Source organism: Ambystoma mexicanum, chromosome 4p (genome assembly GCF_040938575.1).
Source record: "Ambystoma mexicanum isolate Mex_15411 chromosome 4p, UKY_AmexF1_1, whole genome shotgun sequence".
In the NCBI taxonomy this organism is placed as follows: Eukaryota; Metazoa; Chordata; class Amphibia; order Caudata; family Ambystomatidae; genus Ambystoma; species Ambystoma mexicanum.
This window is the reverse complement of record NC_090927.1, coordinates 2,086,101-2,158,189: the sequence shown is the minus strand read 5'-3', so window position 1 is coordinate 2,158,189 and position 72,089 is coordinate 2,086,101.

Here is a 72,089-nt window from a genome sequence, read left to right as displayed (position 1 = left end):
TGGGATTCTATACTGTAACATTCTGTTAGATGGGATGGGTACCTTACATGAATGGTATTCTATACTGTAACATTCTGTTAGATGGGATGGGTACCTTACATGAATGGAATTCTATACTGTGACATTCAGTTAGATGGGATGGGTACCTTACATGAATGGGATTCTATACTGTAACATTCAGTTAGATAGGGTGGGTAACTTACATGAATGGGATTCTATACTGTGACATTCTGTTAGATGGGATGGGTACCTTACATGAATGGAATTCTATACTGTGACATTCTGTTAGTTGGAATGGGTACCTTACATGAATGGGATACTATACTGTGACATTCTGTTAGTTGGGATGGGTACCTTACATGAATGGGATTCTATACTGTAACATTCTGTTAGATGGGATGGGTACCTTACATGAATGGAATTCTATACTGTGACTTTCTGTTAGATGGGATGGGTCCCTTACATGAATGGAATTCTATACTGTGACTTTCTGTTAGATGGGATGGGTACCTTACATGAATGGGATTCTATACTGTGACATTCTGTTAGTTGGGATGGGTACCTTACATGAATGGGATTCTATACTGTGACATTCTGTTAGTTGGGATGGGTACCTTACATGAATGGGATTCTATACTGTAACATTCTGTTAGATGGGATGGGTACCTTACATGAATGGAATTCTATACTGTGACATTCTGTTAGATGGGATGGGTACCTTACATGAATGGAATTCTATACTGTGACATTCTGTTAGATGGGATGGGTACATTACATGAATGGAATTCTATACTGTGACATTCTGTTAGATGGGATGGGTACCTTACATGAATGGAATTCTATACTGTGACATTCTGTTAGATGGGATGGGTACATTACATGAATGGAATTCTATACTGTGGCATTCTGTTAGATGGGATGGGTACATTACATGCATGGGATTCTACACTGTGACATTCAGTTAGATGGGATGGGTACCTTACATGAATGGAATTCTATACTGTGACATTCTGTTAGATGGGATGGGTACCTTACATGAATGGGATTATATACTGTGACATTCTGTTAGATGGGATGGGTCCCTTACATGAATGGGATTCTATACAGTGACATCTGTTAGATGGGATGGGTACCTTACATGAATGGGATTCTATACTGTGACATTCTGTTAGATGGGATGGGTACCTTACATGAATGGAATTCTATACTGTGACATTCAGTTAGATGGGATGGGTCCTTTACATGAATGGGATTCTATACTGTGACATTCTGTTAGATGGGATGGGTCCCTTACATGAATGGGATTCTATACAGTAACATTGTTAGATGGGATGGGTACCTTACATGAATGGGATTCTATACTGTGACATTCTGTTAGATGGGATGGGTCACTTACATGAATGGGATTCTATACAGTAACATTCTGTTAGATGGGATGGGTACCTTACATGAATGGTATTCTATACTGTGACAGTCAGTTAGATGGGATGGGTACCTTACATGAATGGGATTCTATACTGTGACATTCTGTTAGATGGGATGGGTACCTTACATGAATGGGATTCTATACTGTGACATTCTGTTAGTTGGGATGGGTACCTTACATGAATGGGATTCTATACTGTGACATTCTGTTAGTTGGGATGGGTACCTTAAATTTATGGGATTCTATACTGTGACATTCTGTTAGTTGGGATGGGTAACTTACATGAATGGGATTCTATACTGTAACATTCTGTTAGATGGGGTGGGTAACTTACATGAATGGGATTCTATACTGTGACATTCTGTTAGATGGGATGGGTACCTTACATGAATGGAATTCTATACTGTGACATTCTGTTAGTTGGAATGGGTACCTTACATGAATGGGATACTATACTGTGACATTCTGTTAGTTGGGATGGGTACCTTACATGAATGGGATTCTATACTGTAACATTCTGTTAGATGGGATGGGTACCTTACATGAATGGAATTCTATACTGTGACTTTCTGTTAGATGGGATGGGTCCCTTACATGAATGGAATTCTATACTGTGACTTTCTGTTAGATGGGATGGGTACCTTACATGAATGGGATTCTATACTGTGACATTCTGTTAGTTGGGATGGGTACCTTACATGAATGGGATTCTATACTGTGACATTCTGTTAGTTGGGATGGGTACCTTACATGAATGGGATTCTATACTGTAACATTCTGTTAGATGGGATGGGTACCTTACATGAATGGAATTCTATACTGTGACATTCTGTTAGATGGGATGGGTACCTTACATGAATGGAATTCTATACTGTGACATTCTGTTAGATGGGATGGGTACATTACATGAATGGAATTCTATACTGTGACATTCTGTTAGATGGGATGGGTACCTTACATGAATGGAATTCTATACTGTGACATTCTGTTAGATGGGATGGGTACATTACATGAATGGAATTCTATACTGTGGCATTCTGTTAGATGGGATAGGTACATTACATGCATGGGATTCTACACTGTGACATTCAGTTAGATGGGATGGGTACCTTACATGAATGGAATTCTATACTGTGACATTCTGTTAGATGGGATGGGTACCTTACATGAATGGTATTCTATACTGTAACATTCTGTTAGATGGGAAGGGTACCTTACATGAATGGGATTCTATACTGTGACATTCTGTTAGATGGGATGGGTACCTTACATGAATGGGATTCTATACTGAGACATTCTGTTAGTTGGGATGGGTACCTTACATGAATGGGATTCTATACTATAACATTCTGTTAGATGGGACGGGTACCTTAAATGAATGGAATTCTATACTGTGACTTTCTGTTAGATGGGATGGGTACCTTACATGAATGGGATAATGGGATTCTATCCTGTAATATTCTGTTAGATGGGATGGGTATTTTACATGAATGGGATTCTATAGTGTGACATTCTGTTAGATGGGATGGGTACCTTATATGAATGGAATTCTATACTGTGACTTTCTGTTAGATGGGATGGGTACCTTACATGAATGGAATTATATACTGTGACATTCAGTTAGATGGGATGGGTACCTTACATGAATGGGATTCTATACTGTAACATTCTGTTAGATGGGATGGGTACCTTACATGAATGGAATTCTATACTGTGACATTCAGTTAGATGGGATGCGTACCTTACATGAATGGAATTCTATACTGTTACTTTCTGTTAGATGGGATGGGTACCTTACATGAATGGGATTCTATACTGTAACATTCTGTTAGATGGGATGGGTACCTTACATGAATGGGATTCTATACTGTAACATTCTGTTAGATGGGATGGGTACCTTACATGAATGGGATTCTATACTGTGACATTCTGTTAGATGGGATGGGTACCTTACATGAATGGAATTCTATACTGTGACATTCAGTTAGATGGGATGGGTACCTTACATGAATGGAATTATATACTGTTACTTTCTGTTAGATGGGATAGGTACCTTACATGAATGGGATTCTTTACTGTAACATTCTGTTAGATGGGATGGGTACCTTACATGAATGGGATTCTATACTGTGACATTCTGTTAGATGGGATGGGTACCTTACATGAATGGGATTTTATACTGTGACTTTCAGTTAGATGGTATGGGTACCTTACATGAATGGGATTCTATAGTGTAACATTCTGTTAGATGGGATGGGTACCTTACATGAATGGAAGTCTATACTGTGACATTCTGTTAGAAGGGATGGGTACCTTACATGAATGGAAGTCTATACTGTGACATTCAGTTAGATGGGATGGGTACCTTACATGAATGGAATTCTATACTGTGACTTTGTTAGATGGGATGGGTACCTTACATGAATGGGATTCTATACTGTAACATTCTGTTAGATGGGATGGGTACCTTACATGAATGGGATTCTATACTGTGACATTCTGTTAGATGGGATGGGTACCTTACATGAATGGAAGTCTATACTGTGACATTCTGTTAGAAGGGATGGGTACCTTACATGAATGGAAGTCTATACTGTGACATTCAGTTAGATGGGATGGGTACCTTACATGAATGGAATTCTATACTGTGACTTTGTTAGATGGGATGGGTACCTTACATGAATGGGATTCTATACTGTAACATTCTGTTAGATGGGATGGGTACCTTACATGAATGGTATTCTATACTGTAACATTCTGTTAGATGGGATGGGTACCTTACATGAATGGAATTCTATACTGTGACATTCAGTTAGATGGGATGGGTACCTTACATGAATGGGATTCTATACTGTAACATTCAGTTAGATGGGATGGGTACCTTACATGAATAGAATTCTATACTGTGACTTTCTGTTAGATGGGATGGGTACATTACATGAATGGAATTCTATACTGTGACTTTCTGTTAGATGGGATGGGTACCTTACATGAATGGGATTCTATACTGTAACATTCTGTTAGATGGGATGGGTACCTTACATAAATGGAATTCTATACTGTGACATTCAGTTAGATGGGATGGGTACCTTACATGAAGGAATTCTATACTGTGACATTCAGTTAGATGGGATGGGTACCTTACATGAATAGAATTCTATACTGTGACTTTCTGTTAGATGGGATGGGTACCTTACACGAATGGGATTCTATACTGTAACATTCTGTTAGATGGGATGGGTACCTTACACAAATGGAATTCTATACTGTGACATTCAGTTAGATGGGATGGGTACCTTACATGAATATAATTCTATACTGTGACTTTCTGTTAGATGGGATGGATACCTTACATGAATGGAATTCTATACTGTAACATTTTGTTAGATGGGATGGGTACCTTACATGAATGGGATTCTATACTGTAACATTCTGTTAAATGGGATGGGTACCTTACATGAATGAAATTCTATACTCTGACATTCAGTTAGATGGGATGGGTACCTTACATGAATGGGATTCTATACTGTAACATTCTGTTAGATGGGATGGGTACCTTACATGAAGGAATTCTATACTGTGACATTCAGTTAGATGGGATGGGTACCTTACATGAATGGAATTCTATACTGTGACTTTCTGTTAGATGGGATGGGTACCTTACATGAATGGGATAATGGGATTCTATACTGTAACATTCCGTTAGATGGGATGGGTACCTTACATGAATGGGATTCTATACTGTAACATTCTGTTAGATGGGATGGGTACCTTACACAAATGGAATTCTATACTGTGACATTCTGTTAGAAGGGATGGGTACCTTACATGAATGGAAGTCTATACTGTGACATTCAGTTAGATGGGATGGGTACCTTACATGAATGGAATTCTATACTGTGACTTTGTTAGATGGGATGGGTACCTTACATGAATGGGATTCTATACTGTAACATTCTGTTAGATGGGATGGGTACCTTACATGAATGGTATTCTATACTGTAACATTCTGTTAGATGGGATGGGTACCTTACATGAATGGAATTCTATACTGTGACATTCAGTTAGATGGGATGGGTACCTTACATGAATGGGATTCTATACTGTAACATTCAGTTAGATGGGATGGGTACCTTACATGAATAGAATTCTATACTGTGACTTTCTGTTAGATGGGATGGGTACATTACATGAATGGAATTCTATACTGTGACTTTCTGTTAGATGGGATGGGTACCTTACATGAATGGGATTCTATACTGTAACATTCTGTTAGATGGGATGGGTACCTTACATAAATGGAATTCTATACTGTGACATTCAGTTAGATGGGATGGGTACCTTACATGAAGGAATTCTATACTGTGACATTCAGTTAGATGGGATGGGTACCTTACATGAATAGAATTCTATACTGTGACTTTCTGTTAGATGGGATGGGTACCTTACATGAATGGGATTCTATACTGTAACATTCTGTTAGATGGGATGGGTACCTTACACGAATGGAATTCTATACTGTGACATTCAGTTAGATGGGATGGGTACCTTACATGAATATAATTCTATACTGTGACTTTCTGTTAGATGGGATGGGTACCTTACATGAATGGAATTCTATACTGTAACATTTTGTTAGATGGGATGGGTACCTTACATGAATGGGAATCTATACTGTAACATTCTGTTAGATGGGATGGGTACCTTACATGAATGAAATTCTATACTCTGACATTCAGTTAGATGGGATGGGTACCTTACATGAATGGGATTCTATACTGTAACATTCTGTTAGATGGGATGGGTACCTTACATGAACGAATTCTATACTGTGACATTCAGTTAGATGGGATGGGTACCTTACATGAATGGAATTCTATACTGTGACTTTCTGTTAGATGGGATGGGTACCTTACATGAATGGGATAATTGGATTCTATACTGTAACATTCCGTTAGATGGGATGGGTACCTTACATGAATGGGATTCTATACTGTAACATTCTGTTAGATGGGATGGGTACCTTACACGAATGGAATTCTATACTGTGACATTCAGTTAGATGGGATGGGTACCTTGCATGAACATAATTCTATACTGTGACTTTCTGTTAGATGGGATGGGTACCTTACATGAATGGAAGTCTATACTGTAACATTTTGTTAGATGGGATGGGTACCTTACATGAATGGGATTCTATACTGTAACATTCTGTTAGATGGGATGGGTACCTTACATGAATGAAATTCTATACTGTGACATTCAGTTAGATGGAATGGGTACCTTACATGAATGGGATTCTATACTGTAACATTCTGTTAGATGGGATGGGTACCTTACATGAAGGAATTCTATACTGTGACATTCAGTTAGATGGGATGGGTACCTTACATGAATGGAATTCTATACTGTGACTTTCTGTTAGATGGGATGGGTACCTTACATGAATGGGATAATGGGATTCTATACTGTAACATTCCGTTAGATGGGATGGGTACCTTACATGAATGGGATTCTATACTGTAACATTCTGTCAGATGGGATGGGTACCTTACACGAATGGAATTCTATACTGTAACATTCAGTTAGATGGGATGGGTACCTTACATGAATGGGATTCTATACTGTAACATTCTGTTAGATGGGATGGGTACCTTACATGAAGGAATTCTATACTGTGACATTCAGTTAGATGGGATGGGTACCTTACATGAATGGAATTCTATACTGTGACTTTCTGTTAGATGGGATGGGTACCTTACATGAATGGGATAATGGGATTCTATACTGTAACATTCCTTTAGATGGGATGGGTACCTTACATGAATGGGATTCTATACTGTAACATTCTGTTAGATGGGATGGGTACCTTACACGAATGGAATTCTATACTGTGACATTCTGTTAGAAGGGATGGGTACCTTACATGAATGGAAGTCTATACTGTGACATTCAGTTAGATGGGATGGGTACCTTACATGAATGGAATTCTATACTGTGACTTTGTTAGATGGGATGGGTACCTTACATGAATGGGATTCTATACTGTAACATTCTGTTAGATGGGATGGGTACCTTACATGAATGGTATTCTATACTGTAACATTCTGTTAGATGGGATGGGTACCTTACATGAATGGAATTCTATACTGTGACATTCAGTTAGATGGGATGGGTACCTTACATGAATGGGATTCTATACTGTAACATTCAGTTAGATGGGGTGGGTAACTTACATGAATGGGATTCTATACTGTGACATTCTGTTAGATGGGATGGGTACCTTACATGAATGGAATTCTATACTGTGACATTCTGTTAGTTGGAATGGGTACCTTACATGAATGGGATACTATACTGTGACATTCTGTTAGTTGGGATGGGTACCTTACATGAATGGGATTCTATACTGTAACATTCTGTTAGATGGGATGGGTACCTTACATGAATGGAATTCTATACTGTGACTTTCTGTTAGATGGGATGGGTCCCTTACATGAATGGAATTCTATACTGTGACTTTCTGTTAGATGGGATGGGTACCTTACATGAATGGGATTCTATACTGTGACATTCTGTTAGTTGGGATGGGTACCTTACATGAATGGGATTCTATACTGTGACATTCTGTTAGTTGGGATGGGTACCTTACATGAATGGGATTCTATACTGTAACATTCTGTTAGATGGGATGGGTACCTTACATGAATGGAATTCTATACTGTGACATTCTGTTAGATGGGATGGGTACCTTACATGAATGGAATTCTATACTGTGACATTCTGTTAGATGGGATGGGTACATTACATGAATGGAATTCTATACTGTGACATTCTGTTAGATGGGATGGGTACCTTACATGAATGGAATTCTATACTGTGACATTCTGTTAGATGGGATGGGTACATTACATGAATGGAATTCTATACTGTGGCATTCTGTTAGATGGGATGGGTACATTACATGCATGGGATTCTACACTGTGACATTCAGTTAGATGGGATGGGTACCTTACATGAATGGAATTCTATACTGTGACATTCTGTTAGATGGGATGGGTACCTTACATGAATGGGATTATATACTGTGACATTCTGTTAGATGGGATGGGTCCCTTACATGAATGGGATTCTATACAGTGACATCTGTTAGATGGGATGGGTACCTTACATGAATGGGATTCTATACTGTGACATTCTGTTAGATGGGATGGGTACCTTACATGAATGGAATTCTATACTGTGACATTCAGTTAGATGGGATGGGTCCTTTACATGAGTGGGATTCTATACTGTGACATTCTGTTAGATGGGATGGGTCCCTTACATGAATGGGATTCTATACAGTAACATTGTTAGATGGGATGGGTACCTTACATGAATGGGATTCTATACTGTGACATTCTGTTAGATGGGATGGGTCACTTACATGAATGGGATTCTATACATAAACATTCTGTTAGATGGGATGGGTACCTTACATGAATGGGATTCTATACTGTGACAGTCAGTTAGATGGGATGGGTACCTTACATGAATGGGATTCTATACTGTGACATTCTGTTAGATGGGATGGGTACCTTACATGAATGGGATTCTATACTGTGACATTCTGTTAGTTGGGATGGGTACCTTACATGAATGGGATTCTATACTGTGACATTCTGTTAGTTGGGATGGGTACCTTAAATTTATGGGATTCTATACTGTGACATTCTGTTAGTTGGGGTGGGTAACTTACATGAATGGGATTCTATACTGTAACATTCTGTTAGATGGGGTGGGTAACTTACATGAATGGGATTCTATACTGTGACATTCTGTTAGATGGGATGGGTACCTTACATGAATGGAATTCTATACTGTGACATTCTGTTAGTTGGAATGGGTACCTTACATGAATGGGATACTATACTGTGACATTCTGTTAGTTGGGATGGGTACCTTACATGAATGGGATTCTATACTGTAACATTCTGTTAGATGGGATGGGTACCTTACATGAATGGAATTCTATACTGTGACTTTCTGTTAGATGGGATGGGTCCCTTACATGAATGGAATTCTATACTGTGACTTTCTGTTAGATGGGATGGGTACCTTACATGAATGGGATTCTATACTGTGACATTCTGTTAGTTGGGATGGGTACCTTACATGAATGGGATTCTATACTGTGACATTCTGTTAGTTGGGATGGGTACCTTACATGAATGGGATTCTATACTGTAACATTCTGTTAGATGGGATGGGTACCTTACATGAATGGAATTCTATACTGTGACATTCTGTTAGATGGGATGGGTACCTTACATGAATGGAATTCTATACTGTGACATTCTGTTAGATGGGATAGGTACATTACATGAATGGAATTCTATACTGTGACATTCTGTTAGATGGGATGGGTACCTTACATGAATGGAATTCTATACTGTGACATTCTGTTAGATGGGATGGGTACATTACATGAATGGAATTCTATACTGTGGCATTCTGTTAGATGGGATAGGTACATTACATGCATGGGATTCTACACTGTGACATTCAGTTAGATGGGATGGGTACCTTACATGAATGGAATTCTATACTGTGACATTCTGTTAGATGGGATGGGTACCTTACATGAATGGTATTCTATACTGTAACATTCTGTTAGATGGGAAGGGTACCTTACATGAATGGGATTCTATACTGTGACATTCTGTTAGATGGGATGGGTACCTTACATGAATGGGATTCTATACTGAGACATTCTGTTAGTTGGGATGGGTACCTTACATGAATGGGATTCTATACTATAACATTCTGTTAGATGGGACGGGTACCTTACATGAATGGGATTCTATACTGTGACATTCTGTTAGTTGGGACGGGTACCTTACATGAATGGGATTCTATACTGTAACATTCTGTTAGATGGGACGGGTACCTTACATGAATGGGATTCTATACTATAACATTCTGTTAGATGGGATGGGTCACTTACATGAATGGGATTCTATACAGTAACATTCTGTTAGATGGGATGGGTACCTTACATGAATGGAATTCTATAGTGTGACTTTCTGTTAAATGGGATGGGTACCTTACATGAATGGGATTCTATACTGTGATATTCTGTTAGTTGGGATGGGTATCTTACATGAATGGGATTCTATACTGTAACATTCTGTTAGATGGGATGGGTACCTTACATGAATGGGATTCTATACTGTGGCATTCTGTTAGATGGGATGGGTACTTTACATGAATTGAATGCTATACTGTGACATTCTGTTAGATGGGATGGGTACATTACATGAATGGAATTCTATACTGTGACATTCTGTTAGATGGGATGGGTTCCATATGGTAAATCTCTGTGAGCTTATTGCATGGAGTGTATGGGGTACTGTGCCTAATAGGGAGACAGTATGGATCCTTTACATGAAATGTAATAAATACAATGCCATACCAGGAATGTGACACGGATCACTTACAGGGAGTGTATGAGATACTGTGCCATGCTTTGGGATGGGCTAGGTCCTTATATGGAGTGTACGAGACACTGTGATATTCTGAGACATGGCATGGATTCTTTTCATGGAGTGTACGAGACACTGTGACCTTCAGCTCAATGGCATTGATTCCTTACAAGGAACGTATGAATGTGCAGGAGTGTACTGAACATTCCATGAGATGGAATGTATCCCTTCCATGGAATGTGTAAGAATGTAGGTGATATTCTGTGAGATTACATGATCCCTTAGCTGGAATGTATGAGATACTGAGTGATGCTGACGTATCCTAGACTCTGTACCATTTCGTGAGATTGGCCCTCTTGCATGGAGAGTATTAGATACTGTGGGGTGGAACATATGCCTTACATGGGGGGTATGGAATGCTGCACTGTTTTCTGAGATGGGATGGGTCTCTTATGTGGAGTTTATGAGAAACTGCTATAAGTCTGTGTCTGACATTCTGTGTCTGACATGTGCCATTTTCTGTGATGGCATGGGGCCCTCACATGGAATGTGTGAAGTACTCTGCAATTCAATGAGACCGGAAGGAGGCCTTATGAGACATGAGATACTGTAGCATTCTGTGAGATGGGATAGGTCCCTTACATGAATGGTATTATATACTGTGACATTCCGTGAGATGGGATAAGACCCTTACATAAATGGTATTGTATACTGTGACATTATGTTAAATCGGATGGGTGAATTACATTGAATAGATGAGGTACGGACCGGTAACATTCTGTTAGATGGGATGGGTCCCTTACATGAATGGGATTCTATACAGTGACATTCTGTTAGATGGGATGGGTACCTTACATGAATGGGATTCTATACTGTGACATTCTGTTAGATGGGATGGGTACCTTACATGAATGGAATTCTATACTGTGACATTCAGTTAGATGGGATGGGTACTTTACATGAATGGGATTCTATACTGTGACATTCTGTTAGATGGGATGGGTCCCTTACATGAATGGGATTCTATACAGTAACATTCTGTTAGATGGGATGGGTCCCTTACATGAATGGGATTCTATACTGTGACATTCTGTTAGATGGGATGGGTCCCTTACATGAATGGGATTCTATACAGTAACATTCTGTTTGATGGGATGGGTACCTTACATGAATGGGATTCTATACTGTGACATTCTGTTAGATGGGATGGGTCCCTTACATGAATGGGATTCTATACAGTAACATTCTGTTAGATGGGATGGGTACCTTACATGAATGGGATTCTATATTGGGACATTCAGTTAGATGGGATGGGTACCTTACATGAATGGGATTCTATACTGTAACGTTCTGTTAGATGGGATGGGTACCTTACATGAATGGGATTCTATACTGTGACATTCAGTTAGATGGGATGGGTACTTTACATGAAGGGAATTCTACACTGTGACATTCTGTTAGATGGGATGGGTCCCTTACATGAATGGGATTCTATACAGTAACATTCTGTTAGATGGTATGGGTCCCTTACATGAATGGGATTCTATACTGTGACATTCTGTTAGATGGGATGGGTCCCTTACATGAATGGGATTCTATACAGTAACATTCTGTTTGATGGGATGGGTACCTTACATGAATGGGATTCTATACTGTGACATTCTGTTAGATGGGATGGGTCCCTTACATGAATGGGATTCTATACAGTAACATTCTGTTAGATGGGATTGGTACGTTACATGAATGGGATTCTATATTGGGACATTCAGTTAGATGGGATGGGTACCTTACATGAATGGGATTCTATACTGTAACGTTCTGTTAGATGGGATGGGTACCTTACATGAATGGGATTCTATACTGTAACATTCTGTTATATGGGATTGGTACCTTACATGAAGGGAATTCTATACTGTGAAATTCAGTTAGATGGGATGGCTTCCTTACATGAATGGAATTCTATACTGTGACATTCGGTTAGATGGGATGGGTACCTTACATGAATGGAATTCTATACTGTGACATTCAGTTAGATGGGATGGGTACCTTACATGAATGGAATTCTATACTGTGACATTCAGTTAGATGGGATGGGTACCTTACATGAATGGGATTCTATACTGTAACATTCTGTTAGATGGGATGGGTACCTTACATGAATGGCATTCTATACTGTGACTTTCTGTTAGATGGGATGGGTCCCTTATATGAATGGAATTCTATACTGTGACTTTCTGTTAGATGGGATGGGTATCTTACATGAATGGGATTCTATACTGTGACATTCTGTTAGTTGGAATGGGTACCTTACATGAATGGGATTCTATGCTGTGACATTCTGTTAGTTGGGATGGGTACCTTACATGAATGGGATTCTATACTGTAACATTCTGTTAGATGGGATGGGTACCTTACATGAATGGAATTCTATACTGTGACATTCTGTTAGATGGGATGGGTACCTTACATGAATGGAATTCTATACTGTGACATTCTGTTCGATGGGATGGGTACATTACATGAATGGAATTCTATACTGTGACATTCTGTTAGATGGGATGGGTACCTTACATGAATGGAATTCTATACTGTGACATTCTGTTAGATGGGATGGGTACATTATATGAATGGAATTCTATACTGTGACATTCTGTTAGATGGGATGGGTACCTTACATGCATGGAATTCTATACTGTGACATTCTGTTAGATGGGATGGGTACATTACATGAATGGAATTCTATACTGTGACATTCTGTCAGATGGGATGGGTACATTACATGCATGAGATTCTACACTGTGACATTCAGTTAGATGGGATGGGTACCTTACATGAATGGGATTCTATACTGTAACGTTCTGTTAGATGGGATGGGTACCTTACATGAATGGGATTCTATACTGTAACATTCTGTTATATGGGATTGGTACCTTACATGAAGGGAATTCTATACTGTGAAATTCAGTTAGATGGGATGGGTTCCTTACATGAATGGAATTCTATACTGTGACATTCGGTTAGATGGGATGGGTACCTTACATGAATGGAATTCTATACTGTGACATTCAGTTAGATGGGATGGGTACCTTACATGAATGGAATTCTATACTGTGACATTCAGTTAGATGGGATGGGTACCTTACATGAATGGAATTCTATACTGTGACTTTCTGTTAGATGGGATGGGTACCTTACATGAATGGGATAATGGGATTCTATCCTGTAACATTCTGTTAGATGGGATGGGTATCTTACATGAATGGGATTCTATAGTGTGACATTCTGTTAGATGGGATGGGTACCTTATATGAATGGAATTCTATACTGTGACTTTCTGTTAGATGGGATGGGTACCTTACATGAATGGGATAATGGGATTCTATACTGTAACATTCCGTTAGATGGGATGGGTACCTTACATGAATGGGATTCTATACTGTAACATTCTGTTAGATGGGATGGGTACCTTACACAAATGGAATTCTATACTGTGACATTCTGTTAGAAGGGATGGGTACCTTACATGAATGGAAGTCTATACTGTGACATTCAGTTAGATGGGATGGGTACCTTACATGAATGGAATTCTATACTGTGACTTTGTTAGATGGGATGGGTACCTTACATGAATGGGATTCTATACTGTAACATTCTGTTAGATGGGATGGGTACCTTACATGAATGGTATTCTATACTGTAACATTCTGTTAGATGGGATGGGTACCTTACATGAATGGAATTATATACTGTGACATTCAGTTAGATGGGATGGGTACCTTACATGAATGGGATTCTATACTGTAACATTCAGTTAGATGGGATGGGTACCTTACATGAATAGAATTCTATACTGTGACTTTCTGTTAGATGGGATGGGTACATTACATGAATGGAATTCTATACTGTGACTTTCTGTTAGATGGGATGGGTACCTTACATGAATGGGATTCTATACTGTAACATTCTGGTAGATGGGATGGGTACCTTACATAAATGGAATTCTATACTGTGACATTCAGTTAGATGGGATGGGTACCTTACATGAAGGAATTCTATACTGTGACATTCAGTTAGATGGGATGGGTACCTTACAGGAATAGAATTCTATACTGTGACTTTCTGTTAGATGGGATGGGTACCTTACACGAATGGGATTATATAATGTGACATTCTGTTAGATGGGATGGGTACCTTACACGAATGGAATTCTATACTGTGACATTCAGTTAGATGGGATGGGTACCTTACATGAATATAATTCTATACTGTGACTTTCTGTTAGATGGGATGGGTACCTTACACGAATGGAATTCTATACTGTAACATTTTGTTAGATGGGATGGGTACCTTACATGAATGGGAATCTATACTGTAACATTCTGTTAGATGGGATGGGTACCTTACATGAATGGAATTCTATACTGTAACATTTTGTTAGATGGGATGGGTACCTTACATGAATGGGAATCTATACTGTAACATTCTGTTAGATGGGATGGGTACCTTACATGAAGGAATTCTATACTGTGACATTCAGTTAGATGGGATGGGTACCTTACATGAATGGAATTCTATACTGTGACTTTCTGTTAGATGGGATGGGTACCTTACATGAATGGGATAATGGGATTCTATACTGTAACATTCCGTTAGATGGGATGGGTACCTTACATGAATGGGATTCTATACTGTAACATTCTGTTAGATGGGATGGGTACCTTACACGAATGGAATTCTATACTGTGACATTCAGTTAGATGGGATGGGTACCTTGCATGAATATAATTCTATACTGTGACTTTCTGTTAGATGGGATGGGTACCTTACATGAATGGAAGTCTATACTGTAACATTTTGTTAGATGGGATGGGTACCTTACATGAATGGGATTCTATACTGTAACATTCTGTTAGATGGGATGGGTACCTTACATGAATGAAATTCTATACTGTGACATTCAGTTAGATGGAATGGGTACCTTACATGAATGGGATTCTATACTGTAACATTCTGTTAGATGGGATGGGTACCTTACATGAAGGAATTCTATACTGTGACATTCAGTTAGATGGGATGGGTACCTTACATGAATGGAATTCTATACTGTGACTTTCTGTTAGATGGGATGGGTACCTTACATGCATGGAATTCTATACTGTGACATTCTGTTAGATGGGATGGGTACATTACATGAATGGAATTCTATACTGTGACATTCTGTCATATGGGATGGGTACATTACATGCATGAGATTCTACACTGTGACATTCAGTTAGATGGGATGGGTACCTTACATGAATGGGATTCTATACTGTAACGTTCTGTTAGATGGGATGGGTACCTTACATGAATGGGATTCTATACTGTAACATTCTGTTATATGGGATTGGTACCTTACATGAAGGGAATTCTATACTGTGAAATTCAGTTAGATGGGATGGGTTCCTTACATGAATGGAATTCTATACTGTGACATTCGGTTAGATGGGATGGGTACCTTACATGAATGGAATTCTATACTGTGACATTCAGTTAGATGGGATGGGTACCTTACATGAATGGAATTCTATACTGTGACATTCAGTTAGATGGGATGGGTACCTTACATGAATGGAATTCTATACTGTGACTTTCTGTTAGATGGGATGGGTACCTTACATGAATGGGATAATGGGATTCTATCCTGTAACATTCTGTTAGATGGGATGGGTATCTTACATGAATGGGATTCTATAGTGTGACATTCTGTTAGATGGGATGGGTACCTTATATGAATGGAATTCTATACTGTGACTTTCTGTTAGATGGGATGGGTACCTTACATGAATGGAATTATATACTGTGACATTCAGTTAGATGGGATGGGTACCTTACATGAATGGGATTCTATACTGTAACATTCTGTTAGATGGGATGGGTACCTTACATGAATGGAATTCTATACTGTGACATTCAGTTAGATGGGATGCGTACCTTACATGAATGGAATTCTATACTGTTACTTTCTGTTAGATGGGATGGGTACCTTACATGAATGGGATTCTATAATGTAACATTCTGTTAGATGGGATGGGTACCTTACATGAATGGGATTCTATACTGTGACATTCTGTTAGTTGGAATGGGTACCTTACATGAATGGAATTCTATACTGTGACCTTCAGTTAGATGGGATGGGTACCTTACATGAATGGAATTATATACTGTTACTTTCTGTTAGATGGGATAGGTAGCTTACATGAATGGGATTCTTTACTGTAACATTCTGTTAGATGGGATGGGTACCTTACATGAATGGGATTCTATACTGTGACATTCAGTTAGGTGGGATGGGTACCTTACATGAATGGGATTCTATACTGTAACATTCTGTTAGGTGGGATGTGTACCTTACATGAAGGAATTCTGTACTGTGACATTCAGTTAGATGGGATGGGTACCTTACATGAATGGAATTCTATACTGTGACTTTCTGTTAGATGGGATGGGTACCTTACATGAATGGGATAATGGGATTCTATCCTGTAACATTCTGTTAGATGGGATGGGTATATTACATGAATGGGATTCTATAGTGTGACATTCTGTTAGATGGGATGGGTACCTTATATGAATGGAATTCTATACTGTGACTTTCTGTTAGATGGGATGGGTACCTTACATGAATGGAATTATATACTGTGACATTCAGTTAGATGGGATGGGTACCTTACATTAATGGGATTCTATACTGTGACATTCTGTTAGATGGGATGGGTACCTTACATGAATGGAATTCTATACTGTGACATTCAGTTAGATGGGATGCGTACCTTACATGAATGGAATTCTATACTGTTACTTTCTGTTAGATGGGATGGGTACCTTACATGAATGGGATTCTATAATTTAACATTCTGTTAGATGGGATGGGTACCTTACATGAATGGGATTCTATACTGTGACATTCTGTTAGATGGAATGGGTACCTTACATTAATGGAATTCTATACTGTGACATTCAGTTAGATGGGATGGGTACCTTACATGAATGGAATTATATACTGTTACTTTCTGTTAGATGGGATAGGTAGCTTACATGAATGGGATTCTTTACTGTAACATTCTGTTAGATGGGATGGGTACCTTACATGAATGGGATTCTATACTGTGACATTCTGTTAGATGGGATGGGTACCTTACATGAATGGGATTTTATACTGTGACATTCAGTTAGATGGGATGGGTACCTTACATGAATGGGATTCTATAGTGTAACATTCTGTTAGATGGGATGGGTACCTTACATGAATGGAAGTCTATACTGTGACATTCTGTTAGAAGGGATGGGTACCTTACATGAATGGAAGTCTATACTGTGACATTCAGTTAGATGGGATGGGTACCTTACATGAATGGAATTCTATACTGTGACTTTGTTAGATGGGATGGGTACCTTACATGAATGGGATTCTATACTGTGACTTTCTGTTAGATGGGATGGGTACCTTACATGAATGGGATAATGGGATTCTATACTGTAACATTCTGTTAGATGGGATGGGTACCGTACATGAATGGGATTCTATACTGTGACATTCTGTTAGATCGGATGGTTACCTTACATGAATTCAATTCTATACTGTGACATTGTGTTAGATGGGATGGGTACCTTACATGAATGGGATTCTATACTGTGACATTCAGTTAGGTGGGATGGGTACCTTACATGAATGGGATTCTATACTGTAACATTCTGTTAGGTGGGATGGGTACCTTACATGAAGGAATTCTATACTGTGACATTCAGTTAGATGGGATGGGTACCTTACATGAATGGAATTCTATACTGTGACTTTCTGTTAGATGGGATGGGTACCTTACATGAATGGGATAATGGGATTCTATCCTGTAATATTCTGTTAGATGGGATGGGTATTTTACATGAATGGGATTCTATAGTGTGACATTCTGTTAGATGGGATGGGTACCTTATATGAATGGAATTCTATACTGTGACTTTCTGTTAGATGGGATGGGTACCTTACATGAATGGAATTATATACTGTGACATTCAGTTAGATGGGATGGGTACCTTACATGAATGGGATTCTATACTGTAACATTCTGTTAGATGGGATGGGTACCTTACATGAATGGAATTCTATACTGTGACATTCAGTTAGATGGGATGCGTACCTTACATGAATGGAATTCTATACTGTTACTTTCTGTTAGATGGGATGGGTACCTTACATGAATGGGATTCTATACTGTAACATTCTGTTAGATGGGATGGGTACCTTACATGAATGGGATTCTATACTGTAACATTCTGTTAGATGGGATGGGTACCTTACATGAATGGGATTCTATACTGTGACATTCTGTTAGATGGGATGGGTACCTTACATGAATGGACTTCTATACTGTGACATTCAGTTAGATGGGATGGGTACCTTACATGAATGGAATTATATACTGTTACTTTCTGTTAGATGGGATAGGTACCTTACATGAATGGGATTCTTTACTGTAACATTCTGTTAGATGGGATGGGTACCTTACATGAATGGGATTCTATACTGTGACATTCTGTTAGATGGGATGGGTACCTTACATGAATGGGATTTTATACTGTGACATTCAGTTAGATGGTATGGGTACCTTACATGAATGGGATTCTATAGTGTAACATTCTGTTAGATGGGATGGGTACCTTACATGAATGGAAGTCTATACTGTGACATTCTGTTAGAAGGGATGGGTACCTTACATGAATGGAAGTCTATACTGTGACATTCAGTTAGATGGGATGGGTACCTTACATGAATGGAATTCTATACTGTGACTTTGTTAGATGGGATGGGTACCTTACATGAATGGGATTCTATACTGTAACATTCTGTTAGATGGGATGGGTACCTTACATGAATGGGATTCTATACTGTGACATTCTGTTAGATGGGATGGGTACCTTACATGAATGGAAGTCTATACTGTGACATTCTGTTAGAAGGGATGGGTACCTTACATGAATGGAAGTCTATACTGTGACATTCAGTTAGATGGGATGGGTACCTTACATGAATGGAATTCTATACTGTGACTTTGTTAGATGGGATGGGTACCTTACATGAATGGGATTCTATACTGTAACATTCTGTTAGATGGGATGGGTACCTTACATGAATGGTATTCTATACTGTAACATTCTGTTAGATGGGATGGGTACCTTACATGAATGGAATTCTATACTGTGACATTCAGTTAGATGGGATGGGTACCTTACATGAATGGGATTCTATACTGTAACATTCAGTTAGATGGGATGGGTACCTTACATGAATAGAATTCTATACTGTGACTTTCTGTTAGATGGGATGGGTACATTACATGAATGGAATTCTATACTGTGACTTTCTGTTAGATGGGATGGGTACCTTACATGAATGGGATTCTATACTGTAACATTCTGTTAGATGGGATGGGTACCTTACATAAATGGAATTCTATACTGTGACATTCAGTTAGATGGGATGGGTACCTTACATGAAGGAATTCTATACTGTGACATTCAGTTAGATGGGATGGGTACCTTACATGAATAGAATTCTATACTGTGACTTTCTGTTAGATGGGATGGGTACCTTACACGAATGGGATTCTATACTGTAACATTCTGTTAGATGGGATGGGTACCTTACACGAATGGAATTCTATACTGTGACATTCAGTTAGATGGGATGGGTACCTTACATGAATATAATTATATACTGTGACTTTCTGTTAGATGGGATGGGTACCTTACATGAATGGAATTCTATACTGTAACATTTTGTTAGATGGGATGGGTACCTTACATGAATGGGATTCTATACTGTAACATTCTGTTAAATGGGATGGGTACCTTACATGAATGAAATTCTATACTCTGACATTCAGTTAGATGGGATGGGTACCTTACATGAATGGGATTCTATACTGTAACATTCTGTTACATGGGATGGGTACCTTACATGAAGGAATTCTATACTGTGACATTCAGTTAGATGGGATGGGTACCTTACATGAATGGAATTCTATACTGTGACTTTCTGTTAGATGGGATGGGTACCTTACATGAATGGGATAATGGGATTCTATACTGTAACATTCCGTTAGATGGGATGGGTACCTTACATGAATGGGATTCTATTCTGTAACATTCTGTTAGATGGGATGGGTACCTTACACAAATGGAATTCTATACTGTGACATTCTGTTAGAAGGGATGGGTACCTTACATGAATGGAAGTCTATACTGTGACATTCAGTTAGATGGGATGGGTACCTTACATGAATGGAATTCTATACTGTGACTTTGTTAGATGGGATGGGTACCTTACATGAATGGGATTCTATACTGTAACATTCTGTTAGATGGGATGGGTACCTTACATGAATGGTATTCTATACTGTAACATTCTGTTAGATGGGATGGGTACCTTACATGAATGGAATTCTATACTGTGACATTCAGTTAGATGGGATGGGTACCTTACATGAATGGGATTCTATACTGTAACATTCACTTAGATGGGATGGGTACCTTACATGAATAGAATTCTATACTGTGACTTTCTGTTAGATGGGATGGGTACATTACATGAATGGAATTCTATACTGTGACTTTCTGTTAGATGGGATGGGTACCTTACATGAATGGGATTCTATACTGTAACATTCTGTTAGATGGGATGGGTACCTTACATAAATGGAATTCTATACTGTGACATTCAGTTAGATGGGATGGGTACCTTACATGAAGGAATTCTATACTGTGACATTCAGTTAGATGGGATGGGTACCTTACATGAATAGAATTCTATACTGTGACTTTCTGTTAGATGGGATGGGTACCTTACACGAATGGGATTCTATACTGTGACATTCTGTTAGATGGGATGGGTACCTTACACGAATGGAATTCTATACTGTGACATTCAGTTAGATGGGATGGGTACCTTACATGAATATAATTCTATACTGTGACTTTCTGTTAGATGGGATGGGTACCTTACATGAATGGAATTCTATACTGTAACATTTTGTTAGATGGGATGGGTACCTTACATGAATGGGAATCTATACTGTAACATTCTGTTAGATGGGATGGGTACCTTACATGAATGAAATTCTATACTCTGACATTCAGTTAGATGGGATGGGTACCTTACATGAATGGGATTCTATACTGTAACATTCTGTTAGATGGGATGGGTACCTTACATGAAGGAATTCTATACTGTGACATTCAGTTAGATGGGATGGGTACCTTACATGAATGGAATTCTATACTGTGACTTTCTGTTAGATGGGATGGGTACCTTACATGAATGGGATAATGGGATTCTATACTGTAACATTCCGTTAGATGGGATGGGTACCTTACATGAATGGGATTCTATACTGTAACATTCTGTTAGATGGGATGGGTACCTTACACGAATGGAATTCTATACTGTGACATTCAGTTAGATGGGATGGGTACCTTGCATGAATATAATTCTATACTGTGACTTTCTGTTAGATGGGATGGGTACCTTACATGAATGGAAGTCTATACTGTAACATTTTGTTAGATGGGATGGGTACCTTACATGAATGGGATTCTATACTGTAACATTCTGTTAGATGGGATGGGTACCTTACATGAATGAAATTCTATACTGTGACATTCAGTTAGATGGAATGGGTACCTTACATGAATGGGATTCTATACTGTAACATTCTGTTAGATGGGATGGGTACCTTACATGAAGGAATTCTATACTGTGACATTCAGTTAGATGGGATGGGTACCTTACATGAATGGAATTCTATACTGTGACTTTCTGTTAGATGGGATGGGTACCTTACATGAATGGGATAATGGGATTCTATACTGTAACATTCCGTTAGATGGGATGGGTACCTTACATGAATGGGATTCTATACTGTAACATTCTGTCAGATGGGATGGGTACCTTACACGAATGGAATTCTATACTGTAACATTCAGTTAGATGGGATGGGTACCTTACATGAATGGGATTCTATACTGTAACATTCTGTTAGATGGGATGGGTACCTTACATGAAGGAATTCTATACTGTGACATTCAGTTAGATGTGATGGGTACCTTACATGAATGGAATTCTATACTGTGACTTTCTGTTAGATGGGATGGGTACCTTACATGAATGGGATAATGGGATTCTATACTGTAACATTCCTTTAGATGGGATGGGTACCTTACATGAATGGGATTCTATACTGTAACATTCTGTTAGATGGGATGGGTACCTTACACGAATGGAATTCTATACTGTGACATTCTGTTAGAAGGGATGGGTACCTTACATGAATGGAAGTCTATACTGTGACATTCAGTTAGATGGGATGGGTACCTTACATGAATGGAATTCTATACTGTGACTTTGTTAGATGGGATGGGTACCTTACATGAATGGGATTCTATACTGTAACATTCTGTTAGATGGGATGGGTACCTTACATGAATGGTATTCTATACTGTAACATTCTGTTAGATGGGATGGGTACCTTACATGAATGGAATTCTATACTGTGACATTCAGTTAGATGGGATGGGTACCTTACATGAATGGGATTCTATACTGTAACATTCAGTTAGATGGGGTGGGTAACTTACATGAATGGGATTCTATACTGTGACATTCTGTTAGATGGGATGGGTACCTTACATGAATGGAATTCTATACTGTGACATTCTGTTAGTTGGAATGGGTACCTTACATGAATGGGATACTATACTGTGACATTCTGTTAGTTGGGATGGGTACCTTACATGAATGGGATTCTATACTGTAACATTCTGTTAGATGGGATGGGTACCTTACATGAATGGAATTCTATACTGTGACTTTCTGTTAGATGGGATGGGTCCCTTACATGAATGGAATTCTATACTGTGACTTTCTGTTAGATGGGATGGGTACCTTACATGAATGGGATTCTATACTGTGACATTCTGTTAGTTGGGATGGGTACCTTACATGAATGGGATTCTATACTGTGACATTCTGTTAGTTGGGATGGGTACCTTACATGAATGGGATTCTATACTGTAACATTCTGTTAGATGGGATGGGTACCTTACATGAATGGAATTCTATACTGTGACATTCTGTTAGATGGGATGGGTACCTTACATGAATGGAATTCTATACTGTGACATTCTGTTAGATGGGATGGGTACATTACATGAATGGAATTCTATACTGTGACATTCTGTTAGATGGGATGGGTACCTTACATGAATGGAATTCTATACTGTGACATTCTGTTAGATGGGATGGGTACATTACATGAATGGAATTCTATACTGTGGCATTCTGTTAGATGGGATGGGTACATTACATGCATGGGATTCTACACTGTGACATTCAGTTAGATGGGATGGGTACCTTACATGAATGGAATTCTATACTGTGACATTCTGTTAGATGGGATGGGTACCTTACATGAATGGGATTATATACTGTGACATTCTGTTAGATGGGATGGGTCCCTTACATGAATGGGATTCTATACAGTGACATCTGTTAGATGGGATGGGTACCTTACATGAATGGGATTCTATACTGTGACATTCTGTTAGATGGGATGGGTACCTTACATGAATGGAATTCTATACTGTGACATTCAGTTAGATGGGATGGGTCCTTTACATGAATGGGATTCTATACTGTGACATTCTGTTAGATGGGATGGGTCCCTTACATGAATGGGATTCTATACAGTAACATTGTTAGATGGGATGGGTACCTTACATGAATGGGATTCTATACTGTGACATTCTGTTAGATGGGATGGGTCACTTACATGAATGGGATTCTATACAGTAACATTCTGTTAGATGGGATGGGTACCTTACATGAATGGGATTCTATAATGTGACAGTCAGTTAGATGGGATGGGTACCTTACATGAATGGGATTCTATACTGTGACATTCTGTTAGATGGGATGGGTACCTTACATGAATGGGATTCTATACTGTGACATTCTGTTAGTTGGGATGGGTACCTTACATGAATGGGATTCTATACTGTGACATTCTGTTAGTTGGGATGGGTACCTTAAATTTATGGGATTCTATACTGTGACATTCTGTTAGTTGGGATGGGTAACTTACATGAATGGGATTCTATACTGTAACATTCTGTTAGATGGGGTGGGTAACTTACATGAATGGGATTCTATACTGTGACATTCTGTTAGATGGGATGGGTACCTTACATGAATGGAATTCTATACTGTGACATTCTGTTAGTTGGAATGGGTACCTTACATGAATGGGATACTATACTGTGACATTCTGTTAGTTGGGATGGGTACCTTACATGAATGGGATTCTATACTGTAACATTCTGTTAGATGGGATGGGTACCTTACATGAATGGAATTCTATACTGTGACTTTCTGTTAGATGGGATGGGTCCCTTACATGAATGGAATTCTATACTGTGACTTTCTGTTAGATGGGATGGGTACCTTACATGAATGGGATTCTATACTGTGACATTCTGTTAGTTGGGATGGGTACCTTACATGAATGGGATTCTATACTGTGACATTCTGTTAGTTGGGATGGGTACCTTACATGAATGGGATTCTATACTGTAACATTCTGTTAGATGGGATGGGTACCTTACATGAATGGAATTCTATACTGTGACATTCTGTTAGATGGGATGGGTACCTTACATGAATGGAATTCTATACTGTGACATTCTGTTAGATGGGATGGGTACATTACATGAATGGAATTCTATACTGTGACATTCTGTTAGATGGGATGGGTACCTTACATGAATGGAATTCTATACTGTGACATTCTGTTAGATGGGATGGGTACATTACATGAATGGAATTCTATACTGTGGCATTCTGTTAGATGGGATAGGTACATTACATGCATGGGATTCTACACTGTGACATTCAGTTAGATGGGATGGGTACCTTACATGAATGGAATTCTATACTGTGACATTCTGTTAGATGGGATGGGTACCTTACATGAATGGTATTCTATACTGTAACATTCTGTTAGATGGGAAGGGTACCTTACATGAATGGGATTCTATACTGTGACATTCTGTTAGATGGGATGGGTACCTTACATGAATGGGATTCTATACTGAGACATTCTGTTAGTTGGGATGGGTACCTTACATGAATGGGATTCTATACTATAACATTCTGTTAGATGGGACGGGTACCTTACATGAATGGGATTCTATACTGTGACATTCTGTTAGTTGGGACGGGTACCTTACATGAATGGGATTCTATACTGTAACATTCTGTTAGATGGGACGGGTACCTTACATGAATGGGATTCTATACTATAACATTCTGTTAGATGGGATGGGTCACTTACATGAATGGGATTCTATACAGTAACATTCTGTTAGATGGGATGGGTACCTTACATGAATGGAATTCTATAGTCTGACTTTCTGTTAAATGGGATGGGTACCTTACATGAATGGGATTCTATACTGTGATATTCTGTTAGTTGGGATGGGTATCTTACATGAATGGGATTCTATACTGTAACATTCTGTTAGATGGGATGGGTACCTTACATGAATGGGATTCTATACTGTGGCATTCTGTTAGATGGGATGGGTACTTTACATGAATTGAATGCTATACTGTGACATTCTGTTAGATGGGATGGGTACATTACATGAATGGAATTCTATACTGTGACATTCTGTTAGATGGGATGGGTTCCATATGGTAGCTCTCTGTGAGCTTATTGCATGGAGTGTATGGGGTACTGTGCCTAATAGGGAGACAGTATGGATCCTTTACATGAAATGTAATAAATACAATGCCATACCAGGAATGTGACACGGATCACTTACAGGGAGTGTATGAGATACTGTGCCATGCTTTGGGATGGGCTAGGTCCTTATATGGAGTGTACGAGACACTGTGATATTCTGAGACATGGCATGGATTCTTTTCATGGAGTGTACGAGACACTGTGACCTTCAGCTCAATGGCATTGATTCCTTACAAGGAACGTATGAATGTGCAGGAGTGTACTGAACATTCCATGAGATGGAATGTATCCCTTCCATGGAATGTGTAAGAATGTAGGTGATATTCTGTGAGATTACATGATCCCTTAGCTGGAATGTATGAGATACTGAGTGATGCTGACGTATCCTAGACTCTGTACCATTTCGTGAGATTGGCCCTCTTGCATGGAGAGTATTAGATACTGTGGGGTGGAACATATGCCTTACATGGGGGGTATGGAATGCTGCACTGTTTTCTGAGATGGGATGGGTCTCTTATGTGGAGTTTATGAGAAACTGCTATAAGTCTGTGTCTGACATTCTGTGTCTGACATGTGCCATTTTCTGTGATGGCATGGGGCCCTCACATGGAATGTGTGAAGTACTCTGCAATTCAATGAGACCGGAAGGAGGCCTTATGAGACATGAGATACTGTAGCATTCTGTGAGATGGGATAGGTCCCTTACATGAATGGTATTATATACTGTGACATTCCGTGAGATGGGATAAGACCCTTACATAAATGGTATTGTATACTGTGACATTATGTTAAATCGGATGGGTGAATTACATTGAATAGATGAGGTACGGACCGGTAACATTCTGTTAGATGGGATGGGTCCCTTACATGAATGGGATTCTATACAGTGACATTCTGTTAGATGGGATGGGTACCTTACATGAATGGGATTCTATACTGTGACATTCTGTTAGATGGGATGGGTACCTTACATGAATGGAATTCTATACTGTGACATTCAGTTAGATGGGATGGGTACTTTACATGAATGGGATTCTATACTGTGACATTCTGTTAGATGGGATGGGTCCCTTACATGAATGGGATTCTATACAGTAACATTCTGTTAGATGGGATGGGTCCCTTACATGAATGGGATTCTATACTGTGACATTCTGTTAGATGGGATGGGTCCCTTACATGAATGGGATTCTATACAGTAACATTCTGTTTGATGGGATGGGTACCTTACATGAATGGGATTCTATACTGTGACATTCTGTTAGATGGGATGGGTCCCTTACATGAATGGGATTCTATACAGTAACAGTCTGTTAGATGGGATGGGTACCTTACATGAATGGGATTCTATACTGTAACGTTCTGTTAGATGGGATGGGTACCTTACATGAATGGGATTCTATACTGTGACATTCAGTTAGATGGGATGGGTACTTTACATGAAGGGAATTCTATACTGTGACATTCTGTTAGATGGGATGGGTCCCTTACATGAATGGGATTCTATACAGTAACATTCTGTTAGATGGTATGGGTCCCTTACATGAATGGGATTCTATACTGTGACATTCTGTTAGATGGGATGGGTCCCTTACATGAATGGGATTCTATACAGTAACATTCTGTTTGATGGGATGGGTACCTTACATGAATGGGATTCTATACTGTGACATTCTGTTAGATGGGATGGGTCCCTTACATGAATGGGATTCTATACAGTAACATTCTGTTAGATGGGATTGGTACGTTACATGAATGGGATTCTATATTGGGACATTCAGTTAGATGGGATGGGTACCTTACATGAATGGGATTCTATACTGTAACGTTCTGTTAGATGGGATGGGTACCTTACATGAATGGGATTCTATACTGTAACATTCTGTTATATGGGATTGGTACCTTACATGAAGGGAATTCTATACTGTGAAATTCAGTTAGATGGGATGGCTTCCTTACATGAATGGAATTCTATACTGTGACATTCGGTTAGATGGGATGGGTACCTTACATGAATGGAATTCTATACTGTGACATTCAGTTAGATGGGATGGGTACCTTACATGAATGGAATTCTATACTGTGACATTCAGTTAGATGGGATGGGTACCTTACATGAATGGGATTCTATACTGTAACATTCTGTTAGATGGGATGGGTACCTTACATGAATGGCATTCTATACTGTGACTTTCTGTTAGATGGGATGGGTCCCTTACATGAATGGAATTCTATACTGTGACTTTCTGTTAGATGGGATGGGTATCTTACATGAATGGGATTCTATACTGTGACATTCTGTTAGTTGGAATGGGTACCTTACATGAATGGGATTCTATGCTGTGACATTCTGTTAGTTGGGATGGGTACCTTACATGAATGGGATTCTATACTGTAACATTCTGTTAGATGGGATGGGTACCTTACATGAATGGAATTCTATACTGTGACATTCTGTTAGATGGGATGGGTACCTTACATGAATGGAATTCTATACTGTGACATTCTGTTCGATGGGATGGGTACATTACATGAATGGAATTCTATACTGTGACATTCTGTTAGATGGGATGGGTACCTTACATGAATGGAATTCTATACTGTGACATTCTGTTAGATGGGATGGGTACATTACATGAATGGAATTCTATACTGTGACATTCTGTTAGATGGGATGGGTACCTTACATGCATGGAATTCTATACTGTGACATTCTGTTAGATGGGATGGGTACATTACATGAATGGAATTCTATACTGTGACATTCTGTCAGATGGGATGGGTACATTACATGCATGAGATTCTACACTGTGACATTCAGTTAGATGGGATGGGTACCTTACATGAATGGGATTCTATACTGTAACGTTCTGTTAGATGGGATGGGTACCTTACATGAATGGGATTCTATACTGTAACATTCTGTTATATGGGATTGGTACCTTACATGAAGGGAATTCTATACTGTGAAATTCAGTTAGATGGGATGGGTTCCTTACATGAATGGAATTCTATACTGTGACATTCGGTTAGATGGGATGGGTACCTTATATGAATGGAATTCTATACTGTGACATTCAGTTAGATGGGATGGGTACCTTACATGAATGGAATTCTATACGGTGACATTCAGTTAGATGGGATGGGTACCTTACATGAATGGAATTCTATACTGTGACTTTCTGTTAGATGGGATGGGTACCTTACATGAATGGGATAATGGGATTCTATCCTGTAACATTCTGTTAGATGGGATGGGTATCTTACATGAATGGGATTCTATAGTGTGACATTCTGTTAGATGGGATGGGTACCTTATATGAATGGAATTCTATACTGTGACTTTCTGTTAGATGGGATGGGTACCTTACATGAATGGGATAATGGGATTCTATACTGTAACATTCCGTTAGATGGGATGGGTACCTTACATGAATGGGATTCTATACTGTAACATTCTGTTAGATGGGATGGGTACCTTACACAAATGGAATTCTATACTGTGACATTCTGTTAGAAGGGATGGGTACCTTACATGAATGGAAGTCTATACTGTGACATTCAGTTAGATGGGATGGGTACCTTACATGAATGGAATTCTATACTGTGACTTTGTTAGATGGGATGGGTACCTTACATGAATGGGATTCTATACTGTAACATTCTGTTAGATGGGATGGGTACCTTACATGAATGGTATTCTATACTGTAACATTCTGTTAGATGGGATGGGTACCTTACATGAATGGAATTATATACTGTGACATTCAGTTAGATGGGATGGGTACCTTACATGAATGGGATTCTATACTGTAACATTCAGTTAGATGGGATGGGTACCTTACATGAATAGAATTCTATACTGTGACTTTCTGTTAGATGGGATGGGTACATTACATGAATGGAATTCTATACTGTGACTTTCTGTTAGATGGGATGGGTACCTTACATGAATGGGATTCTATACTGTAACATTCTGTTAGATGGGATGGGTACCTTACATAAATGGAATTCTATACTGTGACATTCAGTTAGATGGGATGGGTACCTTACATGAAGGAATTCTATACTGTGACATTCAGTTAGATGGGATGGGTACCTTACATGAATAGAATTCTATACTGTGACTTTCTGTTAGATGGGATGGGTACCTTACACGAATGGGATTATATAATGTGACATTCTGTTAGATGGGATGGGTACCTTACACGAATGGAATTCTATACTGTGACATTCAGTTAGATGGGATGGGTACCTTACATGAATATAATTCTATACTGTGACTTTCTGTTAGATGGGATGGGTACCTTACATGAATGGAATTCTATACTGTAACATTTTGTTAGATGGGATGGGTACCTTACATGAATGGGAATCTATACTGTAACATTCTGTTAGATGGGATGGGTACCTTACATGAATGGAATTCTATACTGTAACATTTTGTTAGATGGGATGGGTACCTTACATGAATGGGAATCTATACTGTAACATTCTGTTAGATGGGATGGGTACCTTACATGAAGGAATTCTATACTGTGACATTCAGTTAGATGGGATGGGTACCTTACATGAATGGAATTCTATACTGTGACTTTCTGTTAGATGGGATGGGTACCTTACATGAATGGGATAATGGGATTCTATACTGTAACATTCCGTTAGATGGGATGGGTACCTTACATGAATGGGATTCTATACTGTAACATTCTGTTAGATGGGATGGGTACCTTACACGAATGGAATTCTATACTGTGACATTCAGTTAGATGGGATGGGTACCTTGCATGAATATAATTCTATACTGTGACTTTCTGTTAGATGGGATGGGTACCTTACATGAATGGAAGTCTATACTGTAACATTTTGTTAGATGGAATGGGTACCTTACATGAATGGGATTCTATACTGTAACATTCTGTTAGATGGGATGGGTACCTTACATGAATGAAATTCTATACTGTGACATTCAGTTAGATGGAATGGGTACCTTACATGAATGGGATTCTATACTGTAACATTCTGTTAGATGGGATGGGTACCTTACATGAAGGAATTCTATACTGTGACATTCAGTTAGATGGGATGGGTACCTTACATGAATGGAATTCTATACTGTGACTTTCTGTTAGATGGGATGGGTACCTTACATGAATGGGATAATGGGATTCTATACTGTAACATTCCGTTAGATGGGATGGGTACCTTACATGAATGGGATTCTATACTGTAACATTCTGTCAGATGGGATGGGTACCTTACACGAATGGAATTCTATACTGTAACATTCAGTTAGATGGGATGGGTACCTTACATGAATGGGATTCTATACTGTAACATTCTGTTAGATGGGATGGGTACCTTACATGAAGGAATTCTATACTGTGACATTCAGTTAGATGGGATGGGTACCTTACATGAATGGAATTCTATACTGTGACTTTCTGTTAGATGGGATGGGTACCTTACATGAATGGGATAATGGGATTCTATACTGTAACATTCCTTTAGATGGGATGGGTACCTTACATGAATGGGATTCTATACTGTAACATTCTGTTAGATGGGATGGGTACCTTACACGAATGGAATTCTATACTGTGACATTCTGTTAGAAGGGATGGGTACCTTACATGAATGGAAGTCTATACTGTGACATTCAGTTAGATGGGATGGGTACCTTACATGAATGGAATTCTATACTGTGACTTTGTTAGATGGGATGGGTACCTTACATGAATGGGATTCTATACTGTAACATTCTGTTAGATGGGATGGGTACCTTACATGAATGGTATTCTATACTGTAACATTCTGTTAGATGGGATGGGTACCTTACATGAATGGAATTCTATACTGTGACATTCAGTTAGATGGGATGGGTACCTTACATGAATGGGATTCTATACTGTAACATTCAGTTAGATGGGGTGGGTAACTTACATGAATGGGATTCTATACTGTGACATTCTGTTAGATGGGATGGGTACCTTACATGAATGGAATGCTATACTGTGACATTCTGTTAGTTGGAATGGGTACCTTACATGAATGGGATACTATACTGTGACATTCTGTTAGTTGGGATGGGTACCTTACATGAATGGGATTCTATACTGTAACATTCTGTTAGATGGGATGGGTACCTTACATGAATGGAATTCTATACTGTGACTTTCTGTTAGATGGGATGGGTCCCTTACATGAATGGAATTCTATACTGTGACTTTCTGTTAGATGGGATGGGTACCTTACATGAATGGGATTCTATACTGTGACATTCTGTTAGTTGGGATGGGTACCTTACATGAATGGGATTCTATACTGTGACATTCTGTTAGTTGGGATGGGTACCTTACATGAATGGGATTCTATACTGTAACATTCTTTTAGATGGGATGGGTACCTTACATGAATGGAATTCTATACTGTGGCATTCTGTTAGATGGGATGGGTACCTTACATGAATGGAATTCTATACTGTGACATTCTGTTAGATGGGATGGGTACATTACATGAATGGAATTCTATACTGTGACATTCTGTTAGATGGGATGGGTACCTTACATGAATGGAATTCTATACTGTGACATTCTGTTAGATGGGATGGGTACATTACATGAATGGAATTCTATACTGTGGCATTCTGTTAGATGGGATGGGTACATTACATGCATGGGATTCTACACTGTGACATTCAGTTAGATGGGATGGGTACCTTACATGAATGGAATTCTATACTGTGACATTCTGTTAGATGGGATGGGTACCTTACATGAATGGGATTATATACTGTGACATTCTGTTAGATGGGATGGGTCCCTTACATGAATGGGATTCTATACAGTGACATCTGTTAGATGGGATGGGTACCTTACATGAATGGGATTCTATACTGTGACATTCTGTTAGATGGGATGGGTACCTTACATGAATGGAATTCTATACTGTGACATTCAGTTAGATGGGATGGGTCCTTTACATGAATGGGATTCTATACTGTGACATTCTGTTAGATGGGATGGGTCCCTTACATGAATGGGATTCTATACAGTAACATTGTTAGATGGGATGGGTACCTTACATGAATGGGATTCTATACTGTGACATTCTGTTAGATGGGATGGGTCACTTACATGAATGGGATTCTATACAGTAACATTCTGTTAGATGGGATGGGTACCTTACATGAATGGGATTCTATACTGTGACAGTCAGTTAGATGGGATGGGTACCTTACATGAATGGGATTCTATACTGTGACATTCTGTTAGATGGGATGGGTACCTTACATGAATGGGATTCTATACTGTGACATTCTGTTAGTTGGGATGGGTACCTTACATGAATGGGATTCTATACTGTGACATTCTGTTAGTTGGGATGGGTACCTTAAATTTATGGGATTCTATACTGTGACATTCTGTTAGTTGGGATGGGTAACTTACATGAATGGGATTCTATACTGTAACATTCTGTTAGATGGGGTGGGTAACTTACATGAATGGGATTCTATACTGTGACATTCTGTTAGATGGGATGGGTACCTTACATGAATGGAATTCTATACTGTGACATTCTGTTAGTTGGAATGGGTACCTTACATGAATGGGATACTATACTGTGACATTCTGTTAGTTGGGATGGGTACCTTACATGAATGGGATTCTATAATGTAACATTCTGTTAGATGGGATGGGTACCTTACATGAATGGAATTCTATACTGTGACTTTCTGTTAGATGGGATGGGTCCCTTACATGAATGGAATTCTATACTGTAACATTCTGTTAGATGGGATGGGTACCTTACACAAATGGAATTCTATACTGTGACATTCTGTTAGAAGGGATGGGTACCTTACATGAATGGAAGTCTATACTGTGACATTCAGTTAGATGGGATGGGTACCTTACATGAATGGAATTCTATACTGTGACTTTGTTAGATGGGATGGGTACCTTACATGAATGGGATTCTATACTGTAACATTCTGTTAGATGGGATGGGTACCTTACATGAATGGTATTCTATACTGTAACATTCTGTTAGATGGGATGGGTACCTTACATGAATGGAATTATATACTGTGACATTCAGTTAGATGGGATGGGTACCTTACATGAATGGGATTCTATACTGTAACATTCAGTTAGATGGGATGGGTACCTTACATGAATAGAATTCTATACTGTGACTTTCTGTTAGATGGGATGGGTACATTACATGAATGGAATTCTATACTGTGACTTTCTGTTAGATGGGATGGGTACCTTACATGAATGGGATTCTATACTGTAACATTCTGTTAGATGGGATGGGTACCTTACATAAATGGAATTCTATACTGTGACATTCAGTTAGATGGGATGGGTACCTTACATGAAGGAATTCTATACTGTGACATTCAGTTAGATGGGATGGGTACCTTACATGAATAGAATTCTATACTGTGACTTTCTGTTAGATGGGATGGGTACCTTACACGAATGGGATTATATAATGTGACATTCTGTTAGATGGGATGGGTACCTTACACGAATGGAATTCTATACTGTGACATTCAGTTAGATGGGATGGGTACCTTACATGAATATAATTCTATACTGTGACTTTCTGTTAGATGGGATGGGTACCTTACATGAATGGAATTCTATACTGTAACATTTTGTTAGATGGGATGGGTACCTTACATGAATGGGAATCTATACTGTAACATTCTGTTAGATGGGATGGGTACCTTACATGAATGGAATTCTATACTGTAACATTTTGTTAGATGGGATGGGTACCTTACATGAATGGGAATCTATACTGTAACATTCTGTTAGATGGGATGGGTACCTTACATGAAGGAATTCTATACTGTGACATTCAGTTAGATGGGATGGGTACCTTACATGAATGGAATTCTATACTGTGACTTTCTGTTAGATGGGATGGGTACCTTACATGAATGGGATAATGGGATTCTATACTGTAACATTCCGTTAGATGGGATGGGTACCTTACATGAATGGGATTCTATACTGTAACATTCTGTTAGATGGGATGGGTACCTTACACGAATGGAATTCTATACTGTGACATTCAGTTAGATGGGATGGGTACCTTGCATGAATATAATTCTATACTGTGACTTTCTGTTAGATGGGATGGGTACCTTACATGAATGGAAGTCTATACTGTAACATTTTGTTAGATGGGATGGGTACCTTACATGAATGGGATTCTATACTGTAACATTCTGTTAGATGGGATGGGTACCTTACATGAATGAAATTCTATACTGTGACATTCAGTTAGATGGAATGGGTACCTTACATGAATGGGATTCTATACTGTAACATTCTGTTAGATGGGATGGGTACCTTACATGAAGGAATTCTATACTGTGACATTCAGTTAGATGGGATGGGTACCTTACATGAATGGAATTCTATACTGTGACTTTCTGTTAGATGGGATGGGTACCTTACATGAATGGGATAATGGGATTCTATACTGTAACATTCCGTTAGATGGGATGGGTACCTTACATGAATGGGATTCTATACTGTAACATTCTGTCAGATGGGATGGGTACCTTACACGAATGGAATTCTATACTGTAACATTCAGTTAGATGGGATGGGTACCTTACATGAATGGGATTCTATACTGTAACATTCTGTTAGATGGGATGGGTACCTTACATGAAGGAATTCTATACTGTGACATTCAGTTAGATGGGATGGGTACCTTACATGAATGGAATTCTATACTGTGACTTTCTGTTAGATGGGATGGGTACCTTACATGAATGGGATAATGGGATTCTATACTGTAACATTCCTTTAGATGGGATGGGTACCTTACATGAATGGGATTCTATACTGTAACATTCTGTTAGATGGGATGGGTACCTTACACGAATGGAATTCTATACTGTGACATTCTGTTAGAAGGGATGGGTACCTTACATGAATGGAAGTCTATACTGTGACTTTGTTAGATGGGATGGGTACCTTACATGAATGGGATTCTATACTGTAACATTCTGTTAGATGGGATGGGTACCTTACATGAATGGTATTCTATACTGTAACATTCTGTTAGATGGGATGGGTACCTTACATGAATGGAATTATATACTGTGACATTCAGTTAGATGGGATGGGTACCTTACATGAATGGGATTCTATACTGTAACATTCAGTTAGATGGGATGGGTACCTTACATGAATAGAATTCTATACTGTGACTTTCTGTTAGATGGGATGGGTACATTACATGAATGGAATTCTATACTGTGACTTTCTGTTAGATGGGATGGGTACCTTACATGAATGGGATTCTATACTGTAACATTCTGTTAGATGGGATGGGTACCTTACATAAATGGAATTCTATACTGTGACATTCAGTTAGATGGGATGGGTACCTTACATGAAGGAATTCTATACTGTGACATTCAGTTAGATGGGATGGGTACCTTACATGAATAGAATTCTATACTGTGACTTTCTGTTAGATGGGATGGGTACCTTACACGAATGGGATTATATAATGTGACATTCTGTTAGATGGGATGGGTACCTTACACGAATGGAATTCTATACTGTGACATTCAGTTAGATGGGATGGGTACCTTACATGAATATAATTCTATACTGTGACTTTCTGTTAGATGGGATGGGTACCTTACATGAATGGAATTCTATACTGTAACATTTTGTTAGATGGGATGGGTACCTTACATGAATGGGAATCTATACTGTAACATTCTGTTAGATGGGATGGGTACCTTACATGAATGGAATTCTATACTGTAACATTTTGTTAGATGGGATGGGTACCTTACATGAATGGGAATCTATACTGTAACATTCTGTTAGATGGGATGGGTACCTTACATGAAGGAATTCTATACTGTGACATTCAGTTAGATGGGATGGGTACCTTACATGAATGGAATTCTATACTGTGACTTTCTGTTAGATGGGATGGGTACCTTACATGAATGGGATAATGGGATTCTATACTGTAACATTCCGTTAGATGGGATGGGTACCTTACATGAATGGGATTCTATACTGTAACATTCTGTTAGATGGGATGGGTACCTTACACGAATGGAATTCTATACTGTGACATTCAGTTAGATGGGATGGGTACCTTGCATGAATATAATTCTATACTGTGACTTTCTGTTAGATGGGATGGGTACCTTACATGAATGGAAGTCTATACTGTAACATTTTGTTAGATGGAATGGGTACCTTACATGAATGGGATTCTATACTGTAACATTCTGTTAGATGGGATGGGTACCTTACATGAATGAAATTCTATACTGTGACATTCAGTTAGATGGAATGGGTACCTTACATGAATGGGATTCTATACTGTAACATTCTGTTAGATGGGATGGGTACCTTACATGAAGGAATTCTATACTGTGACATTCAGTTAGATGGGATGGGTACCTTACATGAATGGAATTCTATACTGTGACTTTCTGTTAGATGGGATGGGTACCTTACATGAATGGGATAATGGGATTCTATACTGTAACATTCCGTTAGATGGGATGGGTACCTTACATGAATGGGATTCTATACTGTAACATTCTGTCAGATGGGATGGGTACCTTACACGAATGGAATTCTATACTGTAACATTCAGTTAGATGGGATGGGTACCTTACATGAATGGGATTCTATACTGTAACATTCTGTTAGATGGGATGGGTACCTTACATGAAGGAATTCTATACTGTGACATTCAGTTAGATGGGATGGGTACCTTACATGAATGGAATTCTATACTGTGACTTTCTGTTAGATGGGATGGGTACCTTACATGAATGGGATAATGGGATTCTATACTGTAACATTCCTTTAGATGGGATGGGTACCTTACATGAATGGGATTCTATACTGTAACATTCTGTTAGATGGGATGGGTACCTTACACGAATGGAATTCTATACTGTGACATTCTGTTAGAAGGGATGGGTACCTTACATGAATGGAAGTCTATACTGTGACATTCAGTTAGATGGGATGGGTACCTTACATGAATGGAATTCTATACTGTGACTTTGTTAGATGGGATGGGTACCTTACATGAATGGGATTCTATACTGTAACATTCTGTTAGATGGGATGGGTACCTTACATGAATGGTATTCTATACTGTAACATTCTGTTAGATGGGATGGGTACCTTACATGAATGGAATTCTATACTGTGACATTCAGTTAGATGGGATGGGTACCTTACATGAATGGGATTCTATACTGTAACATTCAGTTAGATGGGGTGGGTAACTTACATGAATGGGATTCTATACTGTGACATTCTGTTAGATGGGATGGGTACCTTACATGAATGGAATGCTATACTGTGACATTCTGTTAGTTGGAATGGGTACCTTACATGAATGGGATACTATACTGTGACATTCTGTTAGTTGGGATGGGTACCTTACATGAATGGGATTCTATACTGTAACATTCTGTTAGATGGGATGGGTACCTTACATGAATGGAATTCTATACTGTGACTTTCTGTTAGATGGGATGGGTCCCTTACATGAATGGAATTCTATACTGTGACTTTCTGTTAGATGGGATGGGTACCTTACATGAATGGGATTCTATACTGTGACATTCTGTTAGTTGGGATGGGTACCTTACATGAATGGGATTCTATACTGTGACATTCTGTTAGTTGGGATGGGTACCTTACATGAATGGGATTCTATACTGTAACATTCTTTTAGATGGGATGGGTACCTTACATGAATGGAATTCTATACTGTGGCATTCTGTTAGATGGGATGGGTACCTTACATGAATGGAATTCTATACTGTGACATTCTGTTAGATGGGATGGGTACATTACATGAATGGAATTCTATACTGTGACATTCTGTTAGATGGGATGGGTACCTTACATGAATGGAATTCTATACTGTGACATTCTGTTAGATGGGATGGGTACATTACATGAATGGAATTCTATACTGTGGCATTCTGTTAGATGGGATGGGTACATTACATGCATGGGATTCTACACTGTGACATTCAGTTAGATGGGATGGGTACCTTACATGAATGGAATTCTATACTGTGACATTCTGTTAGATGGGATGGGTACCTTACATGAATGGGATTATATACTGTGACATTCTGTTAGATGGGATGGGTCCCTTACATGAATGGGATTCTATACAGTGACATCTGTTAGATGGGATGGGTACCTTACATGAATGGGATTCTATACTGTGACATTCTGTTAGATGGGATGGGTACCTTACATGAATGGAATTCTATACTGTGACATTCAGTTAGATGGGATGGGTCCTTTACATGAATGGGATTCTATACTGTGACATTCTGTTAGATGGGATGGGTCCCTTACATGAATGGGATTCTATACAGTAACATTGTTAGATGGGATGGGTACCTTACATGAATGGGATTCTATACTGTGACATTCTGTTAGATGGGATGGGTCACTTACATGAATGGGATTCTATACAGTAACATTCTGTTAGATGGGATGGGTACCTTACATGAATGGGATTCTATACTGTGACAGTCAGTTAGATGGGATGGGTACCTTACATGAATGGGATTCTATACTGTGACATTCTGTTAGATGGGATGGGTACCTTACATGAATGGGATTCTATACTGTGACATTCTGTTAGTTGGGATGGGTACCTTACATGAATGGGATTCTATACTGTGACATTCTGTTAGTTGGGATGGGTACCTTAAATTTATGGGATTCTATACTGTGACATTCTGTTAGTTGGGATGGGTAACTTACATGAATGGGATTCTATACTGTAACATTCTGTTAGATGGGGTGGGTAACTTACATGAATGGGATTCTATACTGTGACATTCTGTTAGATGGGATGGGTACCTTACATGAATGGAATTCTATACTGTGACATTCTGTTAGTTGGAATGGGTACCTTACATGAATGGGATACTATACTGTGACATTCTGTTAGTTGGGATGGGTACCTTACATGAATGGGATTCTATAATGTAACATTCTGTTAGATGGGATGGGTACCTTACATGAATGGAATTCTATACTGTGACTTTCTGTTAGATGGGATGGGTCCCTTACATGAATGGAATTCTATACTGTAACATTCTGTTAGATGGGATGGGTACCTTACACAAATGGAATTCTATACTGTGACATTCTGTTAGAAGGGATGGGTACCTTACATGAATGGAAGTCTATACTGTGACATTCAGTTAGATGGGATGGGTACCTTACATGAATGGAATTCTATACTGTGACTTTGTTAGATGGGATGGGTACCTTACATGAATGGGATTCTATACTGTAACATTCTGTTAGATGGGATGGGTACCTTACATGAATGGTATTCTATACTGTAACATTCTGTTAGATGGGATGGGTACCTTACATGAATGGAATTATATACTGTGACATTCAGTTAGATGGGATGGGTACCTTACATGAATGGGATTCTATACTGTAACATTCAGTTAGATGGGATGGGTACCTTACATGAATAGAATTCTATACTGTGACTTTCTGTTAGATGGGATGGGTACATTACATGAATGGAATTCTATACTGTGACTTTCTGTTAGATGGGATGGGTACCTTACATGAATGGGATTCTATACTGTAACATTCTGTTAGATGGGATGGGTACCTTACATAAATGGAATTCTATACTGTGACATTCAGTTAGATGGGATGGGTACCTTACATGAAGGAATTCTATACTGTGACATTCAGTTAGATGGGATGGGTACCTTACATGAATAGAATTCTATACTGTGACTTTCTGTTAGATGGGATGGGTACCTTACACGAATGGGATTATATAATGTGACATTCTGTTAGATGGGATGGGTACCTTACACGAATGGAATTCTATACTGTGACATTCAGTTAGATGGGATGGGTACCTTACATGAATATAATTCTATACTGTGACTTTCTGTTAGATGGGATGGGTACCTTACATGAATGGAATTCTATACTGTAACATTTTGTTAGATGGGATGGGTACCTTACATGAATGGGAATCTATACTGTAACATTCTGTTAGATGGGATGGGTACCTTACATGAATGGAATTCTATACTGTAACATTTTGTTAGATGGGATGGGTACCTTACATGAATGGGAATCTATACTGTAACATTCTGTTAGATGGGATGGGTACCTTACATGAAGGAATTCTATACTGTGACATTCAGTTAGATGGGATGGGTACCTTACATGAATGGAATTCTATACTGTGACTTTCTGTTAGATGGGATGGGTACCTTACATGAATGGGATAATGGGATTCTATACTGTAACATTCCGTTAGATGGGATGGGTACCTTACATGAATGGGATTCTATACTGTAACATTCTGTTAGATGGGATGGGTACCTTACACGAATGGAATTCTATACTGTGACATTCAGTTAGATGGGATGGGTACCTTGCATGAATATAATTCTATACTGTGACTTTCTGTTAGATGGGATGGGTACCTTACATGAATGGAAGTCTATACTGTAACATTTTGTTAGATGGGATGGGTACCTTACATGAATGGGATTCTATACTGTAACATTCTGTTAGATGGGATGGGTACCTTACATGAATGAAATTCTATACTGTGACATTCAGTTAGATGGAATGGGTACCTTACATGAATGGGATTCTATACTGTAACATTCTGTTAGATGGGATGGGTACCTTACATGAAGGAATTCTATACTGTGACATTCAGTTAGATGGGATGGGTACCTTACATGAATGGAATTCTATACTGTGACTTTCTGTTAGATGGGATGGGTACCTTACATGAATGGGATAATGGGATTCTATACTGTAACATTCCGTTAGATGGGATGGGTACCTTACATGAATGGGATTCTATACTGTAACATTCTGTCAGATGGGATGGGTACCTTACACGAATGGAATTCTATACTGTAACATTCAGTTAGATGGGATGGGTACCTTACATGAATGGGATTCTATACTGTAACATTCTGTTAGATGGGATGGGTACCTTACATGAAGGAATTCTATACTGTGACATTCAGTTAGATGGGATGGGTACCTTACATGAATGGAATTCTATACTGTGACTTTCTGTTAGATGGGATGGGTACCTTACATGAATGGGATAATGGGATTCTATACTGTAACATTCCTTTAGATGGGATGGGTACCTTACATGAATGGGATTCTATACTGTAACATTCTGTTAGATGGGATGGGTACCTTACACGAATGGAATTCTATACTGTGACATTCTGTTAGAAGGGATGGGTACCTTACATGAATGGAAGTCTATACTGTGACATTCAGTTAGATGGGATGGGTACCTTACATGAATGGAATTCTATACTGTGACTTTGTTAGATGGGATGGGTACCTTACATGAATGGGATTCTATACTGTAACATTCTGTTAGATGGGATGGGTACCTTACATGAATGGTATTCTATACTGTAACATTCTGTTAGATGGGATGGGTACCTTACATGAATGGAATTCTATACTGTGACATTCAGTTAGATGGGATGGGTACCTTACATGAATGGGATTCTATACTGTAACATTCAGTTAGATGGGGTGGGTAACTTACATGAATGGGATTCTATACTGTGACATTCTGTTAGATGGGATGGGTACCTTACATGAATGGAATGCTATACTGTGACATTCTGTTAGTTGGAATGGGTACCTTACATGAATGGGATACTATACTGTGACATTCTGTTAGTTGGGATGGGTACCTTACATGAATGGGATTCTATACTGTAACATTCTGTTAGATGGGATGGGTACCTTACATGAATGGAATTCTATACTGTGACTTTCTGTTAGATGGGATGGGTCCCTTACATGAATGGAATTCTATACTGTGACTTTCTGTTAGATGGGATGGGTACCTTACATGAATGGGATTCTATACTGTGACATTCTGTTAGTTGGGATGGGTACCTTACATGAATGGGATTCTATACTGTGACATTCTGTTAGTTGGGATGGGTACCTTACATGAATGGGATTCTATACTGTGACATTCTGTTAGATGGGATGGGTACCTTACATGCATGGAATTCTATACTGTGACATTCTGTTAGATGGGATGGGTACCTTACATGAATGGAATTCTATACTGTGACATTCTGTTAGATGGGATGGGTACATTACATGAATGGAATTCTATACTGTGACATTCTGTTAGATGGGATGGGTACCTTACATGAATGGAATTCTATACTGTGACATTCTGTTAGATGGGATGGGTACATTACATGAATGGAATTCTATACTGTGGCATTCTGTTAGATGGGATGGGTACATTACATGCATGGGATTCTACACTGTGACATTCAGTTAGATGGGATGGGTACCTTACATGAATGGAATTCTATACTGTGACATTCTGTTAGATGGGATGGGTACCTTACATGAATGGGATTATATACTGTGACATTCTGTTAGATGGGATGGGTCCCTTACATGAATGGGATTCTATACAGTGACATCTGTTAGATGGGATGGGTACCTTACATGAATGGGATTCTATACTGTGACATTCTGTTAGATGGGATGGGTACCTTACATGAATGGAATTCTATACTGTGACATTCAGTTAGATGGGATGGGTCCTTTACATGAATGGGATTCTATACTGTGACATTCTGTTAGATGGGATGGGTCCCTTACATGAATGGGATTCTATACAGTAACATTGTTAGATGGGATGGGTACCTTACATGAATGGGATTCTATACTGTGACATTCTGTTAGATGGGATGGGTCACTTACATGAATGGGATTCTATACAGTAACATTCTGTTAGATGGGATGGGTACCTTACATGAATGGGATTCTATACTGTGACAGTCAGTTAGATGGGATGGGTACCTTACATGAATGGGATTCTATACTGTAACATTCTGTTAGATGGGATGGGTACCTTACATGAATGGGATTCTATACTGTAACATTCTGTTAGATGGGATGGGTACCTTACATGAATGGTATTCTATACTGTAACATTCTGTTAGATGGGATGGGTACCTTACATGAATGGAATTCTATACTGTGACATTCAGTTAGATGGGATGGGTACCTTACATGAATGGGATTCTATACTGTAACATTCAGTTAGATGGGGTGGGTAACTTACATGAATGGGATTCTATACTGTGACATTCTGTTAGATGGGATGGGTACCTTACATGAATGGAATGCTATACTGTGACATTCTGTTAGTTGGAATGGGTACCTTACATGAATGGGATACTATACTGTGACATTCTGTTAGTTGGGATGGGTACCTTACATGAATGGGATTCTATACTGTAACATTCTGTTAGATGGGATGGGTAACTTACATGAATGGAATTCTATACTGTGACTTTCTGTTAGATGGGATGGGTCCCTTACATGAATGGAATTCTATACTGTGACTTTCTGTTAGATGGGATGGGTACCTTACATGAATGGGATTCTATACTGTGACATTCTGTTAGTTGGGATGGGTACCTTACATGAATGGGATTCTATACTGTGACATTCTGTTAGTTGGGATGGGTACCTTACATGAATGGGATTCTATACTGTAACATTCTGTTAGATGGGATGGGTACCTTACATGAATGGAATTCTATACTGTGACATTCTGTTAGATGGGATGGGTACCTTACATGAATGGAATTCTATACTGTGACATTCTGTTAGATGGGATGGGTACATTACATGAATGGAATTCTATACTGTGACATTCTGTTAGATGGGATGGGTACCTTACATGAATGGAATTCTATACTGTGACATTCTGTTAGATGGGATGGGTACATTACATGAATGGAATTCTATACTGTGGCATTCTGTTAGATGGGATGGGTACATTACATGCATGGGATTCTACACTGTGACATTCAGTTAGATGGGATGGGTACCTTACATGAATGGAATTCTATACTGTGACATTCTGTTAGATGGGATGGGTACCTTACATGAATGGGATTATATACTGTGACATTCTGTTAGATGGGATGGGTCCCTTACATGAATGGGATTCTATACAGTGACATCTGTTAGATGGGATGGGTACCTTACATGAATGGGATTCTATACTGTGACATTCTGTTAGATGGGATGGGTACCTTACATGAATGGAATTCTATACTGTGACATTCAGTTAGATGGGATGGGTCCTTTACATGAATGGGATTCTATACTGTGACATTCTGTTAGATGGGATGGGTCCCTTACATGAATGGGATTCTATACAGTAACATTGTTAGATGGGATGGGTACCTTACATGAATGGGATTCTATACTGTGACATTCTGTTAGATGGGATGGGTCACTTACATGAATGGGATTCTATACAGTAACATTCTGTTAGATGGGATGGGTACCTTACATGAATGGGATTCTATACTGTGACAGTCAGTTAGATGGGATGGGTACCTTACATGAATGGGATTCTATACTGTGACATTCTGTTAGATGGGATGGGTACCTTACATGAATGGGATTCTATACTGTGACATTCTGTTAGTTGGGATGGGTACCTTACATGAATGGGATTCTATACTGTGACATTCTGTTAGTTGGGATGGGTACCTTAAATTTATGGGATTCTATACTGTGACATTCTGTTAGTTGGGATGGGTAACTTACATGAATGGGATTCTATACTGTAACATTCTGTTAGATGGGGTGGGTAACTTACATGAATGGGATTCTATACTGTGACATTCTGTTAGATGGGATGGGTACCTTACATGAATGGAATTCTATACTGTGACATTCTGTTAGTTGGAATGGGTACCTTACATGAATGGGATACTATACTGTGACATTCTGTTAGTTGGGATGGGTACCTTACATGAATGGGATTCTATAATGTAACATTCTGTTAGATGGGATGGGTACCTTACATGAATGGAATTCTATACTGTGACTTTCTGTTAGATGGGATGGGTCCCTTACATGAATGGAATTCTATACTGTGACTTTCTGTTAGATGGGATGGGTACCTTACATGAATGGGATTCTATACTGTGACATTCTGTTAGTTGGGATGGGTACCTTACATGAATGGGATTCTATACTGTGACATTCTGTTAGTTGGGATGGGTACCTTACATGAATGGGATTCTATACTGTAACATTCTGTTAGATGGGATGGGTACCTTACATGAATGGAATTCTATACTGTGACATTCTGTTAGATGGGATGGGTACCTTACATGAATGGAATTCTATACTGTGACATTCTGTTAGATGGGATGGGTACATTACATGAATGGAATTCTATACTGTGACATTCTGTTAGATGGGATGGGTACCTTACATGAATGGAATTCTATACTGTGACATTCTGTTAGATGGGATGGGTACATTACATGAATGGAATTCTATACTGTGGCATTCTGTTAGATGGGATGGGTACATTATATGCATGGGATTCTACACTGTGACATTCAGTTAGATGGGATGGGTACCTTACATGAATGGAATTCTATACTGTGACATTCTGTTAGATGGGATGGGTACCTTACATAAATGGTATTCTATACTGTAACATTCTGTTAGATGGGAAGGGTACCTTACATGAATGGGATTCTATACTGTGACATTCTGTTAGATGGGATGGGTACCTTACATGAATGGGATTCTATACTGAGACATTCTGTTAGTTGGGATGGGTACCTTACATGAATGGGATTCTATACTATAACATTCTTTTAGATGGGACGGGTACCTTACATGAATGGGATTCTATACTGTGACATTCTGTTAGTTGGGACGGGTACCTTACATGAATGGGATTCTATACTGTAACATTCTGTTAGATGGGACGGGTACCTTACATGAATGGGATTCTATACTATAACATTCTGTTAGATGGGATGGGTCACTTACATGAATGGGATTCTATACAGTAACATTCTGTTAGATGGGATGGGATGAATGGAATTCTATAGTCTGACTTTCTGTTAAATGGGATGGGTACCTTACATGAATGGGATTCTATACTGTGATATTCTGTTAGTTGGGATGGGTATCTTACATGAATGGGATTCTATACTGTAACATTCTGTTAGATGGGATGGGTACCTTACATGAATGGGATTCTATACTGTGGCATTCTGTTAGATGGGATGGGTACTTTACATGAATTGAATGCTATACTGTGACATTCTGTTAGATGGGATGGGTACATTACATGAATGGAATTCTATACTGTGACATTCTGTTAGATGGGATGGGTTCCATATGGTAGCTCTCTGTGAGCTTATTGCATGGAGTGTATGGGGTACTGTGCCTAATAGGGAGACAGTATGGATCCTTTACATGAAATGTAATAAATACAATGCCATACCAGGAATGTGACACGGATCACTTACAGGGAGTGTATGAGATACTGTGCCATGCTTTGGGATGGGCTAGGTCCTTATATGGAGTGTACGAGACACTGTGATATTCTGAGACATGGCATGGATTCTTTTCATGGAGTGTACGAGACACTGTGACCTTCAGCTCAATGGCATTGATTCCTTACAAGGAACGTATGAATGTGCAGGAGTGTACTGAACATTCCATGAGATGGAATGTATCCCTTCCATGGAATGTGTAAGAATGTAGGTGATATTCTGTGAGATTACATGATCCCTTAGCTGGAATGTATGAGATACTGAGTGATGCTGACGTATCCTAGACTCTGTACCATTTCGTGAGATTGGCCCTCTTGCATGGAGAGTATTAGATACTGTGGGGTGGAACATATGCCTTACATGGGGGGTATGGAATGCTGCACTGTTTTCTGAGATGGGATGCGTCTCTTATGTGGAGTTTATGAGAAACTGCTATAAGTCTGTGTCTGACATTCTGTGTCCGACATGTGCCATTTTCTGTGATGGCATGGGGCCCTCACATGGAATGTGTGAAGTACTCTGCAATTCAATGAGACCGGAAGGAGGCCTTATGAGACATGAGATACTGTAGCATTCTGTGAGATGGGATAGGTCCCTTACATGAATGGTATTATATACTGTGACATTCCGTGAGATGGGATAAGACCCTTACATAAATGGTATTGTATACTGTGACATTATGTTAAATCGGATGGGTGAATTACATTGAATAGATGAGGTACGGACCGGTAACATTCTGTTAGATGGGATGGGTCCCTTACATGAATGGGATTCTATACAGTGACATTCTGTTAGATGGGATGGGTACCTTACATGAATGGGATTCTATACTGTGACATTCTGTTAGATGGGATGGGTACCTTACATGAATGGAATTCTATACTGTGACATTCAGTTAGATGGGATGGGTACTTTACATGAATGGGATTCTATACTGTGACATTCTGTTAGATGGGATGGGTCCCTTACATGAATGGGATTCTATACAGTAACATTCTGTTAGATGGGATGGGTCCCTTACATGAATGGGATTCTATACTGTGACATTCTGTTAGATGGGATGGGTCCCTTACATGAATGGGATTCTATACAGTAACATTCTGTTTGATGGGATGGGTACCTTACATGAATGGGATTCTATACTGTGACATTCTGTTAGATGGGATGGGTCCCTTACATGAATGGGATTCTATACAGTAACATTCTGTTAGATGGGATGGGTACCTTACATGAATGGGATTCTATATTGGGACATTCAGTTAGATGGGATGGGTACCTTACATGAATGGGATTCTATACTGTAACGTTCTGTTAGATGGGATGGGTACCTTACATGAATGGGATTCTATACTGTGACATTCAGTTAGATGGGATGGGTACTTTACATGAAGGGAATTCTATACTGTGACATTCTGTTAGATGGGATGGGTCCCTTACATGAATGGGATTCTATACAGTAACATTCTGTTAGATGGTATGGGTCCCTTACATGAATGGGATTCTATACTGTGACATTCTGTTAGATGGGATGGGTCCCTTACATGAATGGGATTCTATACAGTAACATTCTGTTTGATGGGATGGGTACCTTACATGAATGGGATTCTATACTGTGACATTCTGTTAGATGGGATGGGTCCCTTACATGAATGGGATTCTATACAGTAACATTCTGTTAGATGGGATTGGTACGTTACATGAATGGGATTCTATATTGGGACATTCAGTTAGATGGGATGGGTACCTTACATGAATGGGATTCTATACTGTAACGTTCTGTTAGATGGGATGGGTACCTTACATGAATGGGATTCTATACTGTAACATTCTGTTATATGGGATTGGTACCTTACATGAAGGGAATTCTATACTGTGAAATTCAGTTAGATGGGATGGTTTCCTTACATGAATGGAATTCTATACTGTGACATTCGGTTAGATGGGATGGGTACCTTACATGAATGGAATTCTATACTGTGACATTCAGTTAGATGGGATGGGTACCTTACATGAATGGAATTCTATACTGTGACATTCAGTTAGATGGGATGGGTACCTTACATGAATGGGATTCTATACTGTAACATTCTGTTAGATGGGATGGGTACCTTACATGAATGGAATTCTATACTGTGACTTTCTGTTAGATGGGATGGGTCCCTTACATGAATGGAATTCTATACTGTGACTTTCTGTTAGATGGGATGGGTATCTTACATGAATGGGATTCTATACTGTGACATTCTGTTAGTTGGAATGGGTACCTTACATGAATGGGATTCTATGCTGTGACATTCTGTTAGTTGGGATGGGTACCTTACCTGAATGGGATTCTATACTGTAACATTCTGTTAGATGGGATGGGTACCTTACATGAATGGAATTCTATACTGTGACATTCTGTTAGATGGGATGGGTACCTTACATGAATGGAATTCTATACTGTGACATTCTGTTCGATGGGATGGGTACATTACATGAATGGAATTCTATACTGTGACATTCTGTTAGATGGGATGGGTACCTTACATGAATGGAATTCTATACTGTGACATTCTGTTAGATGGGATGGGTACATTACATGAATGGAATTCTATACTGTGACATTCTGTTAGATGGGATGGGTACCTTACATGCATGGAATTCTATACTGTGACATTCTGTTAGATGGGATGGGTACATTACATGAATGGAATTCTATACTGTGACATTCTGTCAGATGGGATGGGTACATTACATGCATGAGATTCTACACTGTGACATTCAGTTAGATGGGATGGGTACCTTACATGAATGGGATTCTATACTGTAACGTTCTGTTAGATGGGATGGGTACCTTACATGAATGGGATTCTATACTGTAACATTCTGTTATATGGGATTGGTACCTTACATGAAGGGAATTCTATACTGTGAAATTCAGTTAGATGGGATGGGTTCCTTACATGAATGGAATTCTATACTGTGACATTCGGTTAGATGGGATGGGTACCTTACATGAATGGAATTCTATACTGTGACATTCAGTTAGATGGGATGGGTACCTTACATGAATGGAATTCTATACTGTGACATTCAGTTAGATGGGATGGGTACCTTACATGAATGGAATTCTATACTGTGACTTTCTGTTAGATGGGATGGGTACCTTACATGAATGGGATAATGGGATTCTATCGTGTAACATTCTGTTAGATGGGATGGGTATCTTACATGAATGGGATTCTATAGTGTGACATTCTGTTAGATGGGATGGGTACCTTATATGAATGGAATTCTATACTGTGACTTTCTGTTAGATGGGATGGGTACCTTACATGAATGGAATTATATACTGTGACATTCAGTTAGATGGGATGGGTACCTTACATGAATGGGATTCTATACTGTAACATTCTGTTAGATGGGATGGGTACCTTACATGAATGGAATTCTATACTGTGACATTCAGTTAGATGGGATGCGTACCTTACATGAATGGAATTCTATACTGTTACTTTCTGTTAGATGGGATGGGTACCTTACATGAATGGGATTCTATAATGTAACATTCTGTTAGATGGGATGGGTACCTTACATGAATGGGATTCTATACTGTGACATTCTGTTAGATGGAATGGGTACCTTACATGAATGGAATTCTATACTGTGACATTCAGTTAGATGGGATGGGTACCTTACATGAATGGAATTATATACTGTTACTTTCTGTTAGATGGGATAGGTAGCTTACATGAATGGGATTCTTTACTGTAACATTCTGTTAGATGGGATGGGTACCTTACATGAATGGGATTCTATACTGTGACATTCAGTTAGGTGGGATGGGTACCTTACATGAATGGGATTCTATACTGTAACATTCTGTTAGGTGGGATGGGTACCTTACATGAAGGAATTCTGTACTGTGACATTCAGTTAGATGGGATGGGTACCTTACATGAATGGAATTCTATACTGTGACTTTCTGTTAGATGGGATGGGTACCTTACATGAATGGGATAATGGGATTCTATCCTGTAACATTCTGTTAGATGGGGTGGGTATCTTACATGAATGGGATTCTATAGTGTGACATTCTGTTAGATGGGATGGGTACCTTATATGAATGGAATTCTATACTGTGACTTTCTGTTAGATGGGATGGGTACCTTACATGAATGGAATTATATACTGTGACATTCAGTTAGATGGGATGGGTACCTTACATGAATCGGATTCTATACTGTGACATTCTGTTAGATGGGATGGGTACCTTACATGAATGGAATTCTATACTGTGACATTCAGTTAGATGGGATGCGTACCTTACATGAATGGAATTCTATACTGTTACTTTCTGTTAGATGGGATGGGTACCTTACATGAATGGGATTCTATAATGTAACATTCTGTTAGATGGGATGGGTACCTTACATGAATGGGATTCTATACTGTGACATTCTGTTAGATGGAATGGGTACCTTACATTAATGGAATTCTATACTGTGACATTCAGTTAGATGGGATGGGTACCTTACATGAATGGAATTATATACTGTTACTTTCTGTTAGATGGGATAGGTAGCTTACATGAATGGGATTCTTTACTGTAACATTCTGTTAGATGGGGAGGGTACCTTACATGAATGGGATTCTATACTGTGACATTCTGTTAGATGGGATGGGTACCTTACATGAATGGGATTTTATACTGTGCCATTCAGTTAGATGGGATGGGTACCTTACATGAATGGGATTCTATAGTGTAACATTCTGTTAGATGGGATGGGTACCTTACATGAATGGAAGTCTATACTGTGACATTCTGTTAGAAGGGATGGGTACCTTACATGAATGGAAGTCTATACTGTGACATTCAGTTAGATGGGATGGGTACCTTACATGAATGGAATTCTATACTGTGACTTTGTTAGATGGGATGGGTACCTTACATGAATGGGATTCTATACTGTGACTTTCTGTTAGATGGGATGGGTACCTTACATGAATGGGATAATGGGATTCTATACTGTAACATTCTGTTAGATGGGATGGGTACCGTACATGAATGGGATTCTATACTGTGACATTCTGTTAGATCGGATGGTTACCTTACATGAATTCAATTCTATACTGTGACATTGTGTTAGATGGGATGGGTACCTTACATGAATGGGATTCTATACTGTGACATTCAGTTAGGTGGGATGGGTACCTTACATGAATGGGATTCTATACTGTAACATTCTGTTAGGTGGGATGGGTACCTTACATGAAGGAATTCTATACTGTGACATTCAGTTAGATGGGATGGGTACCTTACATGAATGGAATTCTATACTGTGACTTTCTGTTAGATGGGATGGGTACCTTACATGAATGGGATAATGGGATTCTATCCTGTAATATTCTGTTAGATGGGATGGGTATCTTACATGAATGGGATTCTATAGTGTGACATTCTGTTAGATGGGATGGGTACCTTATATGAATGGAATTCTATACTGTGACTTTCTGTTAGATGGGATGGGTACCTTACATGAATGGAATTATATACTGTGACATTCAGTTAGATGGGATGGGTACCTTACATGAATGGGATTCTATACTGTAACATTCTGTTAGATGGGATGGGTACCTTACATGAATGGAATTCTATACTGTGACATTCAGTTAGATGGGATGCGTACCTTACATGAATGGAATTCTATACTGTTACTTTCTGTTAGATGGGATGGGTACCTTACATGAATGGGATGCTATACTGTAACATTCTGTTAGATGGGATGGGTACCTTACATGAATGGGATTCTATACTGTAACATTCTGTTAGATGGGATGGGTACCTTACATGAATGGGATTCTATACTGTGACATTCTGTTAGATGGGATGGGTACCTTACATGAATGGAATTCTATACTGTGACATTCAGTTAGATGGGATGGGTACCTTACATGAATGGAATTATATACTGTTACTTTCTGTTAGATGGGATAGGTACCTTACATGAATGGGATTCTTTACTGTAACATTCTGTTAGATGGGATGGGTACCTTACATGAATGGGATTCTATACTGTGACATTCTGTTAGATGGGATGGGTACCTTACATGAATGGGATTTTATACTGTGACATTCAGTTAGATGGGATGGGTACCTTACATGAATGGGATTCTATAGTGTAACATTCTGTTAGATGGGATGGGTACCTTACATGAATGGAAGTCTATACTGTGACATTCTGTTAGAAGGGATGGGTACCTTACATGAATGGAAGTCTATACTGTGACATTCAGTTAGATGGGATGGGTACCTTACATGAATGGAATTCTATACTGTGACTTTGTTAGATGGGATGGGTACCTTACATGAATGGGATTCTATACTGTAACATTCTGTTAGATGGGATGGGTACCTTACATGAATGGGATTCTATACTGTGACATTCTGTTAGATGGGATGGGTACCTTACATGAATGGAAGTCTATACTGTGACATTCTGTTAGAAGGGATGGGTACCTTACATGAATGGAAGTCTATACTGTGACATTCAGTTAGATGGGATGGGTACCTTACATGAATGGAATTCTATACTGTGACTTTGTTAGATGGGATGGGTACCTTACATGAATGGGATTCTATACTGTAACATTCTGTTAGATGGGATGGGTACCTTACATGAATGGTATTCTATACTGTAACATTCTGTTAGATGGGATGGGTACCTTACATGAATGGAATTCTATACTGTGACATTCAGTTAGATGGGATGGGTACCTTACATGAATGGGATTCTATACTGTAACATTCAGTTAGATGGGATGGGTACCTTACATGAATAGAATTCTATACTGTGACTTTCTGTTAGATGGGATGGGTACATTACATGAATGGAATTCTATACTGTGACTTTCTGTTAGATGGGATGGGTACCTTACATGAATGGGATTCTATACTGTAACATTCTGTTAGATGGGATGGGTACCTTACATAAATGGAATTCTATACTGTGACATTCAGTTAGATGGGATGGGTACCTTACATGAAGGAATTCTATACTGTGACTTTCTGTTAGATGGGATGGGTACCTTACACGAATGGGATTCTATACTGTAACATTCTGTTAGATGGGATGGGTACCTTACACGAATGGAATTCTATACTGTGACATTCAGTTAGATGGGATGGGTACCTTACATGAATATAATTCTATACTGTGACTTTTTGTTAGATGGGTTGGGTACCTTACATGAATGGAATTCTATACTGTAACATTTTGTTAGATGGGATGGGTACCTTACATGAATGGGATTCTATACTGTAACATTCTGTTAAATGGGATGGGTACCTTACATGAATGAAATTCTATACTCTGACATTCAGTTAGATGGGATGGGTACCTTACATGAATGGGATTCTATACTGTAACATTCTGTTAGATGGGATGGTACCTTACATGAAGGAATTCTATACTGTGACATTCAGTTAGATGGGATGGGTACCTTACATGAATGGAATTCTATACTGTGACTTTCTGTTAGATGGGATGGGTACCTTACATGAATGGGATAATGGGATTCTATACTGTAACATTCCGTTAGATGGGATGGGTACCTTACATGAATGGGATTCTATACTGTAACATTCTGTTAGATGGGATGGGTACCTTACACAAATGGAATTCTATACTGTGACATTCTGTTAGAAGGGATGGGTACCTTACATGAATGGAAGTCTATACTGTGACATTCAGTTAGATGGGATGGGTACCTTACATGAATGGAATTCTATACTGTGACTTTGTTAGATGGGATGGGTACCTTACATGAATGGGATTCTATACTGTAACATTCTGTTAGATGGGATGGGTACCTTACATGAATGGTATTCTATACTGTAACATTCTGTTAGATGGGATGGGTACCTTACATGAATGGAATTCTATACTGTGACATTCAGTTAGATGGGATGGGTACCTTACATGAATGGGATTCTATACTGTAACATTCAGTTAGATGGGATGGGTACCTTACATGAATAGAATTCTATACTGTGACTTTCTGTTAGATGGGATGGGTACATTACATGAATGGAATTCTATACTGTGACTTTCTGTTAGATGGGATGGGTACCTTACATGAATGGGATTCTATACTGTAACATTCTGTTAGATGGGATGGGTACCTTACATAAATGGAATTCTATACTGTGACATTCAGTTAGATGGGATGGGTACCTTACATGAAGGAATTCTATACTGTGACATTCAGTTAGATGGGATGGGTACCTTACATGAATAGAATTCTATACTGTGACTTTCTGTTAGATGGGATGGGTACCTTACACGAATGGGATTCTATACTGTGACATTCTGTTAGATGGGATGGGTACCTTACACGAATGGAATTCTATACTGTGACATTCAGTTAGATGGGATGGGTACCTTACATGAATATAATTCTATACTGTGACTTTCTGTTAGATGGGATGGGTACCTTACATGAATGGAATTCTATACTGTAACATTTTGTTAGATGGGATGGGTACCTTACATGAATGGGAATCTATACTGTAACATTCTGTTAGATGGGATGGGTACCTTACATGAATGAAATTCTATACTCTGACATTCAGTTAGATGGGATGGGTACCTTACATGAATGGGATTCTATACTGTAACATTCTGTTAGATGGGATGGGTACATTCCATGAATGGATTCTATACTGTGAAATTCTGTTAGATGGGATGGGTACCTTACATGAATGGAATTCTATACTGTGACATTCTGTTAGGTGAGATGGGTACCTTACATGAATGGGATTCTATACTGTAACATTCCGTTAGATGGGATGGGTACCTTACATGAATGGGATTCTATACTGTAACATTCTGTTAGATGGGATGGGTACCTTACACGAATGGAATTCTATACTGTGACATTCTGTTAGAAGGGATGGGTACCTTACATGAATGGAAGTCTATACTGTGACATTCAGTTAGATGGGATGGGTACCTTACATGAATGGAATTCTATACTGTGACTTTGTTAGATGGGATGGGTACCTTACATGAATGGGATTCTATACTGTAACATTCTGTTAGATGGGATGGGTACCTTACATGAATGGTATTCTATACTGTAACATTCTGTTAGATGGGATGGGTACCTTACATGAATGGAATTCTATACTGTGACATTCAGTTAGATGGGATGGGTACCTTACATGAATGGGATTCTATACTGTAACATTCAGTTAGATGGGATGGGTACCTTACATGAATAGAATTCTATACTGTGACTTTCTGTTAGATGGGATGGGTACATTACATGAATGGAATTCTACACTGTGACTTTCTGTTAGATGGGATGGGTACCTTACATGAATGGGATTCTATACTGTAACATTCTGTTAGATGGGATGGGTACCTTACATAAATGGAATTCTATACTGTGACATTCAGTTAGATGGGATGGGTACCTTACATGAAGGAATTCTATACTGTGACATTCAGTTAGATGGGATGGGTACCTTACATGAATAGAATTCTATACTGTGACTTTCTGTCAGATGGGATGGGTACCTTACACGAATGGGATTCTATACTGTAACATTCTGTTAGATGGGATGGGTACCTTACACGAATGGAATTCTATACTGTGACATTCAGTTAGATGGGATGGGTACCTTACATGAATATAATTCTATACTGTGACTTTCTGTTAGATGGGATGGGTACCTTACATGAATGGAATTCTATACTGTAACATTTTGTTAGATGGGATGGGTACCTTACATGAATGGGATTCTATACTGTAACATTCTGTTAGATGGGATGGGTACCTTACATGAAGGAATTCTATACTGTGACATTCAGTTAGATGGGATGGGTACCTTACATGAATGGAATTCTATACTGTGACTTTCTGTTAGATGGGATGGGTACCTTACATGAATGGGATAATGGGATTCTATAATGTAACATTCCGTTAGATGGGATGGGTACCTTACATGAATGGCATTCTATACTGTAACATTCTGTTAGATGGGATGGGTACCTTACACGAATGGAATTCTATACTGTGACATTCAGTTAGATGGGATGGGTACCTTGCATGAATATAATTCTATACTGTGACTTTCTGTTAGATGGGATGGGTACCTTACACGAATGGGATTCTATACTGTAACATTCTGTTAGATGGGATGGGTACCTTACATGAATGAAATTCTATACTGTGACATTCAGTTAGATGGAATGGGTACCTTACATGAATGGGATTCTATACTGTAACATTCTGTTAGATGGGATGAGTACCTTACATGAAGGAATTCTATACTGTGACATTCAGTTAGATGGGATGGGTACCTTACATGAATGGAATTCTATACTGTGACTTTCTGTTAGATGGGATGGGTACCTTACATGAATGGGATAATGGGATTCTATACTGTAACATTCCGTTAGAAGGGATGGGTACATTCCATGAATGGATTCTATACTGTGAAATTCTGTTAGATGGGATGGGTACCTTACACGAATGGAATTCTATACTGTGACATTCTGTTAGAAGGGATGGGTACCTTACATGAATGGAAGTCTATACTGTGACATTCAGTTAGATGGGATGGGTACCTTACATGAATGGAATTCTATACTGTGACTTTGTTAGATGGGATGGGTACCTTACATGAATGGGATTCTATACTGTGACTTTCTGTTAGATGGGATGGGTACCTTACATGAATGGGATAATGGGATTCTATACTGTAACATTCCGTTAGATGGGATGGGTACCTTACATGAATGGGATTCTATACTGTAACATTCTGTTAGATGGGATGGGTACCTTACACGAATGGAATTCTATACTGTGACATTCTGTTAGAAGGGATGGGTACCTTACATGAATGGAAGTCTATACTGTGACATTCAGTTAGATGGGATGGGTACCTTACATGAATGGAATTCTATACTGTGACTTTGTTAGATGGGATGGGTACCTTACATGAATGGGATTCTATACTGTAACATTCTGTTAGATGGGATGGGTACCTTACACGAATGGAATTCTATACTGTGACATTCAGTTAGATGGGATGGGTACCTTACATGAATATAATTCTATACTGTGACTTTCTGTTAGATGGGATGGGTACCTTACATGAATGGAATTCTATACTGTAACATTTTGTTAGATGGGATGGGTACCTTACATGAATGGGATTCTATACTGTAACATTATGTTAGATGGGATGGGTACCTTACATGAAGGAATTCTATACTGTGACATTTAGTTAGATGGGATGGGTACCTTACATGAATGGAATTCTATACTGTGACTTTCTGTTAGATGGGATGGGTACCTTACATGAATGGGATAATGGGATTCTATACTGTAACATTCCGTTAGATGGGATGGGTACCTTACATGAATGGGATTCTATACTGTAACATTCTGTTAGATGGGATGGGTACCTTACACGAATGGAATTCTATACTGTGACATTCAGTTAGATGGGATGGGTACCTTACATGAATGGGATTCTATACTGTGACATTCAGTTAGATGGGATGGGTACCTTACATGAATGGAATTCTATACTGTGACTTTCTGTTAGATGGGATGGGTACCTTACATGAATGGGATAATGGGATTCTATACTGTAACATTCCGTTAGATGGGATGGGTACCTTACATGAATGGGATTCTATACTGTAACATTCTGTTAGATGGGATGGGTACCTTACACGAATGGAATTTTATACTGTGACATTCTGTTAGAAGGGATGGGTACCTTACATGAATGGAAGTCTATACTGTGACATTCAGTTAGATGGGATGGGTACCTTACATGAATGGAATTCTATACTGTGACTTTGTTAGATGGGATGGGTACCTTACATGAATGGGATTCTATACTGTAACATTCTGTTAGATGGGATGGGTACCTTACATGAATGGTATTCTATACTGTAACATTCTGTTAGATGGGATGGGTACCTTACAAGAATGGAATTCTATACTGTGACATTCAGTTAGATGGGATGGGTACCTTACATGAATGGGATTCTATACTGTAACATTCAGTTAGATGGGATGGGTACCTTACATGAATATAATTCTATACTGTGACTTTCTGTTAGATGGGATGGGTACCTTACATGAATGGAATTCTATACTGTAACATTTTGTTAGATGGGATGGGTACCTTACATGAATGGGATTCTATACTGTAACATTCAGTTAGATGGGATGGGTACCTTACATGAATATAATTCTATACTGTGACTTTCTGTTAGATGGGATGGGTACCTTACATGAATGGAATTCTATACTGTAACATTTTGTTAGATGGGATGGGTACCTTACATGAATGGGATTCTATACTGCAACATTATGTTAGATGGGATGGGTACCTTACATGAATGAAATTCTATACTCTGACATTCAGTTAGATGGGATGGGTACCTTACATGAATGGGATTCTATACTGTAACATTCTGTTAGATGGGATGGGTACCTTACATGAAGGAATTCTATACTGTGACATTCAGTTAGATGGGATGGGTACCTTACATGAATGGAATTCTATACTGTGACTTTCTGTTAGATGGGATGGGTACCTTACATGAATGGGATAATAGGATTCTATACTGTAACATTCCGTTAGATGGGATGGGTACCTTACATGAATGGGATTCTATACTGTAACATTCTGTTAGATGGGATGGGTACCTTACACGAATGGAATTATATACTGTGACATTCAGTTAGATGGGATGGGTACCTTACATGAATGGGATTCTATACTGTGGCATTCAGTTAGATGGGATGGGTACCTTACATGAATGGAATTCTATACTGTGACTTTCTGTTAGATGGGATGGGTACCTTACATGAATGGGATAATGGGATTCTATACTGTAACATTCCGTTAGATGGGATGGGTACCTTACATGAATGGGATTCTATACTGTAACATTCTGTTAGATGGGATGGGTACCTTACACGAATGGAATTCTATACTGTGACATTCTGTTAGAAGGGATGGGTACCTTACATGAATGGAAGTCTATACTGTGACATTCAGTTAGATGGGATGGGTACCTTACATGAATGGAATTCTATACTGTGACTTTGTTAGATGGGATGGGTACCTTACATGAATGGGATTCTATACTGTAACATTCTGTTAGATGGGATGGGTACCTTACATGAATGGTATTCTATACTGTAACATTCTGTTAGATGGGATGGGTACCTTACATGAATGGAATTCTATACTGTGACATTCAGTTAGATGGGATGGGTACCTTACATGAATGGGATTCTATACTGTAACATTCAGTTAGATGGGATGGGTACCTTACATGAATAGAATTCTATACTGTGACTTTCTGTTAGATGGGATGGGTACCTTACATGAATGGGATTCTATACTGTAACATTCTGTTAGATGGGATGGGTACCTTACATAAATGGAATTCTATACTGTGACATTCAGTTAGATGGGATGGGTACCTTACATGAAGGAATTCTAAACTGTGACATTCAGTTAGATGGGATGGGTACCTTACATGAATAGAATTCTATACTGTGACTTTCTGTTAGATGGGATGGGTACCTTACACGAATGGGATTCTATACTGTAACATTCTGTTAGATGGGATGGGTACCTTACACGAATGGAATTCTATACTGTGACATTCAGTTAGATGGGATGGGTACCTTACATGAATATAATTCTATACTGTGACTTGCTGTTAGATGGGATGGGTACCTTACATGAATGGAATTCTATACTGTAACATTTTGTTAGATGGGATGGGTACCTTAAATGAATGGGATTCTATACTGTAACATTCTGTTAGATGGGATGGGTACCTTACATGAATGAAATTCTATACTCTGACATTCAGTTAGATGGGATGGGTACCTTACATGAATGGGATTCTATACTGTAACATTCTGTTAGATGGGATGGGTACCTTACATGAAGGAATTCTATACTGTGACATTCAGTTAGATGGGATGGGTACCTTACATGAATGGAATTCTATACTGTGACTTTCTGTTAGATGGGATGGGTACCTTACATGAATGGGATAATGGGATTCTATACTGTAACATTCCGTTAGATGGGATGGGTACCTTACATGAATGGGATTCTATACTGTAACATTCTGTTAGATGGGATGGGTACCTTACACGAATGGAATTCTATACTGTGACATTCAGTTAGATGGGATGGGTACCTTGCATGAATATAATTCTATACTGTGACTTTCTGTTAGATGGGATGGGTACCTTACATGAATGGAAGTCTATACTGTAACATTTTGTTAGATGGGATGGGTACCTTACATGAATGGGATTCTATACTGTAACATTCTGTTAGATGGGATGGGTACCTTACATGAATGAAATTCTATACTGTGACATTCAGTTAGATGGAATGGGTACCTTACATGAATGGGATTCTATACTGTAACATTCTGTTAGATGGGATGGGTACCTTACATGAAGGAATTCTATACTGTGACATTCAGTTAGATGGGATGGGTACCTTACATGAATGGAATTCTATACTGTGACTTTCTGTTAGATGGGATGGGTACCTTACATGAATGGGATAATGGGATTCTATACTGTAACATTCCGTTAGATGGGATGGGTACATTCCATGAATGGATTCTATACTGTGAAATTCTGTTAGATGGGATGGGTACCTTACATGAATGGAATTCTATACTGTGACATTCTGTTAGGTGAGATGGGTACCTTACATGAATGGGATTCTATACTGTAACATTCAGTTAGATGGGATGGGTACCTTACATGAATGGGATTCTATACTGTAACATTCAGTTAGATGGGATGGGTACCTTACACGAATGGAATTCTATACTGTGACATTCAGTTAGAAGGGATGGGTACCTTACATGAATATAATTCTATACTATGACTTTCTGTTAGATGGGATGGGTACCTTACATGAATGGAATTCTATACTGTAACATTTTGTTAGATGGGATGGGTACCTTACATGAATGGGATTCTATACTGTAACATTCTGTTAGATGGGATGGGTACCTTACATGAATGAAATTCTATACTCTGACATTCAGTTAGATGGGATGGGTACCTTACATGATTGGGATTCTATACTGTAACATTCTGTTAGATGGGATGGGTACCTTACATGAAGGAATTCTATACTGTGACATTCAGTTAGATGGGATGGGTACCTTACATGAATGGAATTCTATACTGTGACTTTCTGTTAGATGGGATGGGTACCTTACATGAATGGGATAATGGGATTCTATAATGTAACATTCCGTTAGATGGGATGGGTACCTTACATGAATGGCATTCTATACTGTAACATTCTGTTAGATGGGATGGGTACCTTACACGAATGGAATTCTATACTGTGACATTCAGTTAGATGGGATGGGTACCTTGCATGAATATAATTCTATACTGTGACTTTCTGTTAGATGGGATGGGTACCTTACACGAATGGGATTCTATACTGTAACATTCTGTTAGATGGGATGGGTACCTTACATGAATGAAATTCTATACTGTGACATTCAGTTAGATGGAATGGGTACCTTACATGAATGGGATTCTATACTGTAACATTCTGTTAGATGGGATGGGTACCTTACATGAAGGAATTCTATACTGTGACATTCAGTTAGATGGGATGGGTACCTTACATGAATGGAATTCTATACTGTGACTTTCTGTTAGATGGGATGGGTACCTTACATGAATGGGATAATGGGATTCTATACTGTAACATTCCGTTAGATGGGATGGGTACATTCCATGAATGGATTCTATACTGTGAAATTCTGTTAGATGGGATGGGTACCTTACACGAATGGAATTCTATACTGTGACATTCTGTTAGAAGGGATGGGTACCTTACATGAATGGAAGTCTATACTGTGACATTCAGTTAGATGGGATGGGTACCTTACATGAATGGAATTCTATACTGTGACTTTGTTAGATGGGATGGGTACCTTACATGAATGGGATTCTATACTGTGACTTTATGTTAGATGGGATGGGTACCTTACATGAATGGGATAATGGGATTCTATACTGTAACATTCCGTTAGATGGGATGGGTACCTTACATGAATGGGATTCTATACTGTAACATTCTGTTAGATGGGATGGGTACCTTACACGAATGGAATTCTATACTGTGACATTCTGTTAGAAGGGATGGGTACCTTACATGAATGGAAGTCTATACTGTGACATTCAGTTAGATGGGATGGGTACCTTACATGAATGGAATTCTATACTGTGACTTTGTTAGATGGGATGGGTACCTTACATGAATGGGATTCTATACTGTAACATTCTGTTAGATGGGATGGGTACCTTACACGAATGGAATTCTATACTGTGACATTCAGTTAGATGGGATGGGTACCTTACATGAATATAATTCTATACTGTGACTTTCTGTTAGATGGGATGGGTACCTTACATGAATGGAATTCTATACTGTAACATTTTGTTAGATGGGATGGGTACCTTACATGAATGGGATTCTATACTGTAACATTATGTTAGATGGGATGGGTACCTTACATGAATGAAATTCTATACTCTGACATTCAGTTAGATGGGATGGGTACCTTACATGAATGGGATTCTATACTGTAACATTCTGTTAGATGGGATGGGTACCTTACATGAAGGAATTCTATACTGTGACATTCAGTTAGATGGGATGGGTACCTTACATGAATGGAATTCTATACTGTGACTTTCTGTTAGATGGGATGGGTACCTTACATGAATGGGATAAGGGGATTCTACACTGTAACATTCCGTTAGATGGGATGGGTACCTTACATGAATGGGATTCTATACTGTAACATTCTGTTAGATGGGATGGGTACCTTACACGAATGGAATTCTATACTGTGACATTCAGTTAGATGGGATGGGTACCTTACATGAATGGGATTCTATACTGTGACATTCAGTTAGATGGGATGGGTACCTTACATGAATGGAATTCTATACTGTGACTTTCTGTTAGATGGGATGGGTACCTTACATGAATGGGATAATGGGATTCTATACTGTAACATTCCGTTAGATGGGATGGGTACCTTACATGAATGGGATTCTATACTGTAACATTCTGTTAGATGGGATGGGTACCTTACACGAATGGAATTTTATACTGTGACATTCTGTTAGAAGGGATGGGTACCTTACATGAATGGAAGTCTATACTGTGACATTCAGTTAGATGGGATGGGTACCTTACATGAATGGAATTCTATACTGTGACTTTGTTAGATGGGATGGGTACCTTACATGAATGGGATTCTATACTGTAACATTCTGTTAGATGGGATGGGTACCTTACATGAATGGTATTCTATACTGTAACATTCTGTTAGATGGGATGGGTACCTTACAAGAATGGAATTCTATACTGTGACATTCAGTTAGATGGGATGGGTACCTTACATGAATGGGATTCTATACTGTAACATTCAGTTAGATGGGATGGGTACCTTACATGAATAGAATTCTATACTGTGACTTTCTGTTAGATGGGATGGGTACATTACATGAATGGAATTCTATACTGTGACTTTCTGTTAGATGGGATGGGTACCTTACATGAATGGAATTCTATACTGTGACTTTCTGTTAGATGGGATGGGTACCTTACATGAATGGGATAATGGGATTCTATACTGTAACATTCCGTTAGATGGGATGGGTACCTTACATGAATGGGATTCTATACTGTAACATTCTGTTAGATGGGATGGGTACCTTACACGAATGGAATTATATACTGTGACATTCAGTTAGATGGGATGGGTACCTTACATGAATGGGATTCTATACTGTGACATTCAGTTAGATGGGATGGGTACCTTACATGAATGGAATTCTATACTGTGACTTTCTGTTAGATGGGATGGGTACCTTACATGAATGGGATAATGGGATTCTATACTGTAACATTCCGTTAGATGGGATGGGTACCTTACATGAATGGGATTCTATACTGTAACATTCTGTTAGATGGGATGGGTACCTTACACGAATGGAATTCTATACTGTGACATTCTGTTAGAAGGGATGGGTACCTTACATGAATGGAAGTCTATACTGTGACATTCAGTTAGATGGGATGGGTACCTTACATGAATGGAATTCTATACTGTGACTTTGTTAGATGGGATGGGTACCTTACATGAATGGGATTCTATACTGTAACATTCTGTTAGATGGGATGGTACCTTACATGAATGGTATTCTATACTGTAACATTCTGTTAGATGGGATGGGTACCTTACATGAATGGAATTCTATACTGTGACATTCAGTTAGATGGGATGGGTACCTTACATGAATCGGATTCTATACTGTAACATTCAGTTAGATGGGATGGGTACCTTACATGAATAGAATTCTATACTGTGACTTTCTGTTAGATGGGATGGGTACATTACATGAATGGAATTCTATACTGTGACTTTCTGTTAGATGGGATGGGTACCTTACATGAATGGGATTCTATACTGTAACATTCTTTTAGATGGGATGGGTACCTTACATAAATGGAATTCTATACTGTGACATTCAGTTAGATGGGATGGGTACCTTACATGAAGGAATTCTATACTGTGACATTCAGTTAGATGGGATGGGTACCTTACATGAATAGAATTCTATACTGTGACTTTCTGTTAGATGGGATGGGTACCTTACACGAATGGGATTCTATACTGTAACATTCTGTTAGATGGGATGGGTACCTTACACGAATGGAATTCTATACTGTGACATTCAGTTAGATGGGATGGGTACCTTACATGAATATAATTCTATACTGTGACTTTCTGTTAGATGGGATGGGTACCTTACATGAATGGAATTCTATACTGTAACATTTTGTTAGATGGGATGGGTACCTTAAATGAATGGGATTCTATACTGTAACATTCTGTTAGATGGGATGGGTACCTTACATGAATGAAATTCTATACTCTGACATTCAGTTAGATGGGATGGGTACCTTACATGAATGGGATTCTATACTGTAACATTCTGTTAGATGGGATGGGTACCTTACATGAAGGAATTCTATACTGTGACATTCAGTTAGATGGTATGGGTACCTTACATGAATGGAATTCTATACTGTGACTTTCTGTTAGATGGGATGGGTACCTTACATGAATGGGATAATGGGATTCTATACTGTAACATTCCGTTAGATGGGATGGGTACCTTACATGAATGGGATTCTATACTGTAACATTCTGTTAGATGGGATGGGTACCTTACACGAATGGAATTCTATACTGTGACATTCAGTTAGATGGGATGGGTACCTTGCATGAATATAATTCTATACTGTGACTTTCTGTTAGATGGGATGGGTACCTTACATGAATGGAAGTCTATACTGTAACATTTTGTTAGATGGGATGGGTACCTTACATGAATGGGATTCTAAACTGTAACATTCTGTTAGATGGGATGGGTACCTTACATGAATGAAATTCTATACTGTGACATTCAGTTAGATGGAATGGGTACCTTACATGAATGGGATTCTATACTGTAACATTCTGTTAGATGGGATGGGTACCTTACATGAAGGAATTCTATACTGTGACATTCAGTTAGATGGGATGGGTACCTTACATGAATGGAATTCTATACTGTGACTTTCTGTTAGATGGGATGGGTACCTTACATGAATGGGATAATGGGATTCTATACTGTAACATTCCGTTAGATGGGATGGGTACATTCCATGAATGGATTCTATACTGTGAAATTCTGTTAGATGGGATTGGTACCTTACATGAATGGAATTCTATACTGTGACATTCTGTTAGGTGAGATGGGTACCTTACATGAATGGGATTCTATACTGTAACATTCAGTTAGATGGGATGGGTACCTTACATGAATGGGATTCTATACTGTAACATTCAGTTAGATGGGATGGGTACCTTACACGAATGGAATTCTATACTGTGACATTCAGTTAGAAGGGATGGGTACCTTACATGAATATAATTCTATACTATGACTTTCTGTTAGATGGGATGGGTACCTTACATGAATGGAATTCTATACTGTAACATTTTGTTAGATGGGATGGGTACCTTACATGAATGGGATTCTATACTGTAACATTCTGTTAGATGGGATGGGTACCTTACATGAATGAAATTCTATACTCTGACATTCAGTTAGATGGGATGGGTACCTTACATGATTGGGATTCTATACTGTAACATTCTGTTAGATGGGATGGGTACCTTACATGAAGGAATTCTATACTGTGACATTCAGTTAGATGGGATGGGTACCTTACATGAATGGAATTCTATACTGTGACTTTCTGTTAGATGGGATGGGTACCTTACATGAATGGGATAATGGGATTCTATAATGTAACATTCCGTTAGATGGGATGGGTACCTTACATGAATGGCATTCTATACTGTAACATTCTGTTAGATGGGATGGGTACCTTACACGAATGGAATTCTATACTGTGACATTCAGTTAGATGGGATGGGTACCTTGCATGAATATAATTCTATACTGTGACTTTCTGTTAGATGGGATGGGTACCTTACATGAATGGGATTCTATACTGTAACATTCTGTTAGATGGGATGGGTACCTTACATGAATGAAATTCTATACTGTGACATTCAGTTAGATGGAATGGGTACCTTACATGAATGGGATTCTATACTGTAACATTCTGTTAGATGGGATGGGTACCTTACATGAAGGAATTCTATACTGTGACATTCAGTTAGATGGGATGGGTACCTTACATGAATGGAATTCTATACTGTGACTTTCTGTTAGATGGGATGGGTACCTTACATGAATGGGATAATGGGATTCTATACTGTAACATTCCGTTAGATGGGATGGGTACATTCCATGAATGGATTCTATACTGTGAAATTCTGTTAGATGGGATGGGTACCTTACACGAATGGAATTCTATACTGTGACATTCTGTTAGAAGGGATGGGTACCTTACATGAATGGAAGTCTATACTGTGACATTCAGTTAGATGGGATGGGTACCTTACATGAATGGAATTCTATACTGTGACTTTGTTAGATGGGATGGGTACCTTACATGAATGGGATTCTATACTGTGACTTTCTGTTAGATGGGATGGGTACCTTACATGAATGGGATAATGGGATTCTATACTGTAACATTCCGTTAGATGGGATGGGTACCTTACATGAATGGGATTCTATACTGTAACATTCTGTTAGATGGGATGGGTACCTTACACGAATGGAATTCTATACTGTGACATTCTGTTAGAAGGGATGGGTACCTTACATGAATGGAAGTCTATACTGTGACATTCAGTTAGATGGGATGGGTACCTTACATGAATGGAATTCTATACTGTGACTTTGTTAGATGGGATGGGTACCTTACATGAATGGGATTCTATACTGTAACATTCTGTTAGATGGGATGGGTACCTTACACGAATGGAATTCTATACTGTGACATTCAGTTAGATGGGATGGGTACCTTACATGAATATAATTCTATACTGTGACTTTCTGTTAGATGGGATGGGTACCTTACATGAATGGAATTCTATACTGTAACATTTTGTTAGATGGGATGGGTACCTTACATGAATGGGATTCTATACTGTAACATTATGTTAGATGGGATGGGTACCTTACATGAATGAAATTCTATACTCTGACATTCAGTTAGATGGGATGGGTACCTTACATGAATGGGATTCTATACTGTAACATTCTGTTAGATGGGATGGGTACCTTACATGAAGGAATTCTATACTGTGACATTCAGTTAGATGGGATGGGTACCTTACATGAATGGAATTCTATACTGTGACTTTCTGTTAGATGGGATGGGTACCTTACATGAATGGGATAATGGGATTCTATACTGTAACATTCCGTTAGATGGGATGGGTACCTTACATGAATGGGATTCTATACTGTAACATTCTGTTAGATGGGATGGGTACCTTACACGAATGGAATTCTATACTGTGACATTCAGTTAGATGGGATGGGTACCTTGCATGAATATAATTCTATACTGTGACTTTCTGTTAGATGGGATGGGTACCTTACATGAATGGAAGTCTATACTGTAACATTTTGTTAGATGGGATGGGTACCTTACATGAATGGGATTCTATACTGTAACATTCTGTTAGATGGGATGGGTACCTTACATGAATGAAATTCTATACTGTGACATTCAGTTAGATGGAATGGGTACCTTACATGAATGGGATTCTATACTGTAACATTCTGTTAGATGGGATGGGTACCTTACATGAAGGAATTCTATACTGTGACATTCAGTTAGATGGGATGGGTACCTTACATGAATGGAATTCTATACTGTGACTTTCTGTTAGATGGGATGGGTACCTTACATGAATGGGATAATGGGATTCTATACTGTAACATTCCGTTAGATGGGATGGGTACATTCCATGAATGGATTCTATACTGTGAAATTCTGTTAGATGGGATGGGTACCTTACATGAATGGAATTCTATACTGTGACATTCTGTTAGGTGAGATGGGTACCTTACATGAATGGGATTCTATACTGTAACATTCAGTTAGATGGGATGGGTACCTTACATGAATGGGATTCTATACTGTAACATTCAGTTAGATGGGATGGGTACCTTACACGAATGGAATTCTATACTGTGACATTCAGTTAGAAGGGATGGGTACCTTACATGAATATAATTCTATACTATGACTTTCTGTTAGATGGGATGGGTACCTTACATGAATGGAATTCTATACTGTACCATTTTGTTAGATGGGATGGGTACCTTACATGAATGGGATTCTATACTGTAACATTCTGTTAGATGGGATGGGTACCTTACATGAATGAAATTCTATACTCTGACATTCAGTTAGATGGGATGGGTACCTTACATGATTGGGATTCTATACTGTAACATTCTGTTAGATGGGATGGGTACCTTACATGAAGGAATTCTATACTGTGACATTCAGTTAGATGGGATGGGTACCTTACATGAATGGAATTCTATACTGTGACTTTCTGTTAGATGGGATGGGTACCTTACATGAATGGGATAATGGGATTCTATAATGTAACATTCCGTTAGATGGGATGGGTACCTTACATGAATGGCATTCTATACTGTAACATTCTGTTAGATGGGATGGGTACCTTACACGAATGGAATTCTATACTGTGACATTCAGTTAGATGGGATGGGTACCTTGCATGAATATAATTCTATACTGTGACTTTCTGTTAGATGGGATGGGTACCTTACATGAATGGGATTCTATACTGTAACATTCTGTTAGATGGGATGGGTACCTTACATGAATGAAATTCTATACTGTGACATTCAGTTAGATGGAATGGGTACCTTACATGAATGGGATTCTATACTGTAACATTCTGTTAGATGGGATGGGTACCTTACATGAAGGAATTCTATACTGTGACATTCAGTTAGATGGGATGGGTACCTTACATGAATGGAATTCTATACTGTGACTTTCTGTTAGATGGGATGGGTACCTTACATGAATGGGATAATGGGATTCTATACTGTAACATTCCGTTAGATGGGATGGGTACATTCCATGAATGGATTCTATACTGTGAAATTCTGTTAGATGGGATGGGTACCTTACACGAATGGAATTCAATACTGTGACATTCTGTTAGAAGGGATGGGTACCTTACATGAATGGAAGTCTATACTGTGACATTCAGTTAGATGGGATGGGTACCTTACATGAATGGAATTCTATACTG